Raw genomic sequence first — 67,717 nt, forward strand, 5'->3', positions numbered from 1 at the left:
TAGATATTAGCCCTTTTACCCCCAAAGGACGTACTGGTACGTTTCACAAAAGCCATCCCTTTACCCCCATGGACGTACCGGTACGTCCTTGCAAAAAAATGCTATAAAATTTTTTTTTTCATATTTTTGATAATTTTTTGAGAAAATTCATGCATTTTCTAAGAGAATGAGACCAACCTGACCTCTCTATGACAAAAATTAAGGCTGTTAGAGCAATTTGAAAAATATATACTGCAAAATGTGCTTGAATAAAAAATAACCCTTGGGGGTTAAGGGTTGGAAATTTCCAAATAGCCTGGGGGTAAAAGGGTTAGATTTTTTTCTGTCCACCTTTAATCCTCCACTCTGGGGATTGCCTCAGTTTAGGATTGCTGTGCTATATTGTGAAGTTTAACTCATTCGTTGGTCCAATAGTTCCACCTCACTTCGTGATTTACCGTCAGTCAACATTCATAATTTTTCAGTTTGATCTTTTATGCTGTTAATTTCCTTTTGCATTGTTTTATGTATGACTTATACAGTATCTGGATTAGCTAGGTATGTGGTTTGCTTTCAAAGTATATTTTAGAGTTAAATACTCCATGAATAGGTTTGTATTGGGAAACAAAGACCCTCATACCTAGTGTACTGTGTGCAGGGACCAGCAGTGTGATGAAGACAAAAGATGTTTGCAATGCTCCTATTCTATGGATAAAAAAAAAGGGCCCAGTACAGTATAGTATGTTAATTTGTTGGTTTAAGAGAGTGCATGATAGAGGTCAGTAGCTAATGAAGAAAAAAAGAGGGTAATGTTTCTAAGGTGTGGGTCCTGTTATTCAATTTTTTTCTACAGCGTATATTTTGGCAAACTAGACTTTCAATAATGCTTTTCCACTTTTTCGGCCAAACTATTGAAACAGTTATACTTTAAGAAAACCAAAAATATTCTTGCAAACAACTGTAACAAATAATTGTGGAAAAAAATTACTGACTGTAGTATATTAAAATTAGTCTCATTTAGGGAGTCAGTAAAAAGTATATTAAAAAGGAACATATTAGTGTTATTATCTTGTCTTATGGATTGGGATCGCCTGTTTAACGCAAAGTAACTTGATGGCCACTCCTCATGATCTAGTTTCCATTTGTTTCATGTAAATTATATGATTTCCTTTTCACTTAACAAGTACAGGGCACAAATCTCTTGACGAAATATTCACATTCTTTAATTTAGTTTATCTAAGTAGGAAAATTATATGAAGCTTCGATTTATTAGATGAGATGGAATTACTGTATATTCACGTTTCATCACCACAATGTTTCGTGTATTCTTAATGAACACACTCACTGGGTGCTGTTGGTATTGTGATTTTTTCTCTATCACAAAGTTTTAACACTAAATTAATCAGGTCTATATTGATGGTAAAATATATTGTTTATATTTGCAGGGAAATAAGATGAATAATGTTGATGTTGTTTACACCCTTTGGTCAAATTTAAGAAAAACTGCTGGAATGGATGTGGGACAAGTAGGATTTCATAATGATAAAGAGGTAAGTGATTGAAAATAATTTCTAAGATTATATGATAATTTAGATGTATAAGCTTCTGCCAAGTTTTTCTATTTACTGTATAATGTAGATTGGAGCAGATTTTACCATATAAGGAGACGGTTTGTGACCTTTACTGCTGAGAGCTTGCCGTCTCAGTAGCAAATAAAGATGAATTACTCTTATTACATATATTTTTCTGGCATAAAAGTAACCCGCTTATGTGTCATAGACATTTAGAGAGAGATTAAGTTTTACACTTATGAAATCCATACAAGTTTTTACACATGCACACTGGCTGGAAATATTTATAGATTTATATAGTACAATATTTCTGTATCTCACCCCAAATTGATATTGTTCTGTCACACTATACAAACCTTTGCTATTTATATGGATGACTAAGCAAAGGATGACCACCCCAACCGCTAGTTAGTGGGAGGGGCGGGTGTTAGCCGGCTACCCCCTTCACTCTCACACCTAGCCTGAGCACTCACTTTTGCTTTTCTCTCTCTCCCTCCATTGCCTTGACTTGAAAATATATTTGAATAAATTCTTTAAATAATTCTTTTTTGTGTGCTCTTGCTTACTGGCCTCATGCGTACTTGTTCTGAACCCGAGGGCCGCTCTTGTGATACCTTTATGTCCTCTGTAGAGATGGACCCGCACCACTTGTGTCTGTCCTGTAGAGGCCAGCGTTGTGATCGGGACAACTCTTGTCCTGAGTGCCGGGAGTGGTCTGCCTCCCATTGGGAGAGGTTTGGGCGTAGGCACAAAAAAAAAATCCATGAGAGATTTTTCGCCTTCGGGGTCTTCCTCGAAGTCGAAGAAATCTCGATCTTCTTATTTGAGCCCCCGATCTCTTCCCGAAGTTCCTGCTTGATCGGTCTCCCCTAGGGAATGGCCAAGTTGTGCTGCAGACCAGTTAACTCTAGGTTAATCTCGGGGATTAAGGGACAGTACCGTTTCCCCTGGAGAAACAGTTCTGCCCCTCCCTCCAGGGAGTACCTGCTCTTTCTCTGACTTGTTTCAGGTATGGCCATTGCTGGGTTTGGCTGGTCCCATGTAGAAGGAGGCTTTACTTGAGCTCCTGCAACTAAGTGCCGAAAGGAAGCGAACCCCTGCTTCCTCGGAGATGGATCCTTCGCTGTTGAGTGCAGTCCCTGACGACGGAGTTGCTTCCGCTCTATCTGCTTTGCCGTCTCCTGCAGATCCTGCTAATGCCAAAGACGGCGCTCCCTCCCTTACGAGCCAACTTTTTTGTCGGAGGTGGAGCAAACTCCGAAGCGAGTCTCTCCTACGGGCGGTCAACTTTCTCGTTTGCGAGTGAGAACCCCCGGAGAATCTCTGTTCCTGAGAACGTCTAGAGACCAAGGTGTGTCGCCTTTGACTGTCAGAACAGGTTCTCTCTTCAGAGGAACCTCTCAGATGTTCCCCCTCGGGTTTGTCAGGCTTCGGAGTTTTTAACTCCTCGCCACCCTAGACGTTCTCCCCCCCTGCGGTAAGGAGACTTCTCTTCAGTCCTGTCAAGGACTGTCGGCCTTCAGGCTCTCATCACGTCAGCTGTTCGTCACTTGCCAGTTGCTCGTGAATTGCCAGCGACTCTTCACTCTTCGGACGATCAACCTCGTGGTGACTGTCGCCTGGCCGTTCGTGATCGTCACTCATCACTGAGACACTTTCACCCCTTGTGAGACGGCCAATAACGCTCTTGCTACTTTCAGGGGCTTGAGTGCCACTCGTCAGGCCAGCGATTCTCTCCTAGAATTCGCAAATCTTCAACTCGTAACCACTCGCCAGCTAAGCGTTCGCTAACACGGCTCTCCCCATCTCGCTGCTCGTCAGTCCCTCATCGTTCGCCCTCACATCGGTCCCCTAGTTCAACCGGTCCACCTGCACACTGGCAGGGATTGTCATTCACTCGCCCAGTGTGAGCATCATGGTGATGATCCCCGCCTCTATGTGCATCGCTAACGCCCTTCACTCCCTCAGAAAGAATCCACAGCCAGGTATGCTTTTTAGGTCCCGACATCATGGTAACAGTCGATTCCTTTTCCCCTGAAGAGGGAATCGGCAAACAATCAACACTTGGGAAAGGTCCCAGTGATCAGACTGGTGCCGGACATACCAGGTAGGAAAATTAACCCTTCCTTTCACGTTCCCAGACCTAATGCTCTTAGCCTTTCAAAGGATCCTCCAGCCAGCGGTGCAAGCAGGAGTGCAAAGAAGTCTTACGTGGACGATTTAGCAACACCCCTTTTTGAACAATTTGTTCCAACACGAATACTTACCTCGAACTACTTTCTTTAGGAGTTACTGGTAATCTCCTCTCTATCGACCAGAGTTTTGCGTATGTTACCCCCCACCCCGCTTTCTAAGGAGACCTACCCCGGCATTAAGGAATGTGCCCCGGGGGTAGGATCAAGGTAGGTCGCTGTCTGGCTGGGTCAGACTCATCATTAAGTTCTCTGGTCGCGCGGTGTACACGCCTCGCTCTCTCTGTCAATCCTTTGTGTGCGTTCTAGTGCCCCACGTGTTCCCAGCGTGGCAACTTGCGTTTTCCAGTGTACTTTTCCTGAGTGTTCCTGTGCGTTCACCTTCCACCCGTGTGCTTACCCAGTGTTTTCATTGATTCCCTTAGTGCTTGTGTCGTGCGTTTTGTGCATTATGGAGCAAATCCGCCGTTGTCCTGGGCCTAGAGCCGGGAAATCGTGTGGAGCGTTCCTCTCCAAGCCGGAAGTGGATCCTCACTCCCTTTGTTCCTCCTGTAGGGGAAAGGTTTGCTCGTCAGCAGATACGTGCCCCGAGTGTGTAGACTGGAGCGATATCCAGTGGGTACGTTACGGTACCAAAAAGAGGAAATCAGCGAAACGTTCCCCCAGGAAAACTATTGTTTCCTCGCCGATACCATCGCCCAGTGAGTGGTCCGACGGGGCCTCGGTTTCACCGTCCCCTACATAGAGTAGGGGACGAGGTAAGTCTAGTGTTGTGGATGATCAAGGCGTCCTTTCCCAGGAGCCCAGTGTAAGTGCAGTGCCAATTGCGGGCCCCTCTAGGGCTAGTGAGGGACCCAGTAGTGCGTCCGGAGAGTCGGCCCTTGTGCTCGGGGGGCACGCTTCCTCCGATGACCCCTTGTGGGGTAGTAACGCGGTCTTAGTATCACCGCCGCCCTCGTGGGCCTGTGCTTCTGGATCGTCGTTATGGGGAGACAACCAGAGGAAAGTTCGACCTTCGGGTAACGATGCCTTCGGTTGGAGGCTCCCGAAGACGCCGGGTAGGTCACCCCTAAGGATGGATGTGACCCTGGATCCCTGGCTCCCTGGCATGGAACGTTTTGAGTCGTTCCCGACCCTCCCCACGGAAGTCCCCGATGACTTCCTCCAGCCCTTGACCTCTGGCGTTCAATGCCCGAAGAAGTCCCCCGCAGTCCCCGCTACCAGCCGACACGCGGTGAACACAGTGTCGTCGGGTTCATTGGACGTCTATTCCTCGTCAGAGGAAGAGGTCAGGGTGAAACACCGCCGTCGGAGGGAGCGGTCCAGGAGCGAACGTTCCCGTTCGAGGTCGCGTTCTCGGTATAGCAGAAAGGGCTCCCGCTCCCCAGGCCGTAAGTATAGGAGAAGTAGATCTCCCGGTGGCGCCTGGATCTACGTATCTCGGGACTCAAAGGTGCTTTGTTCCCCAGACCGCCGGTCCAGTGAGCGATCTCCAAGGCTGCCGTCCTCTAAGCACAGCCTTGACCCTCGCGACCTAGCTCGCAGGAAAGACCTCTCTAGAAGGCATAAGTCCTCGAAGCCTCCGGTTCACCCCGCCCAGCGGGGGGAAACGCGCTTCTTGTCAGGCAGCCTGGCCGAACCAGCCCAGCTGGTGCGGCCTTCGGGTCGGAAGGAACGGTTCCCGCTGACGGGTCAGCCCACGGGAACCGCGTCCTCGGCACCCAGAGCCTTAAGGCGTACGAGAGTTCCCGCTGAACCAGCGGTGCCTGCATTATCCCGAGCCCCTGGTGCGGACATACCCGCAGATAAGGTCCAGTACCTCGGCAGGACGGCGCCCCTGGCCCCAAGAGCTAGGCGTCCAGTTGGCGTGCCCGGTAACCCAGCTCCCCCGCCCCAAGCCGAGACCTCGGCTGACGGAGGGGAGGGTTCCCCGACGGAGGACTCCGCCTATAGGAGAGTGGTTAGCCTTATCAGAAGGCACCACAAAATAGCAGAACCTGCGGCTACGGATGGAGATTCTTGGAGGTCAAGCCTTCTGAGGATCATGCAGACTCCCTCCCAACCTAAGACGTCCCTAGCACTCCCTCTAGCCCGAGATCTAGTTCTAGGGCAAGAGTATGTCGACAAGGTAGTGGCCAGCAATGCCGAGGTCCCCAAAACCCAGAGTGCCTCGAAATTGCTCCAGGGCCTCAGAACCCAAGGCAAAGTCTATGTACCAGCGGGACGTCGCCCAGGTCCCTGTAAAGTGGAGTCCGCCGTAAACATCCTTAGTCAAGGCGTCTCAGACGATAGAGCCTCTTCGGCCCCAGTCTGTTTCTCGCCAGCAGAAGCCTCCATGATGGAGGAAATGTCGCGGGACTTAGTAAACGTCTCCTCTTGGCTGGACTGGTGGGCTTCCACTTTGGTGGGTGTACAAGCCTCCTTCGACCCCGAGGACCCTGACCAGCAAGACCTACTGAGGGACCTCATTACCTCCGGGGGTAAAACCCTGAAGTTTCTGACTTATCAGTCTCTCGCTCTAACAGCTAACTGGGTTCTCCGTAAGCGAGACACTGTTCTAACGAAGGTGTCTCGGAAGATACCAGACAGGGAGGCGCGAGCCATTCGCAGCCTACCCCTGTGGGGAGAGTCTTTGTTTCCTCTGAAGGAACTAGAAGCCATAATGGAGAAGGTCTCGAAAAAGAAGGAGGCTAACGTCCCCAGACCGACGACTTCTAGGAGACCGCCCTACAAGAGGTCCGTCTCGGATAGAGCCGCGACGCCCCAAGCCTCTTCCAGCACACGAGGAGAAAGGCCCCCTCTTCCTCCTGGTCCATAACGCCTCAGCCCCCCCCCCCGCAGGGGAGCTCCAGCGCCCTCAAGCTCCTTCAGGTCGGGTTACTCCGCCTCTAGGACAGGCAGATCAGGCCGCCCCTCTAGAAGAAGATAGAGTGGGAGGCCCCCTATCCCCGCCCAAGCCTCGGGTTGGGGGATGCCTCAGACAACATTGGCAAGCATGGAAGGCTCAAGGGGCAGAGCCTTGGACAGTGTCCGTACTAAAGGAGGGCTACAGACTTCGGTTCCTAACGGAACCACCCCCTCTTATTCCGGCCAACCGGACAGAATGGCTAGCTCCCAAAGACCCGTTAAAGAGGACCGCCCTTCAAGAGGAGGTATCCTCCATGTTAGAGAAGGGCGCCATGGAAGAAGTTCTTCTCCCAGGGCCAGGTTTCTACAGTCGCCTGTTCCTGGTGGAGAAAGCGACCGGGGGGTGGAGACCGGTTATAGATCTGTCAGCTCTCAACAAGTTCGTCAAGAAGACGGACTTCAAAATGGACACTCCGAAGTCAGTCCTGCTGTCCTTGAGGGAGAAAGATTTCATGATGACCGTCGACCTCAAGGACGCATACTTCCAAATTCCGGTCCACCCCTCGAGTCGGAAGTTCCTCCGGGTGAAATGGGGTTCCCAGATCCTGCAATTCAGGACCCTTTGCTTCGGTCTGTCAACAGCGCCCCAGGTGTTCACGAGAGTCTTCACGACTGTCTCAGTGTGGGCTCATGAACGAGGCATCCGCCTTATCAGATACCTGGACGACTGGTTGCTCCTTTCCGCCTCAAAGGTCCTCTTGGAGGAACAAGGGAGAAGTCTCCTCCAGTTTTGCAGAGATCTGGGGATCGTAATCAACCCGAAGAAATCAAATCTATCCCCGTCCACCAGAATGAACTACTTGGGGATGACATTAGACACCATTCGGGGAAAAGTTTTCCCTTCGGAGGACAGGATAAGAAACCTCAGGCACATCATTCAGCTGTCCTGTCAGAACACCCCAGGAGAGCGAAAGACTGGCAGAGGCTGATAGGCCACCTGGTCTCATTGGAGAAACTAGTTCCCCAGGGGAGGGTAAGGCTCAGATCCATCCAATGGAATCTCAAGAACCTCTGGTGCCAGACGGACTCACAACAGGTGCTAATTCCAGTCCTTCCAAACACGAGACCCTCCCTGGAATGGTGGCATTGCCAGTCGAACTCCCTCAAGGGGATGCCCTTCGGGACCGGCCCTCCGGAGTTACTTCTGTTCACAGACGCCTCCAACCAGGGATGGGGAGCCCATCTCCTCGACGAAACGGCACGAGGTACCTGGTTGGAAGGGGAGAAGCAACTCCACATCAATGTCCTGGAGTTGAAAGCAGTCCAGAAGGCGTGCCTACACTTCGCAAGTCTGCTAAAGGGAAACACCGTGGCGTTGATGTGCGACAACGCCACGGTAGTAGCATACATAAAGAAACAGGGAGGCTTGAAATTGAGAGAGTTGTGCGATCTCACCATAGAGATTCTAGATTGGGCAGAAGAAATTCAAGTGGTGATGTTAGCAAGGTTCATTCCCGGGAAGAAAAACGTTCTGGCCGACGGCCTCAGCAGAATGGGCCAGATAGTAGGGACAGAATGGTCCCTTCTCCCGGAAGTAGCCAAGCTCATCATTCAGCGCTGGGGTTCCCCGGTGATGGACCTCTTTGCAACAAAACTCAACGCCCAACTCCCAGTCTATTGCTCCCCTGTACCTGACCCGAAAGCAGCCTTAGAAGACGCCTTTCAGCACAAGTGGGACAATTTGGATGGGTACGCTTTTCCCCCTTTCACGTTGATAAGACAAGTGCTCAACAGAGTAAGGACCGCCCGAAACCTAAAGATGACTTTGGTAGCGCCCTGGTGGCCGGAGAGAGAGTGGTTCGCGGACCTAAAAGACCTAGCGAGTCAACCGCCGTGGCCTCTGCCCGCCAGGTCAGACCTTCTGCACCAGCCTCACTTTCTCAGGCTCCACGACAACCCACTCTCCCTTCGTCTTCACGCCTGGAGACTATCGAACGGCTCCTGAAGAAGGAAGGATATTCTTCCTCCACGGCTAAGAGAATGTCTCTATACCTGAGAAAGTCGCCAGCCGCGGTATACCAGGCAAAATGGGCCTCCTTCACGAAGTGGTGCTCTGAGAGGCACATTAGACCTCTTAAGGCCTCTGTCCCAGACATAGCAGATTTTCTGGTGTTTCTTAGGGACAAGGTAGGAATGTCAATTCCAGCCATAAAAGGAATTCGAGCCGCCTTAGGCCAAGTCTTCTCCTGAAGGGCATCGACCTGGGGGCCTCGAGACACATAGCGATGCTTATCAAGAGTTTCGAGCAGTCTTGCCCCCCACAGGCGAGTAGGATGCCCCAGTGGGACTTAGCCAAAGTCCTGAAGATGCTGTGTCGTCCCCCCTTTGAACCCTTGAAGGATATCGTAGAAAGAGATCTCACCCTCAAGGCCGTCTTCTTGCTGGCCTTGGCGTCCGCTAAGAGAGTGGGAGAGATCCATGGTCTATCATACGACGTTTCTCATTCAAAGGGGTGGAAAGAGGTATCCTTCAAGTTCATGCCTTCTTTTGTGGCCAAGACTCAGAACCCAGCAGTCTGGGACCCGAAGTTTGAGGGTTTCTCAATTCCTGCCATCCCTAAGACAGGCAATGCAGAAGACTTGAAATTATGCCCGGTGCGAACAATTAGGAAATACCTGGAAAGAACAGCGCATCTCCGACCTGGCATCAAGAGCCTCTTCGTTTCCACAGGTATTAATAAGAAACAAGTTTCCAAAAACACCATTTCCTTCTGGTTGAGACAAGTTATCACCAGAACCTACAAGGAAGATGGCATAGCAGTGCCAGGCACTCCCCGGCCTCATGACATCAGGGGCCTGAGCACCTCCTTAGCCTTTGAGAAAAACATGGCAGTGGGGCAGATCCTGCGAGCAGGTACTTGGTCGAACCAGTCAACCTTTACTGCCCATTACCTCAAGGACTACTCAAGAAAATCCTTGGACGGGTTCTCCATTGGAACAGTCTTCTCCGCCCTCCAAGCGGTGTAACGGTAAAAACCCCAGGCGCGATCAAGACTAGCGACCGGTAGGCATAAGTGCGGTTTCCTACTTCCTACCCAGTTGCTTACTTGCCTCTTCGGGGAATACCGACTGTTCCCATAAGATAACACATTCTTCACGACTACGCTCCTGGAAGGAACGTCAAAAGAAGTTTTTCAAAGGGTGAGTACTTAGACACTAACGTGAATTTTTGTGTAGTTACCCTCGCTTCCGCTTTCTAGTAGGTCCCGTTATCCATAGGCCTCTTGGCCTCCACGTCCCGGGTCAGGGGGTCAGAATAGCACTCCCGCCTCCTAAAGTGTAAGTCTCCTAAAGAAAGTAGTTCGAGGTAAGTATTCGTGTTGGAACAAATCAAAAATTTTAAGTAATTTTTATTTTTCCTAACATACTTACCGAGAACTACTTTCGGGTAATGGCCCTCCCTTCCTTCCCCGAGTGCCTCTCTTCCCTTGCTAGCATTGTGCTAATTCAATAGAACTTAATGATGAGTCTGACCCAGCCAGACAGCGACCTACCTTGATCCTACCCCCGGGGCACATTCCTTAATGCCGGGGGTTGGTCTCCTTAGAAAGCGGGGTGGGGGGTAACATACGCAAAACTCTGGTTGATAGAGAGGAGATTACCAGTAACTCCTAAAGAAAGTAGTTCTCGGTAAGTATGTTAGGAAAAATAAAAATTACTTAAAATTTTTGATTTTCATCACTTGTGAAGAATTCTACATAACCTCACTTGAAAAATATTAAGTATGGGCATCATCTATTGGTTTCAGACTTAATGCATAAAGATAGACAAGCAATAATGCTTTACAAGGAATACCAAATAGAAGCAAAACCAAGATATAAATCTCACATTGGGCGATACTCAAATCCAATTCCAAGATAAAGCAAAATTTTGGGGACTGATATTCAGTACCCACCTCAGTTGGAAAGCACATATATCTTACATCAAAATTTAATCTAAATATGATGATGCTCTCAACCTAATGAGGACTGTCTCATGCAATATGGGATCCAAAGAGATCAACTTTACTAATGATGTATAAAGCACTATTCTTATTGAGAATGAATTATGGTAGTCAAATATTTTGATCAGAATCTGAAGCTACTTTGAAGTCTCTGAATCCAGTACACATTTGAGGTGCGAAACCTTGTAGTGGAGCCTTTAGATTTTCTCCAAATGTCTCTCTAAGTTTTATGTGAAAGCAAGAAGCCACCTTTGTCCTTTCATCAAGATTTTGTAACAATGTATTGAAGATCCTGTCCATCAATTCTCCAACATTGTAACCCCTCAACCAAAGTAATTTATTTTAAACAATCATGAACCACCATTCTCAATAGAAGAAAATAGCCTATTACAGTCTATAAACATCAGAATAAACATTATCAAAGCATATCTCTCCTCCACCTTGGATCATAAAGAAATAATTAAAGCATCTCTCTTTCCTCCACCATGGATAATAAAGAAAAGAGAACATGCTCTCATCTTTTTTTATTTATTGAAGAAATATAACTATATTCTCCCTTGGAACATATTCAAAGGAAAGGACCTTATTATGCTACACATATACTTATGGCTCTAAATATTCAACGGTTGCAGGCTGTGCTGCAGTTTCCGCAGACATAACAAGTCTGCTTTCATTATCCATTGAAGCATCAGTATTTACTTCTGAAGTATCTGACTTTATGAGCAATTGGCATTACTGTATTAAAACAATTGAAGATAAGGATTATGTAACCATCATAAAACATTTTATTGTAACAAATGGCAAACTATGTTGAATAATAAATCTCAAAATGATAAATACAAATAAATAAAACCAAGGGAATCAAATCATCAGAACAGAATGATAAAAGGACATAATTAATTTTAGCAATACAGTATTGCATGTTGGTCATATAAAATTGATCTTTGTATTTTTTATGTGCACACCACTTGAAACAGTTCCCAGGTGCAGTGAACGTAACTCTAATTTAACTGTACAACATATTTTTGGGGATAACAAAGTTTTTAGAAGACAAAAACATATTTTGGTCAGAAAACTTTGTCTGTCATTTTATCTGATTCTAAAGTTTAACAATTTTAAGAAGCATAGGTTTGATGGATAAATTTTAATATCTATGTATCACATTGTATCTCTTAAATTAGTTTTTTACCACTATATTTTCTGTATATTTCATTTTTTTATCTATTGTATTTAATTTATATTACATTTTCCTTCCCCAATTTATTCGATCCAGCTTTGCGAGTCAAGTTTGATTCATTGAGCTGGTAAATCTTCTTTTAATAATATGTGGTTATAAAAGAATACTATTAACAAATGGGTACTGTACAAATTTTCTATCAATTTTTCAGCACATCCTCAGAGTTCCTGATAACTGAATGAATTCTTATACCAAAAGGGTTAAGGGCAGCGAAAAACTAATTTTATTACACCTTCCATTGAACTGATGTCTACTCATAACATTTCTTTAAAAGAGAATCTTCACTATCCAGTTAATACATGTTTCTTGGGTTTTCCTTACCCCTTCTTGATTTAACCAATCTTGACGTTAAATACTTGCTTTGTACCTCTCTATTGTTTCATACATGAATAGTTTTTAATTTACTGGAAATTGGTGGATACATATCCACCATGCATTTATCTGGATGAAAACTGCCTAGAAATGTATTTACACAATCTCCATACGAGGTTTATGATGGGTTTTATTTTTATTGTTTGAGGTACAGTAATAGTATACATATTATGAAAGTTTGTCTTAATTTTTATTGCTTTTATTTTAATTACCTTTCAACATTTAATATTTACTTTATTATATATTCTATATGCATTTTAATGATCAGCACAATATATTGAGATTCATTATTTTTAAATTTGTTATAAATCCTAATTCTTTTGTTGTAGGTTCGTAAAATTCGTTTAGAAAAGAGAATAAATGAAATAGTGAATCGGTTAAATAAGACCAAAACTGAATCCCATCCAGACTTCAGATTGGAAAGAGAAGATCGTGATAAAAGAGAAAGAAACCTGAACAAAAAAGAAGCTAAAGATAGGCAACAGAGAGAAAAAGAGGAATTGGAAAGGAGAAAAAAGGAAGCAGAACTCAAGTAAGTAATATTTGTTCATGCATTTACATGAGGTTAGTCCCCTTACAACTACTGCCAACTCTATGAGAAAGTGCTGTAGACTATTGTTTTAATTAGCTATACTGTATTTCACCTGAAAATAAAAGTTCCCCTCCCTGTCAGCAATAAAATAAGCAGGGGTAGTAAAGAATTAAATTGTTAGAAACAGGTATAGTGAATGAAATTTATGCCAAAAACCACAGCCTCAGCAAAAAGTGGCAAACTCCAAAAAATTAAATTTACCAGTGATCTGATGGAGACTCATGCCAAATGCCTATCCACTGTTAATACTATAAAAACTGTTGGAATAGGAAATACTGTACTGTATATGGGTTTGGGCTGTTTTCCTATCCGGAACGGCATCATCTTCCACTTGGATCTACATCTTTTGGGTCGCCTGGTAAGGTGGCAGTTACAGTTATTTTGTTGTAAGGCCAAGTTCTCTATTATGAGGATGAGGGGTAAACCCTTTACTTTCATTGTTTAACAACCTTTAGAAAGTTATCCACATGGAATGAGAAAAGACTAGGCTAGGATGCCATACCCTGCAGTGGTAGATAGAATAGCCTAACTCAAAACATTGTTTCATCTTGTGATATCAGAGATGATTAGAGAGAGAGTGTGGAATAGTGTAGTTTCTGGAGAAAGCCAATGAAAGGTCCCATTTGTTGCTGTATCATTTCATTTTTCTCCCCCCTGTCAGACCGAGGAGTGCATTTATGTATTAAGCAAATGATCTTCTCAGAAGGGGTATGAAAATAAGCTAGAATGCTATATTACTAGTAGGTCTCTCTAGGAGACTGGTCTCTGAAGGTACAGTTTTTTGGTCAGCTTTATAATTCAGGCTTTTGATCGATAGCCTAGTAGGGAAATTCAAAATCAACTTTTGGTTCACTCCATGTTCCAGTTGTTTTTCAGACCTTGGAGAAGTGGGTTGAGCAATTTGAGGAGAACTTTTGTTAAAAAATCTTTTGTGTTTGGACTGTAATGTCTGATTTATCAACGGAATTGGCACAAATTTGTAGTGACTGAGTCTTGAAGAGATAGACATGTGTTTTCTTTAGAGTATAGTTCCATCACAGCTACTCAGAAACAGGTTCTGAAGTGTTCCTCATTATTAAGAAAGGTTTGTTAGGGTAACGTATCAAGTATCATGTAAAAATCAGTTCTCCACGAGGGAGGGGTCTTTCCCATCTGACAATCCTTTTACTTCATCCCAGTCAGCATCACCCTTCACTTTGCAGGCTTCCCAATCTTGGTCTAGAGGATCTGCAAGCTCTAGGGAAACATCAGTATTATTACTAGACATGCTACAACCTTAGTTGGAAAATCAGGAAGCTATTTGCCCAAGGGCTCCAACAGGGTAAACAAGCCCAGTGTGGAAAGGAAATAAGAAAATAAACAAACTACATGAGAAGTAATGAAAAAAGAATACAAAATGATTTATATCGGTAACAACGTTGAAATAGATATGCTATATGTAATCTATGAAGAGAGACACAAGTCAGCAAGTTTCACTGATTCAACTGCCTGGTTTGGAAGAACATTCTGCCATTGGCCAGGTCAGGCATTAGACATGACCATTCAGACAGACCTGATCTGTTTAGTATGTTGGGTCACTCATGTTTTGCAAGGGTTGTGTTGCTTATGGAAAACTCTTGCTGAAGCCCCATAGTTTCCACTAGTGTGTGCAACCTCACCTTCATGAGGTAAGGATAGGGAATTGGGACAAGCCTATTATGTTTACCTGTGTAGTCATCAGCAGCCATTATCTCGCCCTCCCAGATCCTAGCTTCGGTGAAAAGGGGGTTGGGCGCTGATCATATGTTTATATGCTCAGTCTTTAGGGCAATTTCTTGTCCCTTGCCTCTGCCACTCATGAGCAACAAGAAAGTGACTGTATTGGCTCCCAACACTTTTAGGGAAGGGACATTGTATTTTCTACACATCTGGTCTGTTCTTAACCAGATCTGTGGGTCTTGCAATTAGCTCTCATCTTCCCTTGTCCCATTATCTGACATCCCTAAAGTCTTATTGTAATTATGTGGACATAGGCTCGGCTTTGCTATAGGAGGTCTTCAAGTTGGTGAAGAAGGGGGCAGTAAAGGAGGTAAAGGCCTCATTTCCCCAGGGTTTTATCTAATGTATTGGTTCCAAAATCATCCGGGGGTTGGTTTCCAGTGTTGTAGTTTTGATCTGCAACAAGTGCATTGAAGTTACAAGATTTTCCATGGAAACCCCATCATTGGCTCTAGTAGCAATTCAGAAAAACGATGGATGTTCTTGATAATTTCATGGTGCCAGTTGCAAGATGGCTGCACTTGTTATGCATAAGGGTCCTCTATATCTGGATGACTGACTAGTCTTGGACTCTTCAAAGGTGAACCAATGAAGTCTTAAAGCTACGTCTGAACATGTAGGGGAAATTGGGGTTCTAATTAACTTCTTGAATTCCTTTCTGGGTTTTCCTAGGGTGTACCTTCTAGGGACTGAGGCTTCTCCTTGGAGAAGTTCATCCCACATGCAATTAGAAGTCGAGTATCATGCAATTCCATCTAAGCCAACTTTTGGTTAGGTCTTCATCTCACCTTACATAGACCAATTGCTGCTGATGAGTTGGTGTAGATGTCAGATTAAAAAGGGCGACCCTTGAGTTGAAGGTTCCAGACCTGTTATTGTGTGAGGCCTCAACAGAGAGATCTAGAACGACTTTGGAGGATCGTCATCTCTCTTGAGTAAGAACAAAAGGAGAGCAGTCAAGAACTTACGGTGTGGTGAGAGCATTAGTGAGTTCAGAAGACTGAGTGGTAGGAAAGGTCATTGCCACCTCTTGGATATCATGATGACACTAATTTCCATAATTAACCTTGGGTACAGTCAGAAACCTTTCTTCAAAGGGAAAAGGCCAATAACTTTGCAAAAGCATAGGAGGATTAGAGTATTATTGCTGAAGCCTTTGAGACATATTGATCCCTTGCTCAAGGAATGTTAAACAGAACACCCTCATTATGGCAAAAAGATTAAAGGATGATAGCACCCACACAGGTTTATCTTCGTTGGTGAGCGTTCAATCCCTTAAACAGTTAGATTTGTGTAGTTATAGTCGTGCCTCGACCATCCCTCTCTTGTCAGTAAGGACATGAGAGCTTAGTTTCACCTTCTGATGTATACTACCACAGGTTTTGAAAGTGAAGCTACTCCACCCCAAGACACATAAATTTTTTCTTTAATCTGGCAGAACTCTCAGAAGGAACTACAAATTATGATAGCTAAGGGAAAGTAGAGAATATTTCCTTCTAGATCTTCACCTACTAGAACAACTTCTTAATGGCAATTTCCTCCTATGTCTTTTACTTTGTTAGCCGTGGAGGATTTTGGTCATCTCCTGTTTGTGCCAGAACTTTACGGTGTGCACCCCACTTGTAAAACATACAAGGTTTGATTCGGTTCTGAACTTGGCAGACTCGGTCATAAACTTTATATCACATCACCATGAGAATCTCCGACCAGTGCAGGAAATGTCATCTTTGAATGAAATTATGAATTGGATATCTCTGACATAGTCACCCTCAACCATAAATGAAATCATCTGTGGAAAAAACACCCAGAGAGAGAAGTTCCTGTTGAGGAAGAGCTGTAAAGGTGCCCTTTACCTTTTCTCTCTATTTCCTTAAAAAACAAACTGAAGAGGAAACCACTTCTTATCTCTGACCTGTTAGCTGGAAGGTTTTATGAGATGACACGATAAATTTTTTTATTGAAAAAGATTTCTATTGCTACTGAATTCATCTCAGAGTTGTTCTTGCATAATCCCCACCACAATTTGTCAGGCTATGCCCTCAAAAGTGTTATGCTGTTTAGATGTACTGGCAGGAGTGGGGTTTAAATGCTATTAGTTACTCATTCCTCTATACATCCTTATCCAAATGTTTTAAAGGCAAAGAAGGCAGTTTGATCCTTGAAAAAGACCTTCTTCCTGCATGATTGATATGGCCCATAATCATTGGACTTGTGATGATAAAGAAAAGAAAAGCCACCTTTAAGAAACAGAAAGCTGCTCATCCCCTAGAAATGATCTTTTCCATGGATAAGTTGGTTTGTTCCTTAGGAGAGAATACTAGCTCAGGTGCGAGGATTAGTATATATCTTTGATATAAGACCATCAAACACTGTTCATTTCTTATGATCCCTAGATCCTAAATTGCCAGAAGAACTGGCATCAGTACCGACAGAATTTTTTTCCAGCAGAGAGGTCTTAAGGTGACTGGTTTCCTTAAGCTGCACGCCACATTACAAAAAATTTTCAGCAGCATTGTACTCAAAAGCAGAAACAGCAGTCTGGCACGTTTGGTAGGAAGAAGAGAAGTTCCCTTTCACCTGTTAGAAGAACAGGGCAGGGGAGGTTGAAGTCCCAATATAATATAGGGGTGGAGGTTTGGTCACTTTTAGGTCCTATATTAAAACTATTTCCTCCTCCCCCACCCATTGATTTTCACTCCAAGGATTGACATTTTCATAATGGATAAGAACTTGCAACTATTGAGTACAGTATGTTAAAAATTTATTTTTATTATCATTTATACCGTATAAATTTTTTTTATACTGTAGGACTTTGCTTTTCTTGTAGATCTAGTATCAATCAATTGATTCTTATATGCTTTACTGCTTATTTTATTCATATTTCAATATTCTGCTGTGGATTACAATACTGTAAGACTACTCTTGTTTGGTGGGAGATTGGCTGAGAAATAATGATTTTTGTGGATGAGAAATAACTTTTCAAATATTTCATAGAATAAGATCTTCATATATTTCATAAATTGTTTTAATTAATAACATTGAACAATACTATCCAGCAAATATTACTATATCTTGAACAATACTATGCAGCAAATAATACTGGATATCTGTATACATGTAGACTGCACTTGATGGTATTGTGACATTTGAACTTACTGTGATCGAGCTAGGACCTTGGTCCATAACTTTTTCATTTATAAACTTAGTCACTTGATATATTTCTTTGGAGTCCAGGTTGTTTAAGCTACCTTTGATAGCTTAGGTTTATCAGCCACGTAGGATAGTTGGAGGAAATTTTGTAGATAGTAATTAAAAGATCCTCATAGTTTCCTAAGTTATTTTTGTTATTGCATTTTAATTTATTTTGAATTTTGCAGGAGCTACAGCTCTCTCTTTTCTGAAGATAACATGAAGACTAATAAGCAGGGTGCAGGTGAAGATTCAGATGATTTTATGTAAGGTATCATCATCTAGTAACTTTTGAGTTGTGATAATTATATACAGTAATTAAGTTGCAAATACTCTTGTGACAGACATATCTAGAGCTATATGAATAATCTGTACCCAGTACGTAATTGCTATGATTAATATATAATTTTAATATTTAAGCCATCATTACTTCATTTGGACAAGATTTTTGGAGAAAAAAATTCATCTTATGATGACCAAGGTTGTTTTACTCAAACCATTCCAATCCACTTTTCTCCTAATTAACCCTCTGGTGATTCCACCCAACGCAAGTGCTATCAGGTTCATTGCATTTGGCCGGAGGGATAAGTGATGCCCCTGTGGAGAAATTTTTTATGCGCCTCAGTATGGTCCAAGTATAACACGTGAACTTCTGGGTAGTTGCATTATGTCAAAGTTTGAACTTCATGATGTCAGCAAAATATGTTTGCAATGCTTAAAATTATTTGAAAAATGTATATTGCATTTTTTATATATTCATAAAAAAATATAACCGTTTTGTATGGAAAATGTGTAGAAAGGGCTGACCTGTCATACTGTAGCAATGATTCCAATGTAAATTTAATAGGTAATGAACCCTGATCATTTATAAAATTCATGTGCCTACCTACTTGCCACTAACACTTCGTAGTGTAACTAAGGAATGAAGATGGAAAGAAAGGAAAAATCACTCTAGAAAGTGATTACATTTTATATATAGCCCATTAATAAAAGTGATACATATTGTCAAGAAATATTTTAGCAATGGTAAAGTAAAAAGAGAATAAATTTTTACTTTTTATGTATGTTTGCATTAAAAAAGTAATGAATATGATCCTTGAAGAAAATAAGTTGACACAAAAAGCAATTGTAGAGCAAAGGCAGACAATAAATTTTTATCCTTTATGTAACTAAATCTGTATAGAAATGTTAATATTTTTTTATGTTCATGCACAAAAGATTGTGCATAAAATTCTAGTAGAACATACCTTCTTTACCATTGTGTATATAATATATAATTAATGAATAATTTTAGCTGAAAAAGTGGTTTTGACAAAGGAAAGCCCTATTTAAGGGGGAATTGCTATGTGGTCTCGTAGGGCTTTCCTGTAAGCTATAACAGGAAATATTGTCTTTCCTGCTCTAAGGCCAGTGTATCCACATGCAAAGCACAGACTCAGTTTGTATAAGGGAGACCATTGTGTTCAGGTACCAATGAACTCTACTTATCTGGGTATCAATGACACATCATCACTGAGAACCATCACAACAGCTGGAGACGATGCTACCAGCTCACCAACATGTCCCTAGCTGACAACCATGCCTTCCACACTGGTAATATCTGGTGGATGAAGACTTCTTATAGCTCATCAAAAACTTCATGTTGTCAGTCAGCTGAGAAGAATTCCCTACTTTATACTGTATCTGGGAGAGAAAATTCAAACGTGAAGGGTGTTGGTCAGAAAGTGGGTTCTTTCTGATACGACAGCTGTGTCGACCAAAACGGATGTACTGTAATCTCTTTCCCAGTGGATGCCACAAGATTTTTGGTCACAGTGGAGTTACTAGCACAGCTGTCCCTGAAATGTCCTGAAGGGTATTTGAAGCCCTTTAAATCAAAATCATCAGAGGAAGCAAATCAACTAACAGCTGCTCCAATCCAAATTCAAGGCATTTCTTGCCACTGCCTGAGATTCCACATTTGGAGCTACATATAGTGAAAGCTTGTGGTTTGCAAGCGAACAGGTCTATTTTGAGATTTAGAGTTGGATCCAAGAACCATTCTGTATCCAGGACTGTCTGCCACGACATTGAAAGAGCCTGACAGATTTAATGGGGAGAGGAATAAATTCCTCTCCTGCAGGAACTTCATAATGGGACGAGTCACTGCACAGAATTCTTGAGCAGAATTTCCCCCTCTTGAGTAATAGGCTGCTGCCTGTGTTTTAAAATCTTGGTATTAAGGGTTCCTTTTTTGACAGTCTCTTCAGCGTCTGGAAGACAACCATTCTGTGAGCTGTTGATCTTATGGGCTTTTCAGCAGGATGTTGATCATCATCCTGTCATTGTTGTTATCAGTCTCAACACATTTATGTTAAATGCTACGAACTGAAGGGACCATTTCCGGACACATAGGTTTCCTCTGAATGACCTCCCCAACCCAACTCAGCCAGGATGCATCCGTACGAAGGATCATGGAAATCACAAAGACCAACATGGAAAGGGCATTTGATATCTATGGCCTGAGAAGTATTTTACAAATCTTGGGCAACTGAGCCCAAATGTGTCCATACCCAATTGAACTCTTTCAACCGGGTCTTTATCATTAGATCAACTATTGTGGAGGAGGCCTAAGACCTTCCAGTTGCATTCTGCAGAAGCAACTTTAAAGAATCTGAACTTGCCTAGACACTTTTGGCAGTCTTAGGGTAGCTTTTAAAATATTCCATTGAAAGCCTTGCCACAGGATAAAAATAAAAAATCCATGGTTATTCACGTTGAGCAAAATAGCAATACTGCAGGTTTGAATGGTTAGGAAAAATATAAATTATTATTTTCAAAATGTCATTTGTTATTCTTTACTACAGGAGACTCATCCTTAGGAGGGAGGAAGTCTCCTTTCTAACTGGCTGGAAACTAACCTGGGAATCCCAGACTTAGCATACAGTCACCCTCTCGTTTGTCGCGGGTTCTTGCTTTGGGGTTTTAGTTTTACGCTACCAAGAACGGCGCAATATCCATTAAATAAAAGTTTTCATTCGTGATAAAATTCACTGTCCGATGATTTCAAATAGCCCGCGGTCATTTACACTGGGAGTGCTTCGCGCCATTTACCCATCTCCACCACCGGGGCCTAGCTCCCACTGTATACTGTACATCAATTTACTGTGGTAAAAAAAATTACAGCTATATTTGAAAATAAGATTTTTTATTAAACTGGCATTTCACTTAACTGTATCAAATTATGCATATGATATTCACATTTTAGTATTGTACTTATAAATAAAAACAGTGAATTACCGTATAATCTTATCAATTGTTTACATTCATACTTTAACAAAACAGCTGATAAACCCTGTGTAGTCCGCTATCAACCTCAAATTAACTCCCTTATTTTCAAGGCATGCTACCAAAGGATATTTCTTATTTTCTAATGGAAGCACTTATTACTTGATCTATTATTTTCCAATTGCATACTAATTTCAATAGTTTTATTTGAAATACTAATATCATATTTTATTTACTTGTACTTTGGAGTTGAATCGCACAAAGTTAACCATTTTCATTCAGTTACCGATGCACGATATTTTATAGTTTTTACCTCTGTGGTGCTTGATTATGAAGCTTAGGAAATTATTTATTGCTGCTCCATCAGTGGGTATTCAATAGCGATTTTGCAGAGAAACAAAGATTTCATTTGTTAGAGAGAGGCAGGTAGATAGAGCTAGTAAGAAGATAAATAACGAATAATGAGACCTATAAATGTATATGAAAATAATGATAGCTTATAACACAACGGTGCTAATTTAATACTATATTAACTATACATGTCTTGAATAAGTTAAGAAAATAGTATAAACCTTACTCTTATTCATTCCTATTTGCATCGGGTGATCTGATCACAACACTCAAGATACTTTATTAAAATACACCCGAAAATTAAAACAAGTACATAAATGTTTTATTAGAGGAAATTAACTACAGTATTTAAATTTTAATTTTCTAGAATGCAATGTTTCCAAAACAAAATGGTATACTTGAAGCTACGATTCAAGAGAGATCAGCTGTTGTACAGTAATCGAATGCAGGTTTTGTTTGTTTCTTTAAAAGAAACAATTATTACAGAGATATATTTGTTTTTAGTTTATAAAATAAGCTGTGTTCCTGCGAAAGTATAAAAATAAAACAATGTGAGTTTCAGCAATGTTTACACCTTCGCTTATGAGATAATGTAAGCATACCATCTACCGCCTTCTTGGCAAAATATGTACTGTATACAGTAAACAATTCTAAAGGAATGTTTTTATGGTAAAGATGAAATTAATTCTTATTTCTATTTTACTTAAAACAACTACAGTATATGATTATCCTGAGCACATTACTGTATATGTTGTTAAGTCATAACTTCCAAACTACTATGTAGGTAAAAAAAAAAACTCATACGATGATTAAAACGCCGACAAGCATAACGCTTTTTATTTAATTTTTGGTTTGGTTATTGTAGCTGTATGCCTTTTTGCAATGATTTTAATGGAACGTTGCTGACAATACTTTTCTGGGCTCCGACCCGTGTCGCCCAGTGAAATGCTCCTAAAGCACCATTTTTTAAGGTATATAACTGCTATATATTACCAGAGAAAAAATTGCATGGGAATGCCAGGTTGAACCCAGCTCGCTCACCTGTATAAGGTGTCGATATAATACTGGGGTGCGATAAATCACAACCAGAGGCCTCGCACCATTCGATTCCTTTGAATCTTCCTCAGTTGGGGCCTTATCTACGTGCCTGTCGTCCTCCAAAACCTCTGAATCTGGACTGGTTGAGGCATGCTACACTGCCTGGGATGAACAAGGAATGCTCTCTGGATTGGTGGTTCTAGAGATATCCAGCTACTATCCTAGTCCTGGGTCAATACAAGACATTTTCCTGATGGCCTTGGAGTCTTTACTTTCCTTGCTTTATGCGCCAGCTGAAAAAGGTGAGAGAGGATTCTGTAAGGGAAGCTCGAGGTCTACGAAACGGTTGAGGGTACTATGCTGTAAGAGGTAGGAATCAGCCTGTAATTCTCTATCAACAAAATCTATCTAGGAGACAAGGAACCCCTGTGTTCTTACTCTAAACTCCCCATGGAGGAGTAACTGGGATCTTGTACCTGCATCAGCACATGGGAACCATCTTCACAGAATTTAAGTCAAGCGGCGAAAGGGCAAGACTGGATGGGTTGGAAAAAATGCAATAAATCAGGCCAGAGTTATCCTTGGATGGAGATGAAACATGGAATTCTGCATTGCAGTTGAACTGCATAATCTAGGGCTAGATCTTTGACCCCGAGAGAAGACACGGAAGGCTGAGCGAGGGTGCTATCATATGGAGATACAGGAACCTTACCTTTTCTAGTTGCTTATCTTGCAGGAGAAATTTATCCCTTGATGCCTTAAGAAATCTCTTAGAATGGTGCTCCACCTGTCAGATGATCCTCTGGGGGCTTGGGCGGAAAACCTGGATGGCGAAACACGACTGGAGCATGAAGGTGAAACACTGGTGGAGTGCTTGGAATGCATGGGAGAGGGAAAGTAGCGTCTGGAGTGTGAAGGCATAGTATGACTATAATGCAAAGACAAGATATGTGGGAGTACAATGGCAAAGCACAGCAAGAGAGTGAACATCACCTAAAGCGTTTAGAAGAATGTCTGGAGCATAATGAGAAAGATCACTTGAATCGTGAAGGAGAGAGTGGGACAGCTAGTGTGTCTGAGCACAGCAACAAGAAGAACTGAAGAAGATGAATGTTACAAGGGGGGGTTGGCCGGTTGTTTACACCTCATCAAAAGTTTTAACTACCGTATTCCAGCTTCACCGCTATCATTCTCCTATTGTAGAGAACAATGGTTTGTATTTGTGTAGGAACAAATGTAACTTAATTATTTACTAGAAGTGGAATTATCCAGCTTAGAAAAAACTCAAATATCACAAATTTTAAGTAATTTGTATTTTTCCTAACAGTACTTACCTCGAACTACTTTCTTAGGAGTAACTGGGATTCTCCTCAAACCTAGGGTCCCAGGACGCGGGGTTCTGCGTTTTGGCTAAAAAGTCAGGCAAGAACTTGAAACAAATCTTTTCACCTTTTCGAGTGCGAAACCTCGTACAACAACCCGTGGAGTTCACTAACTCGTTTGGCAGAGGCCAGGGCGAGGAGGAAGACTCTTGAGGGTGAGGTCTTTGTCAAGTATGTTTCTGAGGGTTCCAAGGGTGGTCTAGAAAGGGCCTTAAGGACTCTTGCAACGTCCCAGTGCGGCTCTCTAGACGAACACGGAGAACACGATTGTTCGAAGCTTCTAATGAGCATCGAGATCTGCCGGGAAGCTCCTAGATAGTCCCTTGAGGAGAAAGACCTGACCCAATGCGGCTCGGACCCCTTTGATGGCCGGGATAGAAACTCCTAGGTTGTCTCTCAGGTGAACTAGGCAGTCCGCTACCTTATGAATGGAGGCATCCAACGGTCTGAGGTTCTGGGAGGCCCACCATTTTGTGAATGTGGCCCATTTAGCTTGATAAACCCAGGCTGAGGACCTTAGATATCCTGACATCCTCGTGGCGGTCTTAGACGAGTATCCCTCCTTCCTCAGGAGACGCTCGATAACCTCCACGCGTGTAGGCGGAGGGACCGAGGGTTTTCGTGAAACTTCTCGAAGTGGGGCTGACGGAGGTGGTCTTCTCTGTCCGGAAGCGGCCAGGGTGGAAGGACCGCGAGTTCCTTTAGGTCCGCGAACCACTCTCTCTCCGGCCACCACGGCACTACCAAAGTCATCCACAGGTTCTTCGCACGTCTGACTCTGTTGAGGACCTGTCTGAGGGTCCCGAAGAGAGGGAAGGCATAAACGTCCTCGAACGCCACTGCTGGGTCTGGCACTGCAGAACAGAACACTGGGAGCTGGGCGTTGAGCTTTGTAGCGAAGAGGTCCATCACCGGCGATCCCCACCTCAGGATGATTGTCTGGGCCACTCCCGGGTGTAAGGACCACTCCAACCCTACTACTTGACCCACCCTGCTGAGGCCGTCGGCTAGGACGTTCCTCTTCCCCGGAATGAACCTGGCCGTGAGCTCGATGTGTTCCTTTTCGGCCCATTCCAGGATCTTTGCCGTGAGATCGCACAGCTCCCTCGACTTAAGCCCTCCTTGCTTTTTCACGTAGGCTACCACAGCGGCGTTGTCGCACATTAGCGCCACCGTGTTCTCCCGGAGCAGGTGGACGAATTCCACGCACGCTCTCTGAACTGCCAACAGTTCCAGGATGTTTATATGAAAGTTCTTTTCCTCGGGGGACCAATTCCCCCTTGCTGATTCGTCGAGATGGACTCCCCACCCCTCTTTCGATGCGTCCGTGAATAGCAATATCTCCGGAGGGGCGGTCGCGAACAGCATTCATTTGGGGGTGTTCGCCCTGTCGGACCACCACTTCAGGGTTTCCTTCATCTTCGGGGACACTGTGACTAACTTGGGAGTTCTTTCAGGTTCCACTGAACCGCCCTTAGCTCGAGTCTACACCGAGGGACTAGCTTCTCTAAAGATACCAGGTGGCCCACCAGCCTCTCCTTGGGAAGCCCGCTAGGAAGGGGAGAATTATTCGGTCCAGGTTTTCGAGCCTCTCTGAGGAGGGGAAGGACCTCCCCAACTTTGAGTCCAGGACCATCTCCAGGTAAGTCATCCTGGTGGACGGGATCAACTGTGACTTTTCCATGTTGATGGTGATCCCGAAGTCTTTGCAGAACCGTAGAAGCTTCGCGCCTTGCTCCTTCAGTACTTCCTCTGAGGCTGAAAGCAACAACCAGTCTTCTAGGTACTGGATCAGGCGGATCCCCTGCTTGTGAGCCCAAACCGACACTGAGGAGCTGTCAACAGCCCGAAGCATAGGGTTCTGAACTGCAACGACTGGGAACCCCATTTCACCCTTAGGAACTTCCTGCTGGAGGGGTGGACAGGGATCTGGAAATATGCGTCCTTGAGGTCCAGCGACATCATGAAGTCTCCTTCCCTCAAGGCTGCCATCACCGACTTCGGGGTGTCCATCTTGAAGTTGGTTTTGCATATGAACTTGTTGAGGGCCGAGAGGTCTATGACCGGCCTCCAACCCCCTCCCTGTCGCCTTCTCCACCAGGAAGAGCCTGTTGTAGAACCCCGGGAGGGGTCCTTGACTAGTTCTAATGCCCCTTTGGTGAGCATGGCCGACACTTCTTTTTGTAACGGCGCCTACTTCAAGGGGTCCTTGGGAGCTAACCACTCTGCACGTTGGTCGGGGATTAGAGGAGGCGGGTCCGCCAGGAAGGGAACTGTACCCGTCCCTCAGGACTGCCATGGACCATGGATCTGCTTCGTTGTCCCACCATGCTGGCCAAGAACGTTTGAGGCATCCCCCTACCCGAGGCTTCGGCAGGAGTAGGGGGCCTCTCCCTACCTTCTCCTGGAGGCGCAGCTCAAACGTCCTCTTCTGGAGTTGGAGTAGTTAGGCCTAAAGGAGGCCTGCGGTGTCGCGCTTCCCCTGGGGGGGGGGGGGGCTGCGAGGCTTGCCGCCAGGAAGATGAAGGGGAGTCGCCGTCTGGATTGTGCTGCCGAGGAGTGGGGACCGTCCGGTGCAACCCTTCTGTGAGTTGGACGTCTTGTTGCGGGGGGCCTGGAATCTCCTGCCTCCTTGATTCTCCTTACTCTCTCCATAGCTTCCTCCACTGCCTAAAGGGGGAAGACGTAGTCACCCCACACCAGGGAGTTCCTCAGGCACTTCGCTTCCCTCTCAGGTAGCCTACGGATCAACTTAATGAGAACGGTGTCTCTCTTCCGTAAGACCCAGTTGGCCATCTGTGTGAGGGACTGGAAGGTGAGGAATTTCATTGCTTTCCCTGAGTGGATTAGTTCTTGGAGTAAGGTTTGGTTTTCAGGCACTGCCAGGTCATGGAACAATTAAAAACCTACTAAAGTGCAAGCCCGCCAGTCCAGCCATGACGTGACGTTCACTATGTCCTGGGCCGTGTCTTCCATCATCACGGCCTCTGCTGGGGAAAAGCACACAGGGGCGGAGGAGGCCCTGTCTTCCACACTGCCCTGGTTAAGTGTGGCTATCGCCGCTTCGATTGCGCGGGGTCCCGCGTGCCGGCCATCCGGGACGTAAAACCGCTTCTGGGTTCTAACCCCGGCAGCAGCTTGAAGGACCCTTGGGCCCTGAGAGTGTCTCCTTGACCCGCGATGTACCTGTCAACGTGGTCCATCCCCAACTTATTGTCTGGGGCCAACGGAATGGTTAGGGACGGGGTTGTTGACTAACCTGCCCAGACCCGAGAGCCAGGCCTGCTCTGTCGAGGGTTTCGGGTCGTCCAGCCTGTGGTGTCGTCTGATCAGAGCCAGCACTTTCCTATAGGAGGAGACGTCATCTGCCGAGCACTCTCCACCGTCCATCAGTCCCTCCACCACTTGATCCTCCGCGTCAGGTGCACTGTCGATCACGGATGGAGCCACGTGGGAGGATAGGTCTTCTCTCTCTCGCTGATCCGATGACGCGGGAACTTCCAGCACGGGTGGCTCCACCAAGACGGAGGTAGCCGTCATGGGTCTAACCCCTACCGAGGAGCTCCGTGGGGCCAGGGGCCTACGGTGATCCTCCGGTTGGCCAGGGCGCTTGGATAGAGCTGCCGTGGAACCGGGGATAGGGGCCATGTTACCGGGCCGAAGGAGCGGCTCTCTCCGTTGGGCGGATGGAGCCGGTGCCTTCGCGGGCTTAGGCTTGGCGAAGTCGACATGTGTTGATGGCTTCGAACGACAGGCGGCCCGAGCGGACGCCACGTGTGGTAAGGGCTTAAGCGGGGTTTACACGGCCGAGCAGCTCGCCGAGCCCGGTTGTCGAACCTACTTGTAGAACGGCTCGAAGAGCTTTCAGACAGTACATCGAGCCTCAGTATGCCTCGTGCTAAAACAACGTCAACATGTCTCTCGACCAGGACGATTTGATTGCCATTGCTTTAGCAGTGGCACTAAGAAGGAAAAAAAAAAGATCAAAAGAGAGAAATTTTCATATACCAACTTGCTTGTTGCTTTAAAATTAGAGCCAGATGACTGGGGCAATTATTTGCGTATGGATGAAGACACTTACATTGATCTACTGAATCGTGTCAGCCCTTTCATTACTTATGAAAATACAACTATGAGGAAGGCCATAACTCCACATGAAAAACTGAGTGTCCGCAATTCCTTTGTTTCTGGCTACTTTAATGGAATAGTCTTTTGATTTAACTTTCCATAAAGCTGGATGAGCTCGATATGCATGTATGAAATCAAGTACGACTTCCTTCTCATTCTTGCTTTCATTAATGGCAACCATTATTTATTTCTTTGATGATGTTTCCTCTAGCAGGTTTGAATAACAACTGAGGTTCGATGCTCGACACCCCTTCACACGTTCACACCGCTCGTCAAACAATGTAGCTCCGCCCACAAAAGTCAAGATGAGCCTGACTTTCATCGAGCCGCTCGACGAGCGCGCTCGACAACCATATAGCCCGTTTACACGCTCGAACATTAATTCAAACACAGGGTTGTCGAGCCAGGCTCGACGAGCTGCTCGCCCGTGTAAACCCCGCTCTAGTCGCGACTCCAGCGGGCCACCCAGATGAGCCTGAAGCGGAGGCTGCCGTGATTAGCTCGCTACGGGGGATCGTCACACGGACGCACTTATCCCTGGATGAACACCCTTTCTTGCTCTTCTTCTTGGAGGTCCTTGAGCGTTTCCTGGACGGGGCTGAGCGGGAGCAAGACCTCCTCCTACGGGACCTCTTCCGCTTCTTTCTCGCCTCACGGGGATCGGAGTCTTCCGAAGAGGACAAGTCTAACGAGGATGAAGAAGGGTAGGAAGAAGAGCTCGCCGAGTCCTCCGAGACTTCTGATGCCGATGTAGGGTCCTCGTGCTGCTTCACCGGTGTGAACGGCTGCATAAAGTCGGGTGGGAGCGTCGACGATGGCGGCGGGGGAGTCCATAGCGCCTTCCTGGACGCGAACCAGCTGTCGAACTCTTCCTCTTGGCGCATCGGCGACCCGAAGGGCGTCCTAAGCGACGTCCAAACAATGGAGTCGGGGTCCGACTAACCTGTCGGCGGCCTCTCCTTGTCTACTACTCCCCCCGGCGCTGAAGTACCTGAAATACACTGCCATGATGCGGGGGAAGGAGCCGGGCCAGTCTTCCCCCACACCGGGTCTTCGGTAGAGACAGGTCCTGCAGGCACCAGAACCTCGTCTCCCGAGCACACACCCCCCCCTCACATGCCTGCGAAGTAACAACATCCACCACATCAGGAACATCGGACTCATGGGGAGCGGCAATGGGCTGCTTCCCCGCAACGGACTTACCTCGTCCCCTACTGTAGGTAGGGGAAGGTGAAGGGGAACCTCTCTCCGATGGAGCTGTGGGCGAAGTCAAGGGCGAGGAGGCGCCCACCTTCTTAGGAGATCTCTTAGACACCTTCTTTTTCGTCACGTACAAGGCCCACTGGATTTCCGGCCAGGACTCGCACTCCGGACACGTGGCGGACAGGGAACACACGCTACCCCTGCACGAAGAACACAGGGTATGCGGGTCAACCTCCGGTTTAGACAAGAACGCACCACACGATTTACCGGTCTTAGACCCGGGGCAACGACGTTGGGGATCCATACTAGAACACCAAAGCAACACAAGAACACAGGGGAAAGAGGTGGATGAAAGGATACAAGGGAATTGGTAAACACGCGGTAACCACGTGGGGACACAAAGGGTTGCATGGGATGTGAGAGAGCAGCGAGATGTGAACTATGCCGCGACCAGAAGCTTACTGGTGACCGAGACCTAGCTCTATGCTCTCGCACGCTGACCCGGGTCGCCTCAGGGGGAGTATCCATCCGCCACAGAGGGACCCACGATAGAAAACGGAGATAAGGTTAACTACACAAAATTCTGGTCGGTTGGGAGGAGAATCCCAGATATTCCTAAGAAAGTAGTTCGAGGTAAGTACTCCATGTTGGAACAAATATAGTTTCTTCCTTCCCAAACCAAAATTGGTCTTGTAATCATATTCAACATATGTTAAAAAAGATATACTGCACATTTTAAAGCATTTTAATAAAGCAATTTCCAGATAACAGTTTTTTAATATAAACTCATCACACAGCTCTAATACCAGACATCTATAGCCCATTTCAAAAGAACTAAAATCCTTCAAGAAAAACTGACATATAATACAAAATATAATTAAATACCACAACCATCATTTTAGTTCCTTTATAACAATACTGTATATTGGCAATTCTATGGAAACAAATGAATTTAAGATTAAAATTATTCCCTAAAAAGATAAATTACAGGAAATAATGTCCCAGAATGGTCTACTACTGGATGCTTTAAACTCGCAACAATATTGGCATCCTTAGGTGCAATCAACCAAACAAAAGCAAATGACTAGCTAATAATAAAAGCCAGACTAGGCAAATTGCACTTTCAAAATTTTACTAGTTAGTAAACACTTAGGTAAGCTAAAATTATAAAAGGCTTCTTCACTAAGTACTGCTGCCATTTAAGGGAAAAAATAAAGTTTAGATCCTGGATAATGAATGCAAAAAACAATCAATACAAACCATTATAATTAAGAGTAGCAGAGCACTGAAAAGAAGTAAATTCACCTAATTTACTTCTGAAGTATCCATGCTTACTGTAGGTTTCAAATTGACCTATAAAATATGAATAATTTGTTTTCATTTATTTAAAATGATACCCACAACCTTACTACATAATTATATGGAAATCCAACAAAGCTTAAATGAAGCTATATGTAGAAATGTATTTATGATCCCATTTGTAAAATAACTGGAATGCCATAACTGAAAAATATTACCAATTTGGTCCTCTTAAAGAAACAAACAACTTCTACCAAGCAGACTTGCATATTAAACAAAAATCAGTAAAATCATAAGAGTAACATAAACCTTATACATTGTATGCTGCATAAAACTGTTATACCCTTTAAATTACCAGTAGTACTTCAAAATTGTGAAGCACTTTTGTTAATGGCATCACTTTTGCTAATCAGGAGGGCAGCAACATTGTATAATTGTTATTACACTTACTCTTAACAACTATTAAGCTACTATGTACTGCACTGTATGGTATAAATGTGGAAATATCTTTCCTTAGTCCAAAAATTCATCTGGGGACATATGTAGGTGTTATATAACTTGCTACTACACAACAAATGATTTCTATTTTATTACTCTTACTGTAATCCAAAAGATTAGGCTACAAAAGGAATATGTATATTTCAGGAAATGTTAAAAGGAACTTGAACCAAGAAATACTTTTCTCATTTACTGGGAAAAAAAAAAATGACAAATGTATAAAAAAATCTCCTATGCACATTTTCTCAACACTATAGTACCTACAAAACTTAAGCTCACAAGATAAAATAGTTTATATCTATTTGACCAACAATGAGATACCATTTTTTGTGCCCTGTGAAAGACGTTATGTTCTTAATATTCATGTACTTTCAGTACCTGCATACATATAATTTTCATAGTATTTACTCACCTTACAATATTATTTTCACAGATGAGCACCTATTCATGGCCGAAACACCTGCAGAAGTTCTATTTGATAACCTGATTTTTAATCACAAAAAAACTTTTTCCAGTATAAAAGTACAAGTTCTACTTCTAATTCATCACATATGCAAAAAAGAAGAAACTTCACTTAAATCATTAATACCTGAAACACTTCCTTAAGTATCCATTAACAATGAGGCCTTTAAAACTTTCAGGTTTGATACATGCACCAAATCTAGAATCTGCACCACATTTTTTTTTGAAAGACTTGCATATTGCTAGACTATGGTTTTCATAACTGGTATTACATGTAGTTTAAGGAGGTTTGTACTCTGATGTCCATTTCATAACTAAATAACTGTCAAGCTTCTTATTTTCTTCACCTCAAACTTAGATATTATGCCATTAAACAATTGTATCTGCCAGTAAATATGTTACAGTGTGTACTTCAAAGAATAGAACAAATTTTAAGTTTTAAACTGTTCAAAAGGACTTCAAATTTTCTCATCTAGACACTGGTAGTGAAAGCATTAAATTTTAACTTTTTAAAGTATTCTAAAGAATTATAAATTGTCTCACTTACATAGTGACATTGATAGTGAAAGAATTGATTTTAACTTTTAGTGTTTTTAAGGCATGTGAAAAAGGCAAAGAAATATAGTATTTGAAACTAAATGTATTCCACTTTGTATATCTATAGCAAACACTAATCTTCTGTCATATGATTTAACAGTTGCGACTTTATCTTGTACATGTTATAACCAAACACTATATATTTTAATTTAATTTCTTATCTTTTAACAAGTATCATCTAAAGGCCACTTTACTAGGTAACAAAAATAACTTTGCTACTATTACATAGATAACTTCTACAGAAAACAGAGTGGGTAGGCAATGGGAAATGCACTAATGTTAACATTCTAAACATTAACAAAACATGAACTTCCTGGCAACCATAAGACTTGAAGGTGACCCAATTTTTATTAGGGGATATTTAATCAAAATTTTCCAATTTCTATTCAAAAGAAAACACACCTTGAAAATTCTTCCTTACCACAACCCTTATTTATCTTTTCTCTTTGTTATAAAATGTTCAATAATTACGAAAAATTTACTCAACCCCCAGTGTAAACAAGTATGAGTTACTTAGCCAATCTGTTCCCTTCACTATAAAAGTTATAAATATAACTTTTAAAGATATATTTAATTGTAAATATGATAAAATAAGAGGTCCCATTTTTATTTTAATGACAAAGGATGAACAGAAAAGATTTTAGCCCTTGTAATCTCCCTAAGATTTGAGCGAGCAATATGCAATCATCATCATGCTATCCTTGCAATTCTATTCCTTTCAGGAAATAAGGAGCTATACTGCTAAAGTCCTGCAATCTATTACTTTTACATGAAGAATTTCTGATCCAAATGGTTAGTAAGAATTAATTTGGCATAACACGCAATTCTAAAATTTATGCTTTTAACAATATAATGGCATTTGCCTATATCCAGAAGAGTATTCCCCATATCTTTTAAATTATAACCAGAAACCTTAAATAATTAAGATCAAATTGTTCTATTCCTTATTTAATAAGGGGTAATATATTTATAGGTGTACTAAATTAATTCATCATTGCTTCAATTACTTACCAAGTTATTCCTTAAAATTACAGCTGATCCAAGACACATTCAAACATCACAAAAAATTTCTTACAATAATGCAGAATTCCACAGGTTCTTCAATGAAATACAAGGCTGCCATAATCTATTTCCTTGGTTGCTGAATAACAGCTGGCTTTGTAACATGACCAGAGCGTGTCTCATGCGTAGGAACAGGCTTTTCGTGGGTGTGTTTTACTGCTGCTACAGGAAAATCTCTCTCTGGTTTTCCCATAACTTGGGTCTGGATCATAACTGGTGCTTTGAGAGGACTGTAAAGGTAAATATTTCAAATAAAAGTTACGACGGTCAGGTACAAATAAATCAAAGGAAGCAAATGGAATGTTAAGTCAGAAAGCACCACAGATGGAGCTGAAGGGAGAGTGCAATACTGTACTTAAAATATAGAGTAGTTTTAAAAGATAGTAATAATACACAGTAATATTTGTAAAATTATCCAATATTTATTCTAAGGCTAAAAAAACGTTACAGTATAGAAAGTAACATTCCATAAAGAACACAGGGGAGGAGGGTTGATTATGGATAACTTTAATGATACTAGGTGTACTGGAAAAGATAATTTGTAATACCAAGATCTCCCACTGTATTATAAGCCAAAAGGTTAAAATGATCTCAATATACATTTACTGTATATTGTACATAAACAATTATTATATAATAAATAAAACAGCTGAATGAATTTCAAAATCACTGATTGCATTATTTCTGATTAAGAAAATTCCACTCATACCAACTTATATTATTCAAGATTAAGAGCCCATGTCATTTCCAGCCTTGGAAATTTTACTCTTGTATGACAAATATTTTAGTGCTTTGTATTTTTTTCTAATCATGCAAACCTGAGTCCATAGCATAGGATTATGAAAATAAATGTGGTGTGATTAAGACTGGCCCATATCTAAGCGGACCATAGGCTTTTGCATTGACAGGCCATAAGTGAAGTAGAATAAACTGTGAAAGGGAAGCGATGGCAGGAACACTGGAGACGGACCAACAGGATGACAATGAGATGGCAGAGCATGACGACTGAGGCCGTAGTCCAAAGCCCAGCAGAGGGTGCCGCAAAGCGAATAACTCCTTCCAAACCCATTCCTTCGTCGGTCAGGGAGAAATTACATTTTTTCATATAAGAAGGTCCTATCAGGACGACGTCCCATCGAAGAGTATGAAAATAGCAAAGCTAGAATACACCTGTCAAAAATTTTAGCAGTGTCAATAACTGGCCAATAATTACTGGTCCAGTTTGGGAACACATTTACAACCTTACTTACAAACTTTGATTGCAGCTGGGACTATCTAAGGGATTGGTATAGGTAGGGAAAAATACAAATTAATTCCAAATTCTTAACTTGTACTCTCTCACATTACATAAACAGCCATCCTATACATAACAGGCTCATCCTTAGGCAGGTGGAAGTCCCTGTTCCAACTGGTTGGAAACTGAACCCTGGATACTCAAAACTCACGCATGATGATCCTGAAAGTCGAAAATCCTACATCACTGGTACCAGAGGTTCAGCAATACCAGTGACTTGACAGCCCTGGCATCAAAGGTTGTTCTCGAACTGAAGACTCTGTGTTGTAAGCCTCTACTAATAACGTCGGGCCTCTTTTTACGAGACTTCTCCCTTTGTGATTTCACTTACATGCGACACAGAGAACCGTAATACCTATTAAATAAAAAATCACATTCGCGATATAAACTCTAGCGGCACAATAGTTTCAAATAGCCCGCGCTTCTTTACAAAGGGAGTGCTTTGCGCCACTTAACTTTCCACCCAGCTCATCCTAGCTCCCGCCGTACACTGTATAACCATTGAGGGTAGTACAAATTTACAGCTATATTTGAAATAAACAGGATTTTGATTAAAATGGTATTTCACTTAATTGTATCCAATAATAATGCATGTAATATTCACATTATCGTATCGTATTTGTCTCGTAAACATTATAATATTCTCCATTGTTCACATTCATACTTTCCAAATCAGCCAATTACCCCTGCGTGGTCCCCCGTAGGTAACCTCGAAGGATATTTCATACTTCCTTAAAGAAAAAATTATTCCTTGACCTATCATTTTCCAATTAGCATACTAATTTCAAGTTTTATTTTAAATACTTCTCTCATATTTTATTTACTTATGCTGCCAAGTTGACACGCCTAGTTTGAAGAGGACTTTTGTGCCAGCTAAGCACGATTGGCAGCCAGTATCAGCCATTACAAGGTAATTAGCAGGGAGGTTGGACTTGTGGAGGTCGGTTAATAGGCTGAGCTGGTGGAATGCATCTACGACACTTAATAAAAGCGAAATTATCTGCTTCAGATGTGGGTGTTAATCTTGAAAAAGGGGGGAAAGGCTTCCAGCACCCTTTTCCACCCTGAAACCTGAAAAGATTAGTTTGAAAAATAACTCCTTTGCTGTTCAGGAACACGCATAAAGTTTGAAGCATTACAAACATTAAACAGAACACTAGAGCGAGAGTAGCTAGGTAAAGCAACGGGTTTGTTATTAGAATACAATAGCTCATGGCATTTGGGTTGTGTAAACCAGCTTGATGGTTATAAACCGAGGCTTCTTGATAATGAGCCAAAATTGACAACGGACACAATCACAAAGGGGTTCCATTCACATGCGAGCCTGAGAAGTGGGAGCACGATCTGAACGTGATAATCATGTGATAAAGGATTATAGCCATCATGCATTGAAATGGCAGTGTACATAAGGACGTTGAGGGAACAGCAGCGCATACAGACTTGTTGCCCTGATCATTCGGTTAGAATATCATCACACATCACACAATGAAACGGCGGCATGCCCAGTGACGTAATCACGCATAGGAACAGCGGCACGTGCAGATTTGTTAGTGGGAAGGTAAGTCTGAGCTGATCCATGAAAGGACAAAGTGTGAGGAACTAATAAAGGTTTAGCAGTTAAAATAGACTTCCTAGCGGTCGTCAGGGAAGGAGAGGTCACATAAGGTTTAAAGCAACTTGGTTTGGTAAAAGTTGCGTTTGTGGACATGGCCGAAGCAGTCCGACCGCCCTCAAAACATTGTGCTGGGGAGTTTTGGGACAGAGTCCAGATAACTCTTCAGAGGAGAGCAGTGACGAGGACCCCTGGAGGTACAAGGCAAGCCTGGCTGGTGAGGACAAGCTAGGGAATGATAAATAAGGATCCTCTAGTAAAGCTGCTTCCGTTTAAAGGGAAATGGCAGCTTCAACTCTAGGGTTCCGAGAACAAGAACGGAGGGAGACTTAACTTATCAGAGATACCTTCAAAAGTGAAAAGTCATCCCTGACATAATCAACCATACAGGGCTCACCTCTCTAAACACTAATGGGAGGCAAGGGAGATCTATACATGACAGAATAATCAGGTACCAAGGATACTGGAATTGGATCTGGCTCAGGGAGCACAGCAGCCATAGCCTCAGAGGGTTCTGGACACAAAGGAGCAGGCTGGGGGACAACTTTCGATGCAGAAACAAGTTAATTGCTAGAAGAAGACGAGGAAGGAGAACAATCTTTCTTAGCACGTCGACTTCAACCTGACACATGAAAGTATCACTTCCGGGGCACAAATGCATGACGCTTGTTATACTAGACATAATAAAACACTTGTAACTCACAAATAAAGAAAGCGCAGCTAGTGACAGTGATAAAGGACAAGACACATAGCACTAAGCAATACAGTACAGTGGAACCTCTACATACGATTGTCTTGCCATACGATTGTTCCAACATCCGAAGTAAAATTCCATCAAAATTTTTGTCTCGACACCCAAAGTAATGCTCTAACATCCGATGTAGATCTTGTTTACGCCGGTAGATGGCAGCACGTAAGAGGGACGTCATGGAGTGTTGCGTGCTCTGTTCTCTGTTCTTGTGTGTATCGTGTGGTTGTCCTCTGTTTGGTCTGTTATTAAGTGCTTTTTTTTCTTCCTTTTCTCACATTTCCTTTCTGATTTTACCTATAATCATGGTGCCTAAGAAGCTAAGTTTCAGTACAGGTAGTGGTGAGAAAAGGAAGAAGGCAATTCTTTCATTAGAATTGAAGCAAGAAATTATAAAAAAACATGAGAGCAGTGTGCATGGGAGTAAAATGGCTAAACAATATGGCCGGAATAGGCCTATGATCTCGACGATCATCAAGCAGAAGGCAGCCATTAAAGTAGTCAAACCATCGAAGGGGATCACCATTATTACAAGACATAGCAATACCCTGAAAGAGATAGAACGCCTTTTTTTGATGGGGATAAATGACAGATTGTTGGCAACGATCATTTGTGAGAAGGGCCAGCGTGATGAACAGAAAGAAAGAAAAAAGTGAAGCAGAGAAAACTAAGATAGCATTAACAAGCTCTTTTAAAAAAGTCCTCTCTCTTTTTCTGTTTCTCTCTAAACATAGCATTAACATGTTCTTCAAATAAAATATCTCTCTCTCTCTCTTCTTCGCTGTTATAGTGTTAGAGACGTCTATTATTTTTTTTTCCAGAGAGAGAGAGAGAGAGATAAAACAAAAATGTGTTTAGAGTACAACATATGATTGGGGGAAGTGCCTTGCTATATGTATGTATGTATGTATGTATGATTTTTAACAGCGTCAACGAGTTGAAAGAATTAAATGTAATTAAGGAAGTAACAACAGCGAATCTGAATTCCTTTATTAACTAAAACAAATATTGATACAAACACACACACACAGGTGTAGGGATTGCTACGCAGTAGTAGACAGACGGTCGGGGAGGAAGTACAGATGGTGACTGTGATAACGTACCGTAACTCGTCACTGAAAGTGATGAAAATTAAAAATCAAAAGAAAAAAAAATGTAAAAAAAATGAAATATACAAATAAAAAAAAATAAATAAGCTAAGTTAGATTAAAATTTCCGTAGTGTAAGTTACGGTACGTTATCGCAGTCACCATCTCTACCTCCTTGCTGATCGTGTCTCCTCCTGCATAGGAATTCCTACACCTGTGTGTGTGTTTGTGCATACGCACACGTGTGTTTGTATCAATATTTGTTTTAGTTAATAAAGGAGTTCAGATTTGCTGATATTGCTTTTTTAGTTACATTTAATTGTCTTTCAACTCGTTGACGCTGTTAAAAATCATATGTACACACATTTTTGTTTAATCTCTCTCTCTCTCTCTAACACTAACAGTGAAGACGAACAAAAAAGAGAGAGAGAGAGAGAGAGAGAGAGAGAGAGAGAGAGAGAGAGAGAGAGAGAGAGAGAGAGAGAGAGAGAGAGAGAGAGAGAGTGTGTGTGTGTGTGTGTGTGTGTGTGTGTGTATTTATTGTTAACACCATGTCTACCTTCTCGTCGATCGTAGCAATTCCTACACCTGCGTTGGGCTGTCTCTAGGGTGAAGTGACAATAAAAACACATTTTTTATTTATTATTTCTTTATAATTATCTTTTTTACATCCTTCTTTCATATTATGCAATTATGTTATTGTTATGTGTAATTATATGTAGTAATTTATTAAGGAGTTATTATAGGTTTTTGGGCTGTGGAACGAATTATACAAATTACAGTGTATTCTTATGGGAATATTTGCTCCAACATACGAAGTAGTTGCTGGAACGAATTAAGATCGTATGTAGAGATTGCACTGTATAAGGCATTCCAGGTGGGAGTGAAAGTTGTAATCATAGAAGAGAGGAGGGGATGCCCCCTCTTAGCATAACCACCAGAGGACAAGTGGTGTAAGCCATTCAGCCAGGCTTATCCCAGCCATGCAATGGGGTTGCCTAGCAACCAATTATGATGCAATCAAACATTTCTTTCAGATTGTCTGGTAGTAGAAAGCGAGATAAGGACTAACCCTTTTAAATGACTCGGATGGTTGTATCCACATAGGAATAAATGAAAAATATAAAACTTATCTCTCCTCAGAAACCTGCGACATAGTTTACACATATATTTATAAATCCGCGATACACTGAGAGAGCAATAGGTAAACCGCGATACGGCGAAGGATTACCTTATATGTAAATGGAAACGTCATGAGGTACATACTAATAATTATCAAGAATTTTAAGAGATAAAAATTTTGTATTTAAATAACCAAATTAAATAGTAAAGTCTGATGATACTAGAGAAAAAAAATGGGAAATTTTTAGAGTGAATTTAAAAATGCAAACCTTTTAAATTCATCATCTCCATTTTCACTGTTCTTTCGAGGCTTTGCTGGTACTCCATCCTCCAATTTGGTTTTCTGCGCAATGCGTACACCACCAACTTTCACTGAAAGAAAAATTTTTACTTACATTTTTTGGTTAATTTAACATATAGTATTACACATCCACTACTGTATTAGAGAAAACTCAAAATAAAAAGTAATTAAGAAAAGGTACGTGATATATCAAAATTTTAGTATTGTGTACAGTATCAGAATAGGTCATTTGACAGGCATAAAAGTCACAAATTTTCAAGTATTTTGTATTTTTCCTTTATATAAAAACACAAGCCCTTTAATAGGAGTACAGCACTAGTATGTTTACAGCTGACTGGGAGGGACCTGTTACAACTTAACAACTGCTGGGTGGCAGGGAGCATGCCTAACCCAGAGGCCAATGAGCTCGTCACTCGACCTTCAGCAAAAGATTTGCAGGATGGTTAAGGCGGGAAGTGTAAACTTGAAGGACTTAGGTTTGTAGTTAGGAAAAACACAGTTTATTTTAAAAATTCGTGCCTTGTTCCTACACAAATACAAACTCTATTACTTTAACAAGAGACTTTTCCTTAGGAGAGAAGAAGTCCCTATAACCAAACTGGCTGTTTTACTTACACAGTACTGTAAATGTCAAAGCAATTAAGGTCTGTATAGGAGCAAAAGGGGACTCTTGTCAACCTCCTAAAGACTTGTCCATGAATATGAGGCAGGTGTTAGGCTAGGTCACAAGCAGAAACTGATAAGTGTCATGGAAGAACCTACAGTATATCCCATAAGGATATACTGTATTGTCAGAATTATCATCATTATTATTACTACTGAAGCTACAACCCTAGTTACAAAGGCAACAAGACCCTAGGCAGTGATAGCACGATCAGAGCATGAATTATTGCAACATGGAATCATAAGCATTATACGGAGGATAATTTTCACGTTAGCCCAAGGACACAGCAAGGCCGTGGGATGTGTATCTAACACATGCGGAATTAAAGAATGTGTAGTTGTTACAATTGGCTTCTATGCAGTTTGCTTGGAAGGGTAAGAAATACAGTAAAAATACCTGGATAACTCTTGTGTAGCCAAAGTTGTGGTTGTGGACACTACCAAAGGATTAAAAGACCACTCTGAACCATCATCCCTAGCCGACTCAGATAGTCTGGTATTACATTCCCTTTCCCTAGATTGAAATCTGCTGAAAGGTGTACAGCAATCATCAAGTTCAATGTTGTATTCCTATTGACAGGTGGCCTAGCACCACGTGACCCTTGATGTCTCTGAAAAGTGGCGTAACACTAGGACGCTGCCTTCAACTCTAGGTAATTCGCATCTCGGGGAATCTTCAAAAGAGCCAATGGGGAACTTGATATCTGCAACCACTGACTCTTTAGCAGCCATTGTAGAGAGCGAAGATGCATCCTCCCAAAGTGTACTAACTTTTAGCTTCTCTAGGGAAGAAAGATGGACCAGGAGTTTTTGCCTATAGTGACCTGGAAGGAAATCCGTTTCCAAAAAGGGAGCTACAACTTGTCTGAACTGCTGGATTCTATCTGAGGATGAATACACTGGCTTGGGTCAAGTCTACTGTATATGCAAGCACAAGTGCCATAAACGGTGTGGAGCAACAAGAATGAACTTCTCAAAGTTTAGGCGGACCTCAAGCCTATCAGGAAACCAAAGTGAACATATCAGTGAATACCTGTGGTGCTGTGGACAGGCCAAAACATATTGTGGCTCATCTTTCGCAGTCTCAGTGCTTTGAGGGTTTTTAAATAAACAATATAAACTCCTTAAAGACATACAAAGGATTGAAGATATTAAGGCTTTCAAGAAGTTGAAGACTTTCTTGTTTTCTAAGTGCTTCAATTCGATAATGTGGACTTGGCAATTACCACGGAAAGTGCTTTGTGATACTCTAAATATTTAAGAATGTATATGACAAACAAATATTGTAGGTCATTTAGGGCACAGGGTTTGTGTGTGTGATGAGACCAGAAAAACAGCCCTTAAAGTAAAGTCAGGAGAGAGAATCGGAAGGTGGTAACAATCTTACCGCATTGCCAATTTCTTTTTAAATACATTTTTAATCATGTATTTTCTGATAAATCGGGCAAACCCGTGAAATATGAAAAAAAAAAATTACAAATTTCAAGTAATTTGTATTTTTCCTAACAGTACTTACCTTGAACTACTTTCTCAGGAGTATCTGGGATCTCCTCCCAACCGACCAGAATTCTGTGTAGTTTACCCTACTCCTGTTTTCTATGCGGGGTAACCTCTGGTGGAGTGATACGCACCCAGAGACGGCCCCGGGGTCAGAGAGCATGCTTGCTCAGGTCTCGATCTCCAGTAAGTTTCTGATCGCGTCACGGATAACATCCCGACGCTCTCTCTTACCCAGTGCTACCCTTTGTGTCCCCTACCCCTTTGTCTCACGTGGTCACTTTGTGCTCTTCCTTATCCTTTTCCCTCTGTGTTTCTGTGTCTCGTGGTGTATTACTAGTGCGTTATGGAGCATCCCCGTCGTTGCCCTGGGCCTATGGCCGGCAAATCGTGTGGCGCCTTCCTCTCTTAGCCTGAAGTTGACCCGCACTCCTTGTGTTCTTCGTGTAGGGGCAGTGTGTGTTCCCCTACAGCCACGTGCCCGGAGTGCGAGTCCTGGAACAAGGTGCAGTGGGTGCGCTACGGCACCAAGAAGAAGAAGACCTCTAGACGTTCACCTAGGAAACCCAGCGTAAAGTCGGGACTTTGTTAGCTACATGGCGATCCAAAGTCCATTCGGTATACCTTATCTGTAATGCTATGCTGTGCACAGATTGTCGGGGAGCACGTTCTTCCAGTCTGGAATGAAGCGGCCTGATAGTGGTACCGAACGAACTTTGGCCCATCTTAGTGTTTATACTATTAGATGAGAAGAGGCTACGAGCAAGTTCCCTCTTGCTTGTCGATGTGAGTCTCTATGTGGTGTGATGTGTGTCGTCCATCACATCACTGAGAGTTCTGTTAGAAACCAATAAGGCTGCTGAAGGACCGGAAAGTTGGCCTTCATCTCTTAAAAGATTCAAGTGAAGGTACTTTCGGGCTCTGTCCAGAGGGCTGAGGTTGTGTGGTGCAGCACTATGGTCCCTCCTTTCTTCTTTTTCCCGACTCAAGTCTCTTGGAATGGAAGTCGTTCTCATTTCGAGAAGGTTTTGTGAAGATTGGTGTCTAGAATCATTCCCAGATACACCAGTCTCCTGGGAGGGAAGTAGGGAAGACTTTCGTAGGTTTACCCTGATCACTGGATCTTGGTAAAAAGACTTCAGAAGTTCCAGTGTTAATGCAAGGTTGCCACCGAGTCTGCTAAGGTTAGTCAGTCGTCCCGAGAGAGAGGAGACAGAAGACGATCCTGTGAGAGCAGGATGGGTGTAATGGAAAGACCGAAGCACAGTGCCCTGAACTGGTGTTTCTTGTTTGACAAGACTGAATCTTCCAACCTTCCTAGATGGATGGTTTGGACCTGGGAGTAAGTGTCCATTGTGCAAAAGAAGACCTGAGGTCTTAGCCCTTGTTCGAAATCCAACATGGTGTGGACATCGACCCAAAGGGACAGCTCCTTGCTGATCCTTTTGCATGGAAGATTGTCGACGCTGGAGTCTTGACTCATGTCGTAAAGGATCAGGCGCGATACCCAGTGTAATAATTCTTCTCTGAGAGAGAATTTCTTTAACTACCATGCGCCCTGATGGGATTGATGCTATTCCTTAGGATAGAATCAATCTGGCGAATGTTCATCAATAGTTAACCGTTGGGTATCGTGGTTACAGTGCAGTTGGAGAGTGCTCGCAAGTAGTTCCCTCTCGGCAAGCCGTTGATGAGGGTTGTTGAACGTTTGCCGATCACTTTAGTGATGGCGAACGGCCAGTAGCGAGAAGTATGTTGTATACCTTCTGATCTAGGAACTACAGGAAGCGATTGACTAGTAAGTTCGAGTCGCGAACTGCTGCCAAATTGCCGATGACCGATGAATCGGTGGTCTGTGAGCCGATGGTGAGTTCGAGATCAGCAAGCTGATTATGGTTCCCCCCCGTTTGGTTAGAGATAAGCAAGCTGAAGATGGGCTGGTCAAAGACCAGCGAGCTGAGTTCAATGATCGAAGAAAGATGAGCTGCCCATCGGTGATCTAGTGATCAGCAAGCTGATGACTGGTTATTGACTAGCAATCAGTGATTGGAAACACTAGCAATTGGAGATTGTTAGTCATTGGAGGGACTAGAGGTCAAAGATCAGCATTGAGCTAGCAATTGGCGATCTGGTGATCGGCGACCTAGCGATCAGTAAACTGTGAACTAGCCATCAGCAAACAGTGATCTAGAGATCAGTTTGTTGATGCTTTCCTGTTTGCTGACGGTGGTCTGTCAAGGAAAAAGAAACTTCAGAAGAGACACGAACCAAGGATTCCCCGTTTCGATTCCCCTTGTAGGATGGAATCTTCGGTATCTTGAATCCTTCTGTGAAGCCTTATTCCTCTTTTCCCGGTGGCAATGTTTATGTGTTTGCAGGGAGGAATGGGGCAATGGTGACCTGTCCAAAAAGTTTTATTGCTTTTTACTGACTATTGCGCCAGTGTGTAGGAGAGTACTGGAGCGATGGTACACGATGATGCTGGTGCTTAATATCTGCCTGGAGAGCAGGCAAGCGCTGGCTCTTAGGCAAGAGCTGGTGCATTGGATTTGCGAGCCATGACTCTTTGGCAAGAGCTGGCACATTGGATCCGCGACCGTAACTGCGCAGGCAAGTGAAACTGGTCGCGCAAGGGTGGGTGCATTGGCACGTGCGTGAGTACCACGTGGAGACTGTTGGCCCGCGCGTGCGGAGGACCATCAGCGCCCGCGCGCACTCAAGATTATTGGAGCGCGCACGCACGAAGGCTGTCGGTACGCAGGCGTGTAAGGCCGTTGACGCACAGGCGCGGTACTGTTGGTGAGCTCACGAGCGCGCAAGTCTGTTGGCGCGCATGCAGGAGACCATCGGCACCCGTGCGCGGAAGTAAGTCGGTGCGCACGCGCGGAGACCCTAGGCACCCGCACGCAAAAGAAAGTCGGCCCGCGCGCACGTCACTGTTGCCACGCTTGCATGTAATACTATTGGCGCACGCGCAAGAGCATTAACGCTCGAGCGCGGGAGACAATCAGCACCCGTGCGCGGAAGATCTTCGGTGCGCAAGAACATTGGCGCTAGAGCGAGCGGGAGACCATCGGTGCCCGCGCGCGGAAGATCTTCGGCGCGCGCGAGCAGAAGACCATCGCCGCCCCCGCGCGGTAGATCATCGGGGCGCGCGCGGGAGACCATCGCCGCCCCCGCGCGGGAGACCATCGCCGCCCCCGCGCGGTAGATCATCGGGGCACGCGTGGGAGACCAGCGCCGCCCGCACGCGCTAGATCGAGACCATTGGCACCCGCACACGGAAGATATTCGGTGCTCGCGCGCGCAAAGGTAGCAAGCACTAGTAGGTTGGCAGGACAGCTGGTAGGACGACCAGTGGCAGGACGATCAGGAACTGGGATGTGCCCTTTAAAAAGGGCGATCATCCACCGATGGGGACCTTAAATAGGTCTGCGTTAAGAGTCCAGGACCAAAATTCAAAGGACTATGTTGCAGCGCAAGGTTGCGCTGGTAGATCGGTAGGTCAGCTGGCAGGACGATCAGGAACTGGGATGTGCCCTTTGGAAGGGCGAGCATCCACCGATGGGGACCGTAAAAAAGGTCCGTGTCAGAGTCCAGGACCGAAGTCCAAAGGACTACGTTGCAGCACAAGGTTGTGCTGGTAGATCGATAAGTCAACTGGCAGGACGATCAGGAACTGGGATGTGCCCTTTGGAAAAGCGCTGTGCTGATAGGTCTGCTTGATCCTCCGAAGAGGTGTCTCTATGAGTGGCCTCTCTCGCGAACGAGAGAGGTGAATACTTCGTAAAAGAGAATTGAAGACACCCATTGAGGGCCGGTGGCTCAGCAAGCTGACCTTTAACAGTAGCGATCCTCCGAAGAGGAGTCTCTATGAGTGGCCTCTCTCGTGAACGAGAGGTGAACACTTCGTAGAAGAGACTAGAAGAACGCCCATTGAGGGCCGGTGGCTCAGCAAGCCGACCTTTAACAGTAGAAATCCTCCGAAGAGGAGTCTCTATGAGTGGCCTCTCTCGGGAACGAGGGAGGTGAACACTTCGTTGCAGAGACTTGCCAAGACTGCGCTCCGCCCCTGAAGGAAGAGAAACTCAGCAAGGGGGGAGAGAAGTCTGGGCGAAGGCAGCAACAGCAGTTGGAGACTAATTAATTTATTAAGATGTGGGAAGTTCTCCCTCTGAAGGGAGAAACCACCTCACACCTGTCCAACCCCTGGAGGCGAACCTCCTTTAGCGTTCTAAGATGATCTGAAGTGCTGGTCATGTCACGGGAGTACTTCTAAGAGAAGTGATGACACCCATGACGACGTCCTATAAGGGACGGCAGTGACAGCAGATTCCCCAGGCATGAACAGAACAATGCTTCGTTGGCACTCTTAGTCGAACGAAGAGAAACTGCATAGTTAACTGGGAAAACAAAAAAAATAAAATTAATTATTTAACAGAAATTCCCTAGGGAGGAACCCCGAGGGAACAACAAAATAAGTATTGCACCCTTCCTTCCCCAGTCGACATCCACGGGAGAAGGGGGGAGCGGAGAAACTGTAATAAAACAGAATTACAATTGTTTAAATCAGCTAAGAAAATTTACTAATAGTGAGAACTACTGATCCTCTGAAGGGAAGTGTTCCCTACGGAGAAAAGCTGTAAAGTTAAAAATCACAAATTTTAAGTAATTTGTATTTTTTCTAACAGTACTTACCTCGAACTACTTTCTTAGGAGTATCTGGGATCTCCTCCCAACCGACCAGAGTTTTGTGTAATTTACCCTAGTCCCGTTTTCTATGAGGGGTAACCTCAGGTGGAGTGATACACACCCTGAGGCTAACCCCGGGTCAGAGAGCATGCTTGCTCAGGTCTCGATCTCCAGTAAGTTCTCTGGTCGCGTCGCGATAACACTTCGACGCTCTCTCCTTACCCAGTGCGACCCTTTGTGTCTCACGCGGTCCCCACGTGGACCCATTGTGTTCATTCTATACCCTTTCCTACCCTTCTCCTCTGTGTTCGTCGTGTAGGGGCAGCTTATGTTCTCCTACAGCCACGTGTCTGGAGTGCGAGTCCTGGAACGAGGTGCAGTGGGTGCGCTTCGGCACCAAGAAGAAGGCGGCGTCCAAGAGGTCACATGGGAAGCCGAGCCTCTCCTCGCCCCTTACTTCTCCCGATGCCTCGTCGGATAGAGCTTCTCAGCCACCTTCCCCTACCGAGAGTAGGGGACGAGGCAAGTCAGTTGTGGGGAAGAGGCCCATTGCTCTTCCCCAGGAGTCTGAGCGGGTGCGGTATAGCACCAAGAAGTAGGCAACGAAGAGGTCGCCTAAGAAGCCGAGCGTCCCTCCCTCCCTTGCTTCGCCGGGCGTCTTGTCGGACCAAGCTTCCCTACCACCGTCCCCTACCCAGAGTAGGGGACGAGGTAAGTCCGTTGCGGGGAAGAGGCCCGCGGCCCTTCCCCAAGAGTCTGATCTTCAGGATAGTGGGGTTGTGGGTCGTTCCAGGCGAGTGAGGGGCCTGAGGATATACAATATTAATTTCACTAAAAATAATTGAGACAAACAATCGGAAGAGCAACCTAACCCGCGCACGGGAAAGGAGCTTCCCCAATAGTACGTTGTTGTTGTAAAGGTGAACGACCTCGAGAAGAGAAAGGCCGTAGTCAAACTTTGAGAGGACACATTCCTTTTGCTCAAAAATCCATGTTTTCCGAAGGGAAAAGGGAAAAGGCGAAGACATAGTTGAATGAAGAGAGTCCAGGCGATGACAATTCCCCTGCGGTGGCCGAATTAACGGATATATGCCGAAGGGAAGACCGATGGACTAGAGAGGGAGAGGTCGTTCCCCACGAAGTGTAACTGTGCTGGCTTTGCTAATCTACGCAAGCGTCGTTGTATATGTATCACACAGGCAGTACAAACACTGAAAGGGAAACTTATCATATTTTTATACACATATATATACATAAACAAATAGAATGTTTTTATATATATATACAAGTATAAGTAAAAGTTAAAAGACAAAAATTAATGGCAGTCCAGAATAGGCAAGGGGGAAGAGAGGAAACAACCGCTCTTGATCCAAGCCAAAAGTAAAGTGACTAAATCACAGGTGTGTGAACGGTGTGGGTAGTTAACCCTCGCTAAATTTTAATGGATAGTACTTTCAGCTCCGCCGAAAGTATAACCCTAACAAATAGCGTGGTTTGTATTCCAGTTACGGAACAAACAGAAGTTTGGCTAGTTCTCTCAAGTTTCCACTGCTGCCGTTACTTCTGCGGGGATAAAAGGAGTGTAGGGTGGTCAATAATACTGGAATTTCTTAAAGAAATTGTCTTAATTTTGTGACATTTGTTTAGTGTACACTTAGCTAGTACTGCACTCTCTACTTGAAAATGCAGGTTGTCTGAAGAACAAATTCTGGGGCTTTCGACCCCGAATGTACTAAGTCTCATACTGCCTTTTGATCTCTGTATAACTAAGGTCTTCCGAAATGGCAAAATATGACATTGACCCTGACCAGTGGTCGAGTCAGGAACATGCTTGGAAGGCCGACATCGGTGCAACTTTCATATTATGCAGCTCAGGAGATGAGAATTGAGACAGAAGATGAGAAAGTTTGTCACCCAATGTTTCTGTAGTCAAGTTTGCGACAATAGAGACAGAAGATGGGAAAGTTTGTCACCCAATGTTTCCATAATCAAGTTTGCGACATCTGGGTCAACTGGAATAGGTCTTGGGTATGCCCCAGAGTTCACATAAAATTTTCTTTGCCTTGATAAGACAGATGGTAGTAATTTTGAAGATCAACTTGAGCTTAACGTGTTCTCCGAACAAGAAGCTTGTTTGACAATTCTAACACATCTCTGGCCTGATTTGAAAATGGCATGTATTCCAACGCTCTGATAAAAAGAGGGATAAGAGAGAGGAAGTCTACTCTCCTTCTCTGAACTAGATACCGGCGGAGAAAAAAAAAGATCAATCTGGTGTATCTCACCGAGTATCAAAATTTTTGTGACGAATAATATGGAGATCAGTCCCAAAACTTAATAGTCGATATGATATAAGGAAATGGCGGGCATGGCTCTGCGGCCCATTTCGTCTCAACATTCTGTGCTTGTTTAGGATTTGGTTTAAAATCTCCCACAGCTATTTAAACTGTTCTAGGAACAAGCATAGCAGTGGATAACAAATTTTAAGATAATTTGTATTTTTCCTTAACTAATTCAAACCTTCCATTATTTATATATGGATGTATTCTTTCAGCGAAGCTGGAAGGTAGCCAATTAACCTTTTGGTGTGAGGTGGCAACCCTACCCATAGAGGGTGGCCAGGGGTACCCAGACATGTATATATATACTCACAGATCAGTGATCTAGTCACTTTTTCTTTTTTGGCTGGTAGAGAATGGATGTCTCATCTTCAAGGTTTAGCCATAGTAATTAGACAAATTGCTGCTCTATGGTCATCCTTCTCTTTTTGGGTGTGACTGCGTTTCTTCATTGAAGCTCCCATGCAAACCTGCCCTGGTCGGGAGGCCCATCCTTGGTGACCTTCATGTCATCGGTTGAGACTAACCCTAATTCTTTGTTTCTGACCTGTAGGGGACGTCGTTGCAAGCAGGGCTCTCCCTGTGACGAGTGTAGGGAGTGGTCTGACACTCAGTGGAAGAGATTCGGGCGACGCAAGAAGAAATTCAAGCGCAATCTTTCTCCCTCAGGATCTTCCTCAGGGGCGAAGAAACCGCGAGCTGCTTCTTCATGCACTCCTGTAGCTTTGAGTTCACTAATCACAAGGTTAATAACATATCTACAAAATCAATATGTTACACAAAGTAGCCGTCCTCTTTAGGTATCGGATTTTAAAGAAACTCCGATAAGAAAAGATCTGAAAGAGTAAGATCGGAATTTGGAATGGAAGGTTTCTGCATCTTGCTCTCAGCAAAGAAATAAGCAGAACAGAAACAATTCCTCTTAGCCCTCTTCTGACAACCATTGTACAGTATTTCAGAAATACAATAGTCATGATAAGTGATGACCTCTCAATGGGAGAAATACTATTTCTCCCATTAAGAGGGCATCACTTACCATGACACAAAGGATAGGGATCTACCTCCACTCAGCTCATGAAGGTGCTACAAGGACTACCGTACTTCCCAGACAGGAGCAGGTTCTCATATTAACTTCAGATATACTCAAAATCACAAATGCTATGAAAAAGAAAAAAGCACAAAGCGAAAAGTAGACAGCAATCGAAACAGAAATCCAACTGGAATGACGACAGGAGTTTAATGATACAAGTCCCACTGACTCTGACATTACTACCCTGCGTGGGTGGGATGCTGGCAACCACACACTGTTACCAGAATCCTATGAGTTCCTTAATTCTTATCGTAGACAAACACCAATAGAGTAAAATCCATTTAAATGACAACGGTTTTATTTCGCAATGGGAAAAAATGGCTGTATATGCTACCGTATGCAAAATCAGTTGATAGCCTTTTGTCCTTGTTTTCTTTGTTAATATTAATATTTATCTAATTCATGGTGCTTTGTCCTAACAAGATTATACACTAGGTCAGCCACAGAAAAATTGCACTTGACACATACATGTTGTTAAGAAATGCTCCAGTCAGGACCCACTAGTTAAATTGCAGGAGACTTTGTAGCTGGTAGGGTCAGTAATTAAAATATTGGTAAATTTATTAAAGCACAATATTCCTAATGAAGAAAAAGTATTCCTGGAATATTTGCTGGTGATTAAAACTTTACTGATGCTAATAATTGGAGGAAAACATTTTGAAATGTTAGACATTATACAGTACAATGCCGAAAGCTATGACTGAAAACCACATTTCAAAAGGAACAAACATGCAAGAACATCACCTAACAATCTAGAAACACTCATATCCTTACCTACATACCTTCAGTGGGGCTACACCCCTTGCAAACCCCCCATCTTAGACTGTCGCATCTTTAGTCTCACCCCTGTATTTAGCATACCAGGAAAAAATTAAAAGGCAATAGTTGCGTGACTGATTAGCTAGGTAAATATATGATACTTAAATTTCTAGCCAAATACATGAACCATATATTTTTCCTACTCACTTTCTTGTGTTCTATGCACTTCTGACCACGATTATTGGGGCAAACCACCCGTTCATGAGTTTTTGGACCCCCGGATATAAAGACAAATATTGGAGACACCAGTGGGAAACCTGGGATTTTTTGGGTGGGGAAATGTCATAAACGAGTGATTTGCAGCAACAATAATGGTCAGAAATGCAAAATAAGCACAATATAACCAGTTGGAAAAATATATGGATCATGTAAACGGCTGAAAATGGGCCAAAACATTATTTTTTAACACTTTTGAGATTTGTAAAAGGGTACAGAACCTAACAAACCCACCTAACCTAACCTAGTAGTTTCCAGGTCACAAACCCTAGCTGGGGAACAAGACCCCTTGGACACCCTTCCCAGGTCACAACCCATAGCTGGACCCCCATTCCCAGGTCACTAACTAAAAGTAAATCCCAAATAAGTCCTTACATTACAATAAAGTAAATCAGGTAATTCCTTACCTTATGATTGACACCTGCATGTCTTTTTTTTGTTTTCTCCTTTGTCTTGGCAATCTTTACAAAAGCTTTGCATTATGAAATGTGCTGGTCTTCCCTCAAAATTAAGTCAAAATTGGACCTTTGAGGGATAACACAATGATCTTCTAAAAAATGTGCATCATTATTTCGCTGTTATTTTTTTTCGCAAGTATCAATAGCTATACACTGAACAGAGAGCATTTCCATCATAATCAATTGCCAACAAATTAAATTACAGTAGCCTAAATTTTGAAATAGATTGATGTACTTCCCTCCAGTTCCTTCTTGGAGATGTCTTTATATGATGATGGTGAAATAGAAACTGAAGTGGAAGGTGGAAAAAAAATGGCTGTTGTAGAACAACATCTGGGAACTTACGAATAAGTACTTGTAAGGTGTTAATTGGTTTCAAAAAGTTTCTCCTGACAGATACGTCTTTGTAAATGCAAAGAAAGCTCCCCAAGCCAATCGAAACCAAGCATTCACAATAAGTCCCCTCGAGCCTCTCAGATGTAAACAATGGACTTGAGTGAAAAATGATATTTTGATTATAAAATAAATTTTTGAATATACTTACCCGGTGAATATATAATAGCTGACGTCTCGGACGGCTCGACAGATTCCAAAAACTCGCGAGCGATCGCCGTGAAGGTTGCGGGTGTGACCACCAGCGCCGACTATCGGCCAGATACCGCATATACTTGTCAAGTTCTCCAGTTCTTCTCAGTCCACTGGGTCTCTATCGGGGAGGAAGGGAGGGCCTTTAATTTATATATTCACTGGGTAAGTATATTCAAAAATTTATTTTATAATCAAAATATCATTTTTAAATATTAAACTTAGCCGGTGAATATATAATAGCTGATTCACACCCATGGTGGTGGGTAGAGACCAGTATTAATGCAATAAAGACGTATATGCTCATGAGTTTTTGACAATTATATCATAAAAAAACCCACTTAAATATAGGTACCTGGTAAGGAAGCCGACTCTGACGATTACTCTGCCTTATTAGTCCGCTTTCCTCACGAAGCCCAGCCATCCTCTCAGGATGCTGAAAGACTCCCAGGAGCTGTTATATCCAGGGCGACCACCCATATAACAGGACCTCATCAATACCCCTAATCTGGGCGCTCTCAAGAAACGACATTTGACCACCCGCCAAATCAAAAAGGATGCGAAAGACTTCCTAGTCTTCCGTACAACCCAAGACAAGATTAAAAACATTTCAAGAGAAGATTAAAAGGCTATTGGGATTAAGGGAATGTAGTGGTAGAACCCTCACCCACTACTGCACTCGCTGCAACGAATGGACCCAGGGTGTAGCAGTCCTCATAAAGAGTCTGGACGTCTTTCAAGTAAAATGAAGCGAACACCGACTTGCTCCTCCAAAAGGTCGCGTCCATAATACTTCGCAGAGACCTGTTTTGCTTAAAAGCCACCGAAGTTGCTATCGCTCTCACTTCGTGCGTCTTGACCTTAAGCAAACAACGATCTTTCTCACTTAAATGAGAATGTGCCTCCCGGATTAAAAATCTAATAAAGTACGATAAAGCATTTTTAGACATGGGCAATGAGGGCTTCTTAACGGAGCACCATAAGGCCTCAGAACCACCTCGTAATGGTTTAGTACGAGCCAAATAAAACTTAAGAGCTCTAACTGGGCACAGTACTCTTTCAACCTCGTTGCCTACGATTTCTGACAGGCAAGGTATATCAAAAGATTTAGGCCAAGGACGAGAAGGCAGTTCATTCTTGGCCAAAAAACCAAGTTGAAGTGAACATGTGGCTTTATCTGTAGAGAAGCCGATGTTCTTACTAAAGGCATGGATCTCACTGACCCTTTTAGCCGAAGCCAAGCACACCAAAAATAGCGTCTTGAGGGTGAGATCCTTCAGGGAGGCTGAATGCAATGGCTCAAACCTGTCGGACATTAGGAACCTTAGGACCACGTCTAAGTTCCAAGCAGGAGTTGACATACGACGCTCCTTAGAGGTCTCGAAGGACTTAAGGAGATCTTTATTATTTGACAGATCCAAGCCTCTATGTCTGAACACAGAAGCCAACATGCTCCTGTAGCCCTTAATAGTGGGAGCAGAGAGGGAGCGAACATTTCTCAGATGCAGGAGAAAGTCTGCAATTTGGGCTACAGAGGTACTGGAAGAGGAAATAGAGGATGACTTGCACCACTCTCTAAAGACCTCCCACTTCGACTGGTAGACCTTGATAGTAGATGATCTCCTAGCCCTCGCGATCGCTCTGGCTGCCTCCTTCGAAAATCCTCGAGCTCTTGAGTCTTTCGATAGTCTGAAGGCAGTCAGACGAAGCGCGGGGAGGCTTTGATGAAGACTCCTTACGTGGGGCTGCCGTAAGAGATCCATCCTTAAAGGTAGACTCCTTGGAATGTCTACCAGCCATTGAAGTACCTCTGTGAACCACTCTCTCGCGGGCCAGAGGGGAGCAACCAACGTTGATGATCTTGAACGGCGGGAATGCGTAAGCGTCCATGTGAGACCAGTCCAGCAGAAAGGCATCTATGTGGGCCGCCTCTGGATCTGGGACTGGAGAGCAATAGGTCGGGAGCCTTTTGGTCAATGAGGTCGCAAAGAGGTCTATGGTGGGCTGACCCCAAGTCATCCAAAGACTCTTGCACACGTCCGTGTGGAGGGTCCATTCTGTAGGGATCACCTGACCTCTCCGACTGAGACAGTCCGCCAAGACGTTCAATTTTCCCTGGACGAACCTCGTTAACAGTGAGATGCCTCGATCTTTTGACCAGATGAGGAGGTCCCTTGCGATGACGAACAGTGTGTGGGAGTGAGTGCCTCCTTGCTTGGAGATGTACGCCAAGGATGTGGTGTTGTCCGCATTCACTTCTACCACTTTGTTTCGGAGAAGACTCTCGAAACTCGTCAAGGCCAAGTGAACAGCCAACAGCTCCTTGCAGTTGATGTGAAGGCTCCTCTGATCCGACGTCCAAAGACCCGAACATTCCAGACCGTCCAGAGTCGCTCCCCAACCCAAATCCGACGCGTCTGAAAATAACACGTGGTTTGGGTTCTTGACCGCCAGGGACAGACCCTCTCGAAGACCTATGTTGCTGTCCCACCAGTTCAGGCACGTCTTTACTGGTTCGGAGATCGGGATTGAGACAGCTTCCAAAGTCTTGTTCTTGTCCCAATGGGAGTCTAGATGGAACTGGAGAGGGCGAAGGTGAAGTCTCCCTAGAGAGATAAATTGTTCCAGGGATGACAGCGTCCCTAGGAGGCTCATCCAACTTCTCACTGAGCAACGGTCTTTTCTCAGCATGAGGCGAACTTTGAGCAAGGCTTGATCTATCCTGGTGGCAGACGGAAAAGCCCGAAAAGCTAGACTGGGAATCTCCATCCCCAAATAGAAAATCGTTTGGGAGGGAGTCAGCTGAGACTTCTCTAAGTTCACCAACAGTCCCAACTCCTTTGCAAGATCCAACGTCCATTGAAGGTCCTGCAGACAGCGATGACGGGACGACGCTCTGAGCAGCCAGTCGTCCAGGTACAGGGAGGCTCGAATCCCCGATAAATGAAGAAATTTTGCCACATTTCTCATGAGCCTCGTAAAAACAAGAGGAGCAGGGCTGAGGCCGAAGCACAGTGCTCGGAATTGGTACACCACATTCCTGTATACAAACCTCAGATACGGTTGAGAATCCGGGTGTATAAGAATGTAGAAGTACGCATCCTGCAGGTCGAGAGAGACCATCCAGTCTCCCTCTCTGACCGCTGCTAGGACGGACTTCGTGGTCTCCATCGTAAATTTTGTTTTGACAACAAAAACGTTGAGCGCACTGACATCCAGCACCGGCCTCCAACCTCCTGTATGCTTTGGGACTAGGAAGAGACGGTTGTAAAATCCCGGTGATTGAAGGTCCGAGACTTTCACCACCGCTCCCTTCTCTAGCAACTGAGACACCTGCAGTTGTAGTGCCTGTCTCCTTGACTCCTCTCGATACCTGGGAGAGAGGTCTATAGGAACTTTTACCAGAGGAGGTCTCCGTACAAAAGGTATTTTGTACCCCTCCTTGAGCAACAACACAGACTCTCGGTCTGCACCCCTCTTCTCCCAGGCCTGCCAGAAGTTGTTCAGTCTGGCCCCTACCGCTGTCTGAGAACGTGGGCAGTCAGACTCTGTCACGGGAGGACTTGGATCCTCTCCTCTTGCCTCTTTTACTGTCAGCACGAGCGCCTCCCTTACTGGGGGCTCTGCCACGAAAGGGCGGGATAAACCTAGTTGCTGGAGTATCGAGCTTGGGTCTTACGACATAAGATGATGAAGGAGCAGCCTTGCGCGCCGACGTAGCCATCAGGTCGTGGGTATCCTTCTGCACCAGAGAAGCTGCAATATCCTTAATCAACTGCTGAGGAAACAAGGCAGATGACAACGGGGCAAAGAGAAGCTCTGACCTTTGGCAGGGAGTTACTCCTGCCGAAAGGAACGAGCAAAGAGTCTCCCTCTTCTTAAGGACTCCTGCCGTAAAGGTAGCGGCGAGCTCATTAGAGCCATCACGGATAGCTTTGTCCATGCAGGACATAATAAGCACGGATACATCACGGTCAGCCGAAGAGATCTTCCTGCTCAAGGCTCCCAGCGACCAATCCAAAAAGTTAAAAACTTCGAAGGCCCTGAAAACCCCTTTGAGGAGATGATCAAGGTCCGAAGAGGACCAGTAAACTTTAGAGCGTCTCATGGCCAGGCGACGGGGAGAGTCTACGAGGCTTGAGAAGTCTCCCTGGGCAGAGGCAGGAACTCCCAAGCCGAGAACTTCTCCCGTGTCATACCAGACGCTCGCTCTAGAAGCCAGTTTAAAAGGGGGGAAAGCAAAGGCTGTCTTCCCCAAACTCCTCCTGGTGATCAACCAATCGCCTAGTAAACGCAAAGCTCTCTTAGAAGAGCGAGAGAGCACTAGCTTAGTAAACGACGGCGTCGAAGTAGCTAGGCCTAGCGTAAACTCTGACGGAGGCGAACGAGGAGCAGCAGTAACAAAATGGTCAGGAAACAGTTCCTTAAAAATCAGCATGATCTTTTTAAAATCCAGAGAGGGCTGAGCAGCTTTAGGCTCCTCTCCGTCCGACAAAGTCCCCAAAGGAATATCAGTTGGAAGGGGATCAGCGACTTCCTCATCCGACGGAACTTCGTCCGACAACTGCCGAGTCTCATGAAAAGGAGAGACCTGCCGAGGAGGCAACGCTTGACAGGCAATGTCAACGAGCAAAGGAGCAGCAGTAGCAGAAGAGGAAGCAACGTCACGCCGCTGCTGAAAGGACTGAAATCCCTGTGACTGACCAACAACAACAGCTGAAGTTGATTGACGCTCGACGTCACGTCGGAACTGCATTGACTGCAGAGTCTGAGCAGGCAAAACAACCTCCGACTGCGGTGACTGACGCTCAACGTCACGTCGAGGCAACGGAGCCGGTCGGCAAACGTCAGTGCGGGGCTGCGGCGGCAGCAGCTGAACGTCAGTACGAGACTGCAGCAAGGGAGGATCCATGTCACGTGACTGACGTGAAAGACTACTGACATCGCGTTTCAAAGTACTAGAAACGTCAGCACTAACGTCAAACGGACGAGTGAATACTCGTTTGGGCGGCTGACGGCCAGAGCCACGTTCAGCGCACTGGCGACTCGAAAGCAAAGGATCATCGCGAACCTGCTCAAAGTCATACTCTTCCATAAGGGAGGCAAGCTTAGACTGCATGTCCCGCAGGACAACCCACTTCGGATCAACGGGAGTCGGAACGGGCCGTGACGTCGGTAACGTCTGCGTTGGCAAAACATTGCCTCTACCGCGACCCTCGGACCCCGTGTTACGTTTGCGCTTAATAGGCGAACAGTCATCCGACGACTGCAAAAGGTCAGAGCTGTCCCAATGGCTACAGCCAGGACGCTGGACCTGTCCTGAAGGGACTGACTTTCGCTTCAAGGGTCTAGAAACCTTGCGCCAAGGTTTCTTGTGCGATAAGTCTTCGGAGGACGAGGAGAACACAGTCTCACCCGCCTTATGGTACGGGCGATCTTGACGAGAAACGTCCGATACCAAAGAGGGAACGTCTGTACGTTGGTTAACGGCTCTCGTCCCCTTAAGTCCTACGAAATTACTTCTCCCTGGTGCAGGGGAGCCTGAAAGGGGTCTCGGACTAGGGGAGCGACAAGCACGAACAGATGAACCCTCGGTCGCAACACTAAATACACTTTGCGCACTTATCACTTTATCACTACGATTTTCTGTTTTACCACTCTGACACTTCAACAACTTAACATCTGACATGAGTTGGTTACGGTCCGATGCTAAGGACTCAACTTTTTCGCCTAAAGCTTGAATCGCTAGAAACATATCCCGCATGGACGATTCATGAGTGCTAGTAGGGGGTTCAGGAACAACTACTACAGGGGAAGGATTAGGTTCAGGGGCATGGGAGGAGGAAAATTCCAAAGATCTAGAGGAGCTTCTCCTCACCCTATCTCTCTCCAGCTTACGAGTATATTTGTCATACTCAAGCCAGTCGAATTCCGACAAGACCACGCACTCATCACACCGATCTCCTAATTGGCAGGATTTACCCCGGCAATTAGAACAAACGGTATGTGGGTCGATAGAGGCCTTGGGAAGACGTTTGTTGCAATCCCTCGCACACTTGCGATATTTAGGTTCAGGGATAGGAGAAGGGTCAGCCATATTGAACAATCAGAGAAAATCCAAGTCAAAACCAAAGTCATCAACAATAAACACCAGCCAAAAAAAGGGTTTCAAGAGTCTAATAGAAGAAAAAACACCCGTCACAGCGAAAGCCAATAAACAACCAAAATAAAGTACTTCACCAAATAGGTCGAAAACTCAAGGTCATAAGCGAGCGGAACCAACTTGTCGACAAGACCGACAGAGAAGAACTGGAGAACTTGACAAGTATATGCGGTATCTGGCCGATAGTCGGCGCTGGTGGTCACACCCGCAACCTTCACGGCGATCGCTAGCGAGTTTTTGGAATCTGTCGAGCCGTCCGAGACGTCAGCTATTATATATTCACCGGCTAAGTTTAATATTTAAAAACATACTTCTCATTTTAATCGACCGATAAGTGTTATTATGGCCCAGTCCCAAATAAAGATAATGAAAAATACCAAACAAGACATCAATCGTCATTGTAGCGAATTCTAGTTTTGCTAGTACTGTTAAAGTATCAATTTGAAAAGTACAATACGGTATTGAGAGAGTTTTCGCCTGTCCAGACCAACAACTAATTGGCTAATAAGTCAAGCAACTGTTGCCTTTCAGTTTTCCCTAGTATGCTAAATATATTCTAACTTAACCTGTCCAGGAATAACCAAAAAGGCAATTGGACAGTTGTCACACAGCACAGGCTACTCACATACATGAAAATTAGGGAGACAGTTTCAGAGTTTAGAACCTTTGTACAGTAATTCGTTGGGACAGATCCAATGTAAAATTTCATGTTACAACTGGAAAAACCACCATAAATAGGTTAGAATCACAAGAACATCACCCAACCTAACCTAAGATCTGTATCCTTACCCACTTATCTCCTGGGGGCTACATGCACTGCAACTCCCCACCTCCCTCAAAATGCCATAACCTGTTTACCAAGGGACCAAGTCTCAAACCTGGAATCTTAAACGGAAAATTAGCTTCATATTATAGTATTTCTGACCAAGGTAAATACAAACTTCCCCATTAATAAAATCAACTTGATAAGTAAAAGTAAGTTCACGCCTGTCTTAATGAACTACATCCACCACCCCGTGTTTTAAAAAAAGTCAAAGCCACACAACCTAACCTAAGTTAATGATAGAATACTGTCAGGGATAATGACAGGTCTCCCAACCCGAATAACCATTTACTTGAGATACTACCGCTAGTGTGTTATGGGGTCCTTTGACTGGCCAGACAATATTACATTGGATCCTTCTCTCTGGTTACGGTTCATTTTCCCTTTGCCTACACACACACCAAATAGTCAGGCATATTCTATACATATTCTCCTCTGTCCTCATACAACTGACAACACTGAGATTACCAAAACAATTCTTCTTCACCCAAGGGGTTAACTACTGCACTGTCAGTGGCTACTTCTCTCTTAGTAAGGATAAAAGAGACTCTTTAGACATGGTAAGCAGCTCTTCCAGGAGGACACTCCAAAATCAAACAGTTATTCTCTAGTCTTATTTCTCTTCCTCTGTTTTGTTAAAGTTTTTTATAGTTTATATAGTATATATTGACTTTAATGTTACTGTAGGTAGTAGGTTGGCCTGGGCACCAGCCACCCGTTGAGATACTACCACTAGAGAGTTATGGGGTCCATTGACTGGCCAGACAGTACTACATAGAACCCTTCTCTCAGTTTACGGTTCTTTCCCTTTGCCTACACGGACACCGAATGGTCTGACCTATTCTTTACAGATTCTCCTCTGTCCTCATACACCTGACAACACTGAGATTGCTAAACAATTCTTCTTCACCCAAGGGGTTGACTACTGCACTGTAATTGTTCAGTGACTACTTTCCTCTTGGTAAGGGTAGAAGAGACTCTTCAGCTATGGTAGGCAGCTCTTCTAGGAGAAGGACACTCCAACATCAAACCATTGTTCTCTATTCTTGGGTAGTGCCATAGCCTCTGTACCATGGTCTTACACTGCTTTGGGGTAGAGTTCTCTTGCTTGAGGGTACACTCGGGCACACTTTTCTATTTAGTTTCTCTTCCTCTTGTTTTGTTTAAGTTTTTGTAGTTTAAGTAGGAAATATTTATTTTAATATTGTTACTATTCTTAAAATATTTTATTTTTACTAATTTCCTTTCCTCACTGGGCTATTTACCCTGTTGGGGCCCCTGGGCTTATAGCATCCTGCTTTTCCAACTAGGGTTGTAGCTTAGCATTTAATAATAATAATAATAATAATAATAATAATAATACTGTTCTTAAAATATTAAATTTTTCCTTGTTTCCTTTCCTTACTGAACTATTTTCCCTGTTGAAGACCCCAGGCTTATAGCATCCTCTGCTTTTCCAACAAGGGTTGTAGCTTAGGAATTAATAATAATAATAATACTTGCCTACTGCAAGATACGTAATACCCTGCAGACTAACTCAAAACTTGTCTTTAGAAAATATAATCCCCCACTGACAACATAGACCACAGTAATAAACCCCTTCTGACATTGCTTCTGGTCCTGTTGCTATACAGCAATCCTGAAAGAGTTTATTCAGATCCCCAATGTGTTCATTCACCTGGAAGTATCGGGAACACATGACAGCTAGGGTTCAACCCTAATCATCGTCAGGTGAGACGGATGAGATAAAGGCTTCGCTGTTTCTCAACGACGCAGCTGTTTTCTTTACCAACAGCCTATTCCCAACAAATCACTTTCTAGCATATATGTTATTATATATGAAAACTTTCAATAAAATCAAAACATAAAAAATCAAAGACACTGAAAGTCACTTGATCTAAACATAAGTAACAACTACAGTTTAATGGACTCCGTATGCAAAACATTTGAAGTACAGAACAGACGCCAAACAACTAACAGTTATTTCTTCTTTTATCAAACACTTTACATCTAATTTCCAATAGATTTTCTCTACTTACACGCGGGAGGATGTCCACCTTTAATTTCTACTTCCTCGTTAGATGACATCGTGTCAAAATATCAATAATACGAAGATTATATTGGGGTAATATCAAGTCCACCTGACAGTCTTTCACGTCTGACGATGATGATGACTGGATCTGTTGGAGAGTAGCTGGCGACAAACTCGGTGTGGCCATCTGGTGAGGGAATACAGAATTAGAGATCTACATTTCCACCTGCTAAGATTCTTGCCCGGGAAATTCATTTGTGCATCATATTATTATTATTATTATTATTATTATTATTATTATTATTATTATTATTATTATTATTATTATTATTATTAATATTATCATCATCATCATTATCATTATTGTTGTTGTTGTTGCTAAGCTTTAACCATAGTAGGAAAAGGAGGATTGCTATATATAAGCCCAAGGGCTCCAACAGAGAAAATAGCCAGGTGAGTGAAGGAAATAATGAAATAAATAAACAAACAAGTAATTACCAATCAAAATAAAACATTTAAAAACAGTAACAACATCAAAATAAATATTTCATATATAAAATATATAATATTGAAGTCTTCCTTATCCTCTGAGTTTTATGATAGTGTGAACTTAAGCAATCAAGATGGACTAAGCCAAACGATACGTTGGAATCATGTGTACGTCTATCTTAATTAACCATACAACTATGGTCATAGGTAGGCCTTTGTAGGGTATTCCATTATGGTATGCAGAATATTATTGTACATTTATCACACTAGGACCACCATTCGGACATGGATCTAAGAACAGAAAACGACACAGCACACCAATAGGTAAAAAAAATGGTACGATAAGATATGATGATGATTGTACATTTAAAACTATAAATAAATTAAGAGCTAAAACCATAAGAACAGAAAACGATACAGCACACCAATAGGTAAAAAATGGCACGATAAGATATGATAATGATTGTATATTTAAAACTATAAATAAATAAGATACATTAATAGAGCTAAAACTGAAGGATCGATTGATGTGAATCAAACAATATATGAGCAAGGACGTTATTATCGTGCTAAAGTTTGTCCACCATTTGTTTGAATTTAGGAGGTTGTTTTATTAATGCTGCCTTTCTTCGCCTTAACTAGTGCGCTCTCAAACTCTACATCTACTAGAAGTTTTACAACTCATGGGGACTCCTCTTGCAATAGGAGAGGTGCTTACATAATGAGAGTCATCTTATCATTGTTGATTTCTAAAAGAAAATAAGTTTACATTAAGAAAACGTAGTGTTATTTTCATATCTGGGAACCTCAATTGTTATTTTCATATCTGGGAACCTCAATTGTTATTTTACAATCAACTACTTAAACACAAGCGCCATTACTAAAACACCCAATGGAAAGTTCTACTGTAGATAGTGAAGGATTCTCCATTTTCCAAGATTTCTATGACTCATTAGATTATTCCGTTCTTCCACGACTTTAATTAACTATTCAAGGTTAAACTTTGGTAATGTTTAATTCATGCTGTAAGGGAAAGAGGAATATAGCAACTCTCATATAAAACTAGCTCAGATTATAAATAACAGCTACGCATTGAAGAAAAATTACAGGCCCCAAGCCTAGCCAAGAGGAAAAAACTGGTATTCATCGTGTTGGGAAAATAAACTGGTTTACAGCATCAGGTTCCTAAGAATTACAAAAATGAAAAAGAATAGAAACAAGTGATAGTTAAGAGGATGGATAACACAAGCAATTAATTTGCGTTAGCTTCTCTCATGTAGAAAAATCGAATGGCTGCCATATTATTTAGCTGTTGTAGTCTCAGGTACTGCTACTTGTTATCTAACGATAAATTATATTAATCTTCATGAAACTATAGACGTCAGGATGACCTCTACAGTTAGACCTGAAATCTCGAAATGTAATAGACCGAAGAGGTGTAATTTACCGGAAAACAATTTGATTAGCCTAATGGTTGGAAGGACGCGACCAACGAAAAGCGAATAACTGAATATCTGATTGGTAGTAATATTATTAATACTAGCTATTCTTTAAAAAAACCAAATAGATAATAAAATTGGGCCTTTTAAAAGATATTTCATATCAGATTGGTGCTGTACCAGACACACAGATAAGATTAAAGAGATATAATAATATAACAAAAGATGAAGCCATCAGGATTATCAAAGGGGATAAGAAAACAAATTTTGCGGTTGGTCTAATGCAAATATCCGAAGTAATTGGAGTAGGAAACTTTTCTAGGCTTACGACATAATTACAAAACCAGTAAATACTAGTAGTGGTGAGTGAAAGAGTCCAAATAGGAGAAAGTGGCTCTAGTTACACAGGTGCTGAAAAGTGTTCTAGAGTATCAGGACTTAAGTTGTTCATACAGACCTATTTCGAATCTATTCTTTATTTCAAAAGTGCTAGAAGATGTGATTCTAGCACTAGTTAGTCACTTAGAAAGAATCGAAGCATTGCCAGTCAACCAGTCAGCATACAGTTATATTCTACGGAGACGGCTTTATGTCCGGCAGTAAATTATATGCTTAAAATGATGGATGAAAACACATATGCTTTCCTGATATTACTCATTCTTAGTGCTGCTTTTGATACAATTGTGCATGAACTGCTACTAAATTATTTACGGTCCATTGGTATTGAAGTTCAAGCTTTATAACAGAAGGGTACCCCCAGCGAAGTGTACTAAGCCCATCATAAGTACTACAGAGGCATGAAGTGAAATTCAAAATATTTATGTATGATACAAAAGTTTACTTCTCCATAATTGACATTGTTGATACCAATGAAACTTTAATCCACGTTCTAATAGTGTTAGGAAATGGATGGCAGTTAAATTACTAAAACTAAATGAAATTAAACCTGAGTTTATGGTGGTAGGAAGAAAAATAACTTGAGAAACTTAGGTGACATCCAAATAAATATTAATAACAAACTGGTTCCAATATCTAAAAGAGTTTGTGACCTAGGTGTATCAATTGATTATTATTTGTCTCTCTCTCTCTGGTCAAATAAATAATGTACTAAGAATCACTGGGATATCAACTAAGAAACATTGCTTTTGTAAAGATGTATCTGGATGAATATTCTGTAAAGAAACCTGTGATTAACTGTAACTCCATCTATTACAATACACCTAAAGTACAACTTAAGAAATTACATAACATGATAATCAGAGGAGCAAGATTGGTAAAAGGTGTTTCACCCCGAGAAAGGATTACTTCTATACTAAATGAATTACACTAGTTGCCTATTAAAGCCATAATAGTTTAAGATGTGTAATGACTCATCAAGTTATCAGAACCGGACGTCTAAAATATCTAAGATAATGGCTACACATCGTGCAGCCAATGAATCGTGTCGACAGGAGAATAGTTTCTAATGGTTTCTAGTTATTGGAGTCAAAACGTAGTGCAGCCTGTCACACCCTTGATTCGCGATAAGTAACCAAACAGATAGTGTAGGTAGAGACGGCAGAGGTTGTGGCCCGGGCTAAATAGTAACTCGCCGCGTAGTATGGTTTGTGGCTGGGTGCACTTCCTCAAAGCGAGGTGTACCATGAATTCCTGCGTCCAACTGTACATCTACTGTAGGTTTTAGAGCTTTCAAATATGCGGCCCAAAGACTATATAACAAGCTCCCACTAGATATATGAAAGATTGAAGATGTTAAGGTTGTCAAAAAGCTGTAGACTTTCCAGTTTATTGTTTTGTAGACGCTTCGACAATGTTGATCTGACACCAAGACGTAATACTGTGTAATACTCTAAACACCTAAGAATGTATAAGACAAACAGGTCTTGTTGGCCCAGTAGTGCATTGGGTTTCCTTGTGTGATAGGACCAGGAAAACATCCCTAAAGTAAATTGATTAAAATAATTTGCAAAGCTAGTGGGAAAAGCGGAATGCTCAAGATGCAAGTACTTCAAGTACTGAAGGGAAAGCAGGTCACGGACCGTACAACGAAAACGATAAACTATACAAGAGAACTGAGAAAAAAACAATAAAACACTTAAAATATAAGATTAAACTAAAGTAAATGTAAAAAGCAAAAATAATATGAAAAGCATTTACGCAAATTTTGATCTGCAGTTCCATTATTTCATTTATTAGACTTGTAGGATATTTCCATTACTATGTCGCAATTAGATAAAACCAGCGGGTATTTAACCTCTCAGAAGAAAACGAAAGACTGCTTGAGCTAACTGTATCTTGTGCGTCAGAGTAAAGGCTTTATTCTGTGGAGAACGAAATGTAAAGGTTGATCAAAATTATGAAAGAACTCCTTCGGGCAAGAGCCAGTGGTCCCCTTCGTTGTAAGGGGTCCAACCTAAAACAACAACAACGAAAGATTTCATAACTTGCATACTATGAGCTAATGAAACAACAGATGCCAAGATCTGAAATAAAAATCTACATGAACTTAAGATTTATTTTAATAACAAAAGAAAGTAGTCAACTGCTCTAGATTAAACCAACGAACAATATTTTTTTAAAAATATCATTAAAAATTTTTCTACTTCAAATGAGACAGATCTCTAAAAAACCTGAAAGTTTTACTCTTTATACCAACACTTTCCAGAACCAAAGATGAGACAGACAAGGGCTATTAATCTAAAATTAGTATATATGTACTGTATGTTTTTTCTTTTTTTTATCGACATTCATTCTGCCGGAAATAGATTTTATGTACAGATTTGCGGTCATCCACCCTTAGGCTAGCCTTTCCCACCGTCTTCCCCTACAGGCTACAATTGCGTACGAAAAATGAAAGTAACTCTGTCAGAATTCAGACAATACGTTACACAATCAATGTTGTGATTGGTCGTCTTGATCTTCTCTCATATTACAGTCATTTAGAGAGAGAGAGAGAGAGAGAGAGAGAGAGAGAGAGAGAGAGAGAGAGAGAGAGAGAGAGAGATTTATGCTATCAAGGATCCATGGCAAATAAAAATCAATCTTAAGGTTGATTTCTCTTATTGCAATTGATAATTATTGGAACTGATCTCTTTCTTTCGGTCTGTTTCACGCGCTTGCGTGTGAGAGGCGAAGGTTTTCTTGGTGTTTTTTAGTCTTACTAAGAAAATGAATGTGACTTCTATTTTCTACAGTCAATACAAACATATATTCCTCTGGATAGATAATACACAAAAACATATAAAATTCAATAGATTTCCTTTATTAGTATATTATAACCAGAAGATCCCATTAAATTACATATTTTGTTCAGGTGAATCTTTTTCTCATAAAATGGTTACTTTAAGATCATACATTGCAAACACCGATTTTAACAACATTTTTCGTAATTTGAATAAATCAATAAATAATTTATTGAACAATTAATTCATAATTATGTGGTTGCAATCAAAGGCCAATTAGTAACATGCAGAGTTACTGCCATGCACAGTTGCACTTCAATAGAAATAAATGTATTCTATCTCCTTACCAAGGCACTTCTCCCAATTTTGGGGGGTAGCCAACAAAAAAAAAAGAACAGAAGAGAACTTTTCTCTCTTCGCTCCTCCCAGCCTGACGAGCAAAAGTCCCCCTTAGTTATTTTCTTATGTTGGCTGTCCTCTAAAATTGGGGGAAGTGCCTTGGTAAATAGAACAGATTTATTAAATATCTCCCACTAATAACGAACGACTATTTCTAGTCAATTAGTTGGTATCACCATTGATGCGACTCGTGAAAGATCAGAGCAACGTAATAAAACGAAGCAGTGCAACTTGAATATCCATCAACACGAGTCATGACCTTGGAAACCTATACAGACTGAACCACGCGTTTACAAAATCATGTTGACCTTTGCCCCCTAAGTGGATCTGTTTCTAAGGGCTCTTTACTATCGTGGCACGCAGATAACGAGCAGACCTTATCTGTGATGAGGAAGCAGCAGGATTTGTATCAGGTGACGTAGGCAGTCGTAAAACGGTGGTAGGCTTAAAAGTTTCACTTTAAAATTGTTGGTAATTCGGAAAGACAAGAAAAATATATAAATTTGGTCTTTTTTCTTGAAGTGGATATAAACTTTCAGTATACTATGATTTTCTTCAAAATTATTGGCTATAACACATAAAAAGGCAATTTTCTTTAGTAGACCCCCCCCCCCCTCTCTCTCTCTCTCTCTCTCTCTCTCTCTCTCTCTCTCTCTCTCTCTCTCTCTCTCTCTCTCTCTCTCAGAAACACACTTAATAAGAAAGAAAAATAGGCTTCAGTTTCATTATAAAAATTATAACAAATAATAAAGGTTTTAACTTGCTAATCACAACCTAACATTAAAATGGAATTTAAGTGTATGTGTGTGTGTGTTGAGAGAGAGAGAGTGTGTGTTAGTTTATCTGTCACGTAAAATGTGAGTAATGACCTCAATGGACATTCATCTTCATTCCGTCCGTCTTCATTGCTCTTTTAGAACTAATGTGTGGAAAAAAAACATAACCAGGAAGGTACTAACTTTGAGCATGCATATATTTTAGAATTCTTACACACCACCCACACACACACACACACAGACATATATATATATATATATATATATATATATATATATATATATATATATATATATATATATATATGTATACATGTATATATATATATACTGTATATATATATGGCTACACATATGTATGTACGTATGCATATATATATATATATATATATATATATATATATATATATATATGTGTGTGTGTGTGTGTGTGTGTGTGTGTTGATTGTTTAAATAATACTATCATCAAAACAGAGGCCCTACACCCTAACTAGCTCTAGTCTTGGTCTTTCCTTAATGTTATACACATTTATGATGTAAAACTCTCTTTTCTCTAAGCTTTATGGTTTAAATAATTGTTATATTAGGTGCGGATTTCCATTGGCATTCCTACTAAGAGAGAGTTTTAGCTGGTTATATATATCCGTTACGGTTTTCTGCAATAAATAAATGTCATGTTACTAGCTTTATTAATATTGCTCAGTGCACCGTCTCCTTTTGATGTCTCGGCATAACATACGTATCTCACTTGAATGGACACGGTCACTTTTTATTTATTTATTTATCTATTTATTTATTTTTTTACTAAACAAAGAACCGACAAAAATACCAAGGTTTTTCATTTATTTCATGATTTTCACTGTG

The 67,717-nt window shown here is 42.7% G+C and overlaps 2 protein-coding genes across 3 annotated transcripts in view; one reads left to right on the forward strand and one right to left on the reverse strand.

The window, feature by feature from the left end:
- Positions 1 to 18,219, forward strand: part of LOC137657735 (coiled-coil domain-containing protein 25-like) — a 111,819-nt gene extending 93,600 nt beyond the window's left edge. For both annotated transcript variants that reach the window (XM_068392203.1, XM_068392195.1), the window contains exons 5-7: positions 1,425 to 1,529; positions 12,530 to 12,732; positions 17,928 to 18,219. In XM_068392203.1, the coding sequence (XP_068248304.1) occupies positions 1,425 to 1,529; positions 12,530 to 12,732; positions 17,928 to 18,009 (390 nt within the window). In that variant the 3' untranslated portion in view covers positions 18,010 to 18,219. The remainder of the gene's footprint in view (positions 1 to 1,424; positions 1,530 to 12,529; positions 12,733 to 17,927) is intronic.
- Positions 18,220 to 29,837: 11,618 nt separating this feature from the next.
- LOC137657743 (death-associated protein 1-like) lies at positions 29,838 to 60,734 on the reverse strand. The gene is made up of 3 exons (XM_068392215.1): positions 60,576 to 60,734; positions 39,160 to 39,262; positions 29,838 to 33,256 (listed from the first exon to the last, which is right to left on the reverse strand). Exons 1-3 carry the CDS (start codon positions 60,622 to 60,624, stop codon positions 33,091 to 33,093), a joined length of 318 nt encoding a protein of 105 aa, XP_068248316.1. The 5' UTR covers positions 60,625 to 60,734; the 3' UTR covers positions 29,838 to 33,090.
- Between the last annotated feature and the right edge of the window lie 6,983 nt (positions 60,735 to 67,717).

Source organism: Palaemon carinicauda, chromosome 1 (assembly GCF_036898095.1).
Source record: "Palaemon carinicauda isolate YSFRI2023 chromosome 1, ASM3689809v2, whole genome shotgun sequence".
In the NCBI taxonomy this organism is placed as follows: Eukaryota; Metazoa; Arthropoda; class Malacostraca; order Decapoda; family Palaemonidae; genus Palaemon; species Palaemon carinicauda.

Excerpts from the sequence above, each read along its gene's own strand:
- LOC137657743 (XM_068392215.1), bottom strand. The coding sequence starts at position 60,624 with ATGTCATCTAACGAGGAAGTAGAAATTAAAGGTGGACATCCTCCCGCG. Across the intron at positions 39,263-60,575 it reads AGGTGGACATCCTCCCGCGT|TGAAAGTTGGTGGTGTACGC; the intron begins GTAAGTAGAGAA and ends TTTTTCTTTCAG. Across the intron at positions 33,257-39,159 it reads GGAGATGATGAATTTAAAAG|TCCTCTCAAAGCACCAGTTA; the intron begins GTTTGCATTTTT and ends TTACCTTTACAG.